Source organism: Dama dama, chromosome 33 (genome assembly GCF_033118175.1).
Source record: "Dama dama isolate Ldn47 chromosome 33, ASM3311817v1, whole genome shotgun sequence".
Classification (NCBI taxonomy): Eukaryota; Metazoa; Chordata; class Mammalia; order Artiodactyla; family Cervidae; genus Dama; species Dama dama.
In genome coordinates this window covers 52,177,682-52,249,770 of record NC_083713.1, presented here as the reverse complement: position 1 = coordinate 52,249,770, position 72,089 = coordinate 52,177,682, and positions in this window count along the sequence as shown.

The following is a 72,089-nucleotide window of genomic DNA, read 5'->3' as shown; positions in this document are numbered from 1 at the left end:
TTTCTCATGGACTTTCTTTTTGTGTTCTTCTGGGACTCCTATGATTCAAATATTGGGGCATTTACTATTGTCCCAGAGGTCTCTGAGGTTGTCCTCACTTTTCTTTAAATTCTTTTTTCCTTTCTGTTTCATTTATTTCCACCATTCTATCTTCCACCTCGCTTATCCTATCTTCTGCCTCAGTTATTCTACTGTTGGTTCCCTCCAGAGTGCTTTTGATCTCAGTTATTGCATTTTTTATTTTTGATTGACTCTTTTTTATTTCTTCTAGGTCCTTGTTAAACTATTCTTGCATCTTCTCAATCCTTGTCTCCAGACTATTTATCTGTACCTCCATTTTGTTTTCAAAATTTTGGATCATTTTTACTATCATTATTCTGAATTCTTTTTCAGTTAGACTCCTTATCTCCTCCTCTTCTGTTTGGATTAGTGGGCTTTTATCATGTTCCTTTACCTGCTGCTGAATATTTCTCTGCCTTTTCTTCTTGTTTAGGTTGCTGTGTTTGGGGTGGCCTTTCTGTATGCTGGAAGTCCGTTGTTCCTCTTTATTGTGGAGGTTCCTCCCTGTGGGTGGGATTGGACGAGTGGCTTGTCAAGGTTTCCTATTTAGGGAAGCTTGCATTGGTGTTCTGGTGGGTGGAGCTGGATCTCTTCTCTCTTGAGTGCAATGAAGTGTCCAGTAATGAGTTTTGAGGTGTCTATGGGTTTGGTGTGACTTTTGGCCACCTGTATTTTTGTGTTCAGGGTTATGTTCCTGTGTTGTTGGAGAATTAGCTTGGTATATCTTGCTCTGAAACTTGTTGGCTCTTGGGTGGAGCTTGGTTCTCTTGTAGGTACGGAAGCTTTTCGATGAGCTTTTGTCAAACAATGGTCTCTGGAGTCATGAGTTTTCTGGCGTCCTCAAGTTTTGGTATTAGGTCTCCTGCTTCTGGCTTTCAGTCTTATTCTTATAGTTGCCTCAAGACTTCTCCATCCATACAGCTCTGATGATAAAACATCTAGGTTAATGGTGAAAAGGTTCTCCACAGTGAGGGACACCCAGAGAGGTTCACAGAGTTACATGAAGAAGAGAAGAGGGAGGAGGGAGATAGAGATGAGCAGGAGGAGAAGAGGGGGACTCAAAAGGGGAGAGTGCAATCTAGCCAGTAATCAATTCCCTATTTTCTCTCCATAGTCTGGACCAGTCAGAGAGGTTCACGGAGTTCCATAGAGAAGAGAAGAAGGAGGAAGGAGATAGAGGTGACCAGGAGGAGAGGAGGGGAAGTCAAAAAGAGAGAGACCAATCTTGCCTATGATCAATTCTCTAAGTTTTCTCCACAGCTTGGAATACCCAAAGAGATTCACAGAGTCAAGTAGAGAAGAGAAGGGGGAGCGAGGAGTTAGAGGTAACCTGGGGGAGAAAAAGGAGAGTCAAAAAGGGAGAGAGCAATCAAGCCAGTAATCACCCTCCTAGGTAAAAATGGGTACTGAAGATTGGATTCTTAAAGGTACAGGATTGATAACAAATATCAAAAAGCAAAGATTAAAAATCTAGAGTAGTGGTTAGACTCTCAAAAATACAATAGTAAACAAAACAAGACACAATCGCGAAAGTTATATGTATAAAAAAATGAAATTTGCTTTAAAATAGGGTTTTGTTTTCAAGGTAATAGTAGGCTTTAAAAATGAAAATTAAAGGAGTAATAAAGAACTTAAAAATTAAAAAATTAAAAAAATGATCATAATAAAGCATATCTAGGAATTTCTCCGGAGTTGTTGAGGGCAGTGTGTGGTCAGTTCAGTTTCAGATAGTTCCTGTTCCACCATATACTTCTTCTCAAGGTCTATAGGCCCCTTCTAATATAGCCAGTGCTAACTACAGGGTTTTAATCTGTTGCACCTGTCTCTTTCAAAGCTGTTCCCTCTTCTTTGTTTATTTTGGCTTCCTCTGTTTGCAAGTCTCTTCAGTATCTAACTTCTGCCCTGATACAAGGGGGCGAAGGTGGTCACTTATTTAGGTTCACTTGTTCAACTGTGTTGCAGGGAGGGAGGAACAGTGCAAATATCACTGGCGTGTGTGGGGAGCGCTCACAGTGTCTGGGCCACACTGGCTTTGCCCCGCTCATGGCGTGTGTGCCTTCTCAGTCTATGCTGCTCAGGCTCCAGGTTGCTCTGCCGGGAACTGTCTAAGGAGAGCCCTGGGTTGTGTGCACTTCCCAGGTCTACAGTGCTCAGGTTCAGGTTCCCGGGTACTCCACAAAGGCACAGACTCAGTTGGGCCTGCGTTTTGTGCCCTTCCCAGGTCTAAGCAGCTCAGGTGACCAGGTGCTTGACAAGCGCACTCTTCCCAGGTGGGCAGTGCATCTCATCACCTCCCCGGTCCCAGTCGCTGAGTTTCCTCGGTGCGCAGCGGGAGCGCCATCTCAGATGTTCCCTGTGTCTCCTCTGGGGTGCTGATCTCTGGCTGCGACCCTCCTGATGGATGTCAACTGTCCAGGATCCCAGGAAGACTTGGTTAGCAACTGGGAGCCTGCTTGCAGTTTGGTAGGGGATGCCTCACTGGGGCCGAGTTTGCCCCTTTCCTTCCGGCTCTGGATATCGCCTGCCTGCCTCCCTGCCTCCAGCAGGGGATGGGCCTGTCCACAGCCAGCTAACTCTCCTCTGGTATTCGCTCAGTCCTTTGTTCTGTGAGCGGGCCCAGCAGTGCCTTAGGTTAGAGCTTTCCATGGGAAAGTTCTCTCTCTCTCTTTCCTCTTTTTTTTTCCCCCCCTCTCTTGCTATCCCAGGGTTTGGGTTGCTGTCTCACATTAGCTCCCTCGGACTGCCCTCAGGGCACTCAGGCCTGGTCCTTACCCTAAGCAATGCAGCCCGCGTCTCCCTGTTCAGCCCCTGCTTGTTGGTGGCGGACACGAGCATCTGGGCTACTTCTCCACTGGGAGTTGCAGTTATGCGCGTAATCTGTGGCTTTTATTTATTTATTTTTTCCTCCCGGTTATGTTGCCCTCTGAGATTCCAAAACTCCCCACAGACCCTGCCGGTGAGAGGGTTTCCTGGTGTTTGGAAACGTCTCCTCTTTTAAGACTCTCCCCCAGGATGGGTCTCCCTCCTTAACTCTTTTGTCTCTCTTTTTATCTTTTTTTCTTTTTATCACATTCTATTTTATTTTATTTTTTCCATTTATTTTTATTAGTTGGAGGCTAATGACTTCACAACATTGCAGTGGGTTTTGTCATACATTGACATGAATCAGCCGTGGATTTACATGTATTCCCCATCCCGATCCCCGCTCCCACCTCCCTCTTCACCCGATTCCTCTGGGTCTTCCCAGTGCACCAGGCCCGAGCACTTATCTCATGTATCCAGCCTGGGCTGGTGATCTGTTTCACCCTAGAAAATATACATATTTCGATGCTGTTCTCTCGAAACATCCCACCCTCGCCTTCTCCCACAGAGTCCAAAAGTCTGTTCTGTACATCTGTGTCTCTTTTTCTGTTTTGCATATAGGGTTATCATTACCATCTTTCTAAATTCCATATATATGCGTTAGTATACTGTATTGGTCTTTATCTTTCTGGCTTACTTCACTCTGTATAATGGGCTCCAGTTTCATCCATCTCATTAGAACTGATTCAAATGAATTCTTTTTAATGGCTGAGTAATATTTCATGGTGTATATGTACCACAGCTTCCTTATCCATTCATCTGCTGATGGGCATCTAGGTTGCTTCCATGTCCTGGCTATTATAAACAGTGCTGTGATAAACATTGGGGTGCACGTGTCTCTTTCAGATCTGGTTTCCTTGGTGTGTATGCCCAGAAGTGGGATTGCTGGGTCATATGGCAGTTCTATTTCCAGTTTTTTAAGAAATCTCCACACTGTTCTCCATAGCAGCTGTACTAGTTTGCATTCCCACCAACAGTGTAAGAGGGTTCCCTTTTCTCCACACCCTCTCCAGCATTTATTGCTTGTAGACTTTTGGATAGCAGCCATCCTGACTGGCGTGTAATGGTACCTCATTGTGGTTTTGATTTGCATTTCTCTGATAATGAGTGATGTTGAGCATCTTTTCATGTGTTTGTTAGCCATCTGTATGTCTTCTTTGGAGAAATGTCTGTTTAGTTCTTTGGCCCATTTTTTGATTGGGTCATTTATTTTTCTGGAATTGAGCAACAGGAGTCGCTTGTATATTTTTGAGATTAATCCTTTGTCTGTTGCTTCATTTGCTATTATTTTCTCCCAGTCTGAGGGCTGTCTTTTCACCTTGCTTATAGTTTCCTTTGTTGTGCAAAAGCTTTTAAGTTTCATTAGGTCCCATTTGTTTATTTTTGCTTTTATTTCCAATATTCTGGGAGGTGGGTCATAGTGGATCCTGCTGTGATTTATGATGGAGAGTGTTTTACCTATGTTCTCCTCTAGGAGTTTTATAGTTTCTGGTCTTACATTTAGATCTTTAATCCATTTTGAGTTTATTTTTGTGTATGGTGTTAGAAAGTGTTCTAGTTTCATTCTTTTACAAGTGGTTGACCAGTTTTCCCAGCACCACTTGTTAAAGAGTTTGTCTTTTTTCCATTGTATATCCTTGCCTCCTTTGTCGAAGATAAGGTGTCCATAGGTTCGTGGATTTATCTCTGGGCTTTCTATTCTGTTCCATTGATCTATATTTCTGTCTTTGTGCCAGTACCTTACTGTCTTGATGACTGTGGCTTTGTAGTAGAGTCTGAAGTCAGGCAGGTTGATTCCTCCAGTTCCATTCTTCTTTCTCAAGATTACTTTGGCTATTCGAGGTTTTTTGTATTTCCATAAAAATTGTGAAATTATTTGTTCTAGATCTGTGAAAAATACCATTGGTAGCTTGATAGGGATTGCATTGAATCTATAGATTGCTTTGGGTAGTATAGCCATTTTGACAATGTTGATTCTTCCAATCCATGAACACGGTATGTTTCTCCATCTGTTTGTGTCCTCTTTGATTTCTTTCATCAGTGTTTTATAGTTTTCTATGTATAGGTCTTTTGTTTCTTTAGGTAGATATACTCTTTTTATCTTTTATATTTTGACCTACCACCTTTTGAAGACAATGGGCTGCCTTTCTGGGTGCCTGGTGTCCTCTGCCAGTGTTCAGAAGTTATTTTGTGGTATTTGCTCAGCATTCAAATGATCTTTCGATGAATTTGTGGGGGAAAAGTGGTCTCCCCATCCTATTCCTCCACCATCTTCCTCTACTGTTCATTTTAATTGATGCTCATTATCACTTTTGCCTCTAACTTTCCATCTGAGGTCATTCTCCTTTAGCCTCTTTTCTCAAGGCTTCTGCCCCCTCGGTTGTCAGCCCCTTCATTGCAGCTTTGAACATTGATCTCTCCCCTTCTCTCCTGCTCCTTCCCTCCCTGCTAACATGGTAAAATGCTGCCAATTTGAAGTCTGGAGAGATCTTGGGGCTCAATATATTTCTCTTCTCTTCAGGATATATTTTACTTATCACCCCATGTCTAAAAACAGCTCTCTTGTATATTTTCAGTTGGAGGGAAAGTCCAGGGCCAATATCATGACTAGAAGTAGAAGAAAACCTGAGTCGTACATGGTGAATGAGATTTGGAAATATGGACATTCCAGGTATAAGAAATAGTCTGTATGTAGTTTTAAAAGAATTAAATACACTGGGTTGGCCATAAAGTTCGTACAGTTTTTCTATTCTATCTTACAGAAAAACCCAGAAGAACTTTATGACTAACCCGATATTTTTGATGCAATAGTTGAGTATGGTTAGGGGAGGAGAATTGTTTATTACCAAGAATCATGAGTGAGCACTATGTGACTAGAGGGGAAAGTAAGACCTACATCATAAAGTTGACTTGTTGCTGAGTAAACATATACCTCCTTTACAACATTTCCCTAGTATTTTTGCAGTGTACACTGCTTATTGAAAGTTTTTCTTCATATCCCCACTATAAAATAAGGTTGCTGAGAGTAAAATTATAACTTGTTCACTATTATATTTCCAATTCCTACTTTATAGTAGATACTCAGTAATATTTGTTGAATTTATGTATGTGTATGTTTCTGTATAGGGTGAATGTGTTTACCTGTACATATGGGATTGTTTTATACATTAAGTTGTTTTAAATTATTTCTGATTATCTCAACCTAAAAGGTATTATCTATGATTAAGTGAGTTATTTTGGGAGACATGTTTATTCTTCCAGGAAAATATTATGTTGTTAAAAAAATTATTTATTTCATTAAATGTTTCAGATTTTGGCCATCACATTAAAACTGCCCCAGGGCAAAAGTTCAAAGGAATTAAAATTAAGTAAAATAAATACAAGCATGAATGTCCAACACATGTTAAATCAATGAAACACTCATTTTAAAAAATAGCTAGTACAACTTTTGGTAGGTCAACAGCCTGGACAGTGTCACAAATAAGTTAATGAAAAAAGCCTAGTTCATGACCACAAGTGGTTATGGTATTACAAGAAAGAGGCTTCCTTTGAGAAGTAATTTTCTTGATTTTTTTGGTCTGCCATTGAAAAATTATTGCTAGTTTCTAAATAAAAAAAAAATTAAAAAACCCTGTTTTTGTCATGTGTTTTCTAATTTAAGATGAATGTGTGAGGGATTTTTCAAAAAAGCCACCTGGAGCAAAGCAATCGGGAGACCGAAAGCTCCAATGGAAAAAATAATAAATATTTTAATTTTCCCCATTTGCTTTTAGACATATTTGCTAGAACCTTTAAACATGAGAATAAATAACCAAACTTCTGAGTTATCCCATCTGACTTGAATTTGAATGTTATACACACAGTTAAATTCTACCACACTTCTCCAAAGTGATACTTCTAGGATCCCCATTCTGTTTTTAAGTAAAAGTATTTGCCATATTGAAATTTGGTCACCGCTCAGTCAGCTATGTGTGGAATAGCCACCTTGTGGATTAAACACAATGCTTTTTAAATTTCATAAAATTTTCTATTCCACAGAGATTTATGATATGTTCTAGAGATTGTAGGCCTTTTATAGAGATTTAATGAATAAATGCTTCTCCCATCTTTTTTTTCATTGTTGTTGTTGGAATAAACATTTATTTTTGTTTTATAATGAGAAAAGTTTATTTCAACAACAAAAAAACAGATGGGAGAAGTATCTAAACTTCTAAACTTTTATCTTTCAGAGTTGAAGTGAATTTTTCAAAATCACATGGGCAAAATAATTTCATATGATACGGTAAAATATGATATTTTCTTAACTACTGAAGGAATATTTTCACATTTTGCAAAGACAGAAGATGGATGTCCAGGCTAAAATAACTTAGAAAGACATGTACGAGTTAAAACTCATTGAATGCAAATAACATATAATAACCTGAGATAAGTAGATATTTTAAAGGGAATAGAGACGAGAGGCTATCTGTAAGCATAATGTGAATTTTATAATACAAAGATAAGAATTAACCCAAACTTCTCTAGAAACACTAGAGGCAGGTACTACATTCTGTATAAACGCCATCAGACCCAGGGAAGCGTTCTCTATTCCCTGTCTTCCCTTTCTATTTCTTTCTCTGTCAGGAAACCTGTAACGGTTTCCTCTGCATTCAATATATGTTAAAGTACATTACACTACCATCTCAAGTTTTTATATCTCCTCTGTTTAAGCGACCCATGCAGACTGAAACTGGAATCTCTTAGTCCTAGTTCATAATTTCTGGCCAAAAGAATCAGATTGGTTGAGCTTGGGGCAGTTTTCCATCTTCTTTTTAATTCCTAATAGAATTACTAATTTTGAAGTGTTGTGTTGTCACTTGTTTCTTTTCAATATAATGCTCTATCAGACACAGTTCAAATAGCTAATTACTTTACTTACAATTATGATGCAATGGTTCACTATATTACTTCATGTCATTTCCAAGATAACACAAAGAGAATCCTATACCAGAGATAACTAAGAATCTTATGAAATTGATAACGAGTTTTTACAGTAGAGTGCTTAGAACATAGGACACCAAAGAAGAAAGGTCTGAGTCATCTCCAGAGTCAAAACCTTTTACCATCCCAAATGTGGGCTGAGGACAAAGATGACATAAAATTGGTAAGTGAAAGAAGCAACTCTAACATAGTGATGAAAACAATCATGCATATTTTCTTTTTTCTCCCTTTAAATTTTCCTCATTATTTTTATAAGATACATTAATGAAGTTAAAATTGCATCTTAGAGTATATGCCCAGTAGTTGGGATTGTGGGTCATATGGTAGTTTTATTCCTAGGTTTTTTAAGGAATCTCCATACTGTTCTCCATAGTGGATATATCAATTCACATTCCCACCAACAATACAGGACAGTTCCTTTTTCTCCACACCCTCTCTAGCCTTTATTGTTTGTAGGTTTTTTGATGATAGCTATTCTGACTGGTGACATGGGGAACCCAAACCTGGGACTCTGTGACAACCTAGAGGGGTGGGGTAGGAGGTGGGAGAGAGGTTCAAAAGGGAGGGGACATATGTACACCTATGGCTGATTCATGTTGATGTATGACAGAAACCAACACAATATTGCAAGACAATTATCCTCCAATTAAAAACATATAAATTTATTTTTAAAATTACATCTTAGTTTTTAGAACATAACCAGATAGGATTATAATGTAACCAAAGGGGGGGATTAATACGAATCTGTGAAGAATATGATAAATAAGGGAACTTCTTGCCATCCATTTTTGAAGCAAATGAGAACATTTTCATTTAGCAAAATGTAGTTGTAGCACATTAAGCAGAAGTAAACCACCATTTCTATTAATACTTTATGGCATAATGGTTAGTTTCACATAAAAGTGTGAAGTGGAGGCCTCTAAGGAAATACTTTCTTGTAATGAGTTTATTGCTTGAAGAATGTAGAAAAAAATCTCTTCCCATACTTTTGCTCTCATTTAGAAAAACTCCTTTAGATGGTACTGTTTCCTCTACTTAGCAGTCACTTGGCTTTCTTCAATAACCAAACAGAGGTGTTGAGAGTCAGTGGGGTGGGTACAGGGGGGTGATACATTTCATGATCATAACAAAACAAACTTCAGGCAAAGCAAATACATATGAATCATGGTTCCAAAGTTTGGAGAGTTTGTTTCTTGATGAAAAAATTGAGTCATTAGATCAGTCCTGGGATAGCTTACTCCCAGAGCTCTAGTGTTTGTGCGTGTTAAGTCACTTCAGTCTTGTTCGACTCTTTGCCAGCCTATGGACTTTAGCCTGCCAAGTTCCTCTTTCCATGGGATTCTCTAGACAAGAATACTGGAATGGGTTTTCATGCATTCTTCCATGGGATCTTCCCAACCGCAGGGATCAAATCAGCATCTCTCATGTCTCCTGCATTGGCAGGTAGGTTCTTTACCACTAGCACCACCTGGGAAGCTCTCTAGACCTCTTACAAGAGATAATAAAACCTCCATTATTAAACTCATTTTCGATTGAGTACTCTAATTTATATATTCTGACTTATCCAAGAAAAACTTTTCTGACTCAAATTGATCTCCACATTAAGGACACTTATTTTCTTCTAATTTACTATCACTTTATCAGTGAGACTTTCCCTGATGATGCAGTACAAACAGAAAATTACTCTAGCACTCTCTGCAGCACGTTTATTTATCATATGCAAAATATGGAGAAATATTTGTAAAATGAAATGTTTTTAACTGCCCAAGTTTCCCCTGCCACAATCATTAATACTTCTTACTTGCAACAAGAAAAAAGGGTAGCTTCATAATGTAGTGACCTAGTGAAGAGCCCGTTAACCTAATGATCAAATAGTAGAGGAAGTAGACATCACAGACTACCAAAGGTGTGAAGGGCATCTCATAACTCCTTTGGTAATCCTGACAGAATCATGATCTAAATTACAAACATCAAACAGACCCAAAATGAGTTACAAAATAACTGTTCTGTATCTCTCTAAAATATCAAGGTCAAGCTAGAGACTGAGAAGAAGGAGCCCAAGAGACATGACAACTTATTGCAGCAAGTGATTCCAGAATAGATCTTGGGCTGAAGAGGAAATAAACACATCAAACTATTAGAACTATCAGCAAAATCTGAATCTGGTTAGTGGATTAGGTAATAGTTCTCTATAAATGTCTCAGTGTTCAGTTTCCTAGTGTTGATCATAGCACTATTCTAATGAAAGAGAGTATCTCTGTTTTTGGAAACACACAGATATTAATCTAAAGAGGCATGATTTCAACTTACTGCTGAATGATTCGCAACCAACCTGCTTGAAATTACACTAAAATGAAAGTTAGGAAAAAAAAACACACCCACAAAGGAAAGCCTGAGCTCAAACACCATTTGACCAGTTTTCTTGATGTCAGTCTAACATTGATGCTATATCTCCCACAGCATCCTGTAGATAGCACTACCTAGGAATTTCTCATACTATATGATTATTGGTGATTTCTTCTTTTCCTAGATCCTTTTTGATCCTCAAAAAGATTCAAAGACAAAAACTGTGTCATATTTAATTTTGAATTTTAGATTACAGTACAGGGCATGTTATATAATCAGGGACATAATAAATGGTTACTGAGCATATGGCGATGCATAAGACTAAAAAATATGCACTGTATACAAAGAAGGGAAATTTGCTACTATTAATTAAATGACTTGTAAATCTGTGACCACTTTTTAAAATCATTCATCTGACTGCCATTTAAGGTGACACTTCAGTTAATTATAGAAAACCCAATAGTCTAAGCTGAAACATTTAATATTCAGATTTTTACGATCCCTAATTTGCACACCAATGATTCTTTGAATGATGTGAAAACAGAGTAAATGTGATGAAAACAAACCAAGACAAAAAGAATGGTATAAAAATCCTAGGAAAACATATCACTTAAATGTCATTGTGTCTGAATCAGTGCATTACTGGCATGAAAGGAGAAGAATCCCTTTAAATTTCTCTGTCCATGAAAGCTCTTATCTCATCCTATTTTTGTCAATTTTCTTGTCCGGCCATGGGAACATTTACACAATTCTCTTGTCCAGGTAACTAATTTGTGCCAGCTATGTCTTTTAGGAGTATAGCACTGCACTTAAATCCTAGTTTGTTTTTTTCTTTTCTCCTTTTAACGTTTTCTTTAGGTATTATGGGCTTCTCTGGTGGCTCAGCTAGTAAAGAATCCGCCTGCAATGCGGGTTCTATCGCGGGGCTGGGACGATGCCTTGGAGAAGGGAAAGGCTACTCATTCCAGTATTCTGGCCTGGAGAATTCCATGGACTGGATAGTCCATGGGGTGACAAAGAGTCAGACACAACTAAGCGACTTTCACTCACTCACACTTTAGGTCATATATTTCAGTTTTCTGATCACTGGAAATAATATGTTAGAAAGAACTTATTCTCTGTTCCCGATTTTTTCTCCACCTAAGAAAGACTTTGTCTACATCACCTTGCTCACTCACCCTGGATCGAGGTACTTGAGGAATAAGTAGGTGTTTTCGGGACAGCTCCAACCCTGTCTCCCCACAGGGAGAACACAGTCTTTCTATTCCACTGGTGGTGGCCTTTTCTCCATCCACCTGTCCAATCCAATCTGCTGAGCTCAAGTAAATAATTCAACCTAAGTTCAAAGATTCATTGCGCAGGTGCAAGTGGCTGTCAATCTAATTAAGCCCGTCCTACCTGGCCTCCATCAGTAAATAAGGTAATAAGTGGGTTTCACCTGCCATTCTTTTATTTTAGTTCCTTATTGTTTTTCAGAACTCTGATAGGGAGGAGGGCTGATGTTTCTTGGGTGCCCCTTGGAGTCCAGCACAGTATTAGATGACTGATTTTGTTTTTTCTTTTTTAGATTTTTTAACGTGGACCATTTTTAAAGTCTTTTTTTTTTTTTTTTTAATTTGTTACATGTCGGATCTCAGTTCCCCCAACAAGGAATCTAACACACATTTGTTGCATTGGAAGACAAAGTCCCAATCACTGGACCACCAGGGAAGTCCCATGATTTTGTATATTTTTTACTCAAATAAAGTTCAGTACCAAACCATTCTAAATAATATTTTACAACTACCCTAAATACATATTGTAGGTTCTTTGTTGAGAAAGAAAGGTAAACAGAAGAATGTCAATGTGAAGTCCCTTCCTAGTGCTATTGTGAAGCAAATCAATGCAGGTTCCACTTGAAACTAATTTAACATTGCCAGACATTATTCTTATTGGGATTTATATACTGAAAAATTTTCCTTATTATCTAGGTGCAAATGAAATAGAAATCTCAGATGAGAGGCTCTGCTCCCAGGTATTTTTCAGGATCCCTAGGGCTATCATATCCCCCAGAGTCTCCACAGTGCATTCCCAGAAAGCTTAATATAGGTCACATAAAGATGCTGGGGTATTGAGAAATGTTGGTTTGCACAATATTAATCAGATGTATCTTTTACAATCCATTGTGATGCAAAATGGCCTTCCCAGGTGGCACAGTGGTAAAGAATCCACTTGCCAATGCAGCAAATACAGGTTTGATCCCTGGGTCAGGAAGAGACCCTGGAATAGGAAATGACAACCCACTCCAATATTCTTGCTTTGAGAATTCCAAGGACAGAGGAGCCTGGTGGGATATGGTCCATGGGGTTGCAAAGAGCCAGACATGGCTTAGTGACTGAGTACGCACACGTGATGTAAAATATATTGTGAATCTCTGAGAGATGAATGTGTTACGCACATCTTGGGAGTCTTCATCCTAAGAACTTATCTCACTTCTAATTACCAAGACTGAAGAGAGAGACTGACTCAAGTGCTGCTTCCAGTAGAGAAACATGACCGATAAATATTGTTTGCTGTTGTTACTTAAGACTCAGGTGTGGGCCTTGGCTTTGCCTAGTCAGGAGCACTGTTTTATCAGTTTTCCCAGGGATGGTCAGACTCTGATTAATATTAAATCAGCTTACAGGAAACAGATTTATGAACCAAAATGCCAATTTATTCACTTAAACAGAACAATTCACTTCACTACACAAAAGAACACTTGCATCAGCTGGCAAGAACATGCACATTCCCAGTGGGGGCGGAGGTGGGGAGAGTCCTCTTGGGAGATCAAAATAAGAGCAGGATTTTTATGGTGAGTCAAGAGTCAAAATAAAGAGAACTGACTGATATTGGGGACTATCACATTCAATTAGTGGCAGACCTATGCATCCTTCTGCCTTTTAGGTTTATACCTGACAAGAAGTTAAGAACAACATCACCAACCCAGCTACCTTCCTTCTGAGTCTTTTCTGAGTAAGCACTGACAGATTTTAGTTTGTATTAACAAAAAAAAAAAAAAAAAAACCTACAGAACAAAATGATATTCCTGATTAGTTAACAAAATATTCTACTATAACATTTCTTTATGATGGTTATTTCACACAATTAATTACTTTCTAGCTTATCTTTCATTACTTACATTTCAGATTAATGTGTCTCCATTGGGTTTTGGGAAAGTTCCATAGGCTCCTTGCTCAATTTTAGGAGACCTATTTATCTCATCATCAAGACATGTAAAATAGTCTTTTAGTCTCTTAGGGAGGGTTACTTCTACAAATGGCTAATCTCATTTGTTTTGTGTTGAATGATGTCAGCTCCAACTCATGAGCTGACATTTAATGACCATATTTATATATTTTAGGGTAATTTCTATTTAAAGAGCATCACATCAATGTGTTGGCTACATAACTAAACTCTGTCATTTCTTGATGTGGAGATTTTACACACACACACACATTTTTTTTCTTTTTTAAAATTTTTTTTTTTTTTTTACATTTTTTTTCTTAAAACAAACAAACAAACAAACAAACAAAAGCACATCTGAGGGGACCACAGTTGCAAACACTGTCCTCATTCTGAAAGGATCATATTTAATGATTCAGTACAGAACATGCTTATAAGGTCTCTACTTTATGCCCAGGCTTTGCAGTTGGTTTGGAGACATAAAGAAAAAAGAGAAGTTAGAGTGCAATATTGAGCATACATTGCCAGTATTAAATATGGATCAGAACACCCTCTCAGGTTGAGCAAACAACTATTTATCTATTGCTCACTCATTTCAGAGGATACCAGAAATGAATTGGCTTTCTTTGAAAGATTCTCTCTCATTGCTGGTTGATTCTTCATATCTTAAAGTCCTATCATTTTATAATAACAACTTACTTTGTAGTGAACACAAAACTAGCTCAAAGAATTCGCCCTGCTGTGGCCTTATGAAACCTGATAAAAAGACTCCAGGTGAGAAACCTAATTCAGTAGGACACTGGCTGGGCGAGCATCGTGCTGAAATTCACCAGACTTAAGAGTCTACCCTGATCCTAGTTCTCTGCTATGTCGCCTTGGACAAGTCATCTATCCTGTGTAGATCTCATTTTCCTTATCTTATTAGGATGGTTATGAACTAGGATAGCTATGGCTGTTAGGCAGCTAACCTAATGATTGAATTGAGCTGAGGTTAAGAGTTTAAAAAGTTTTGGAAGACTGTGGTATTAAAGAGGCAGAGATAAACCTAGATGCCTTACAAGTTTGCAGCTAGTTGAGGGTTACAACTGTCGATTTGAAATCGAGCAACATTTTCTAAACTCTCAACAGTATACTGGGAAGCCACAGGGGAAGCCCATATGCTTTAATACTTTATTTAATATCGTAAGGTAAAACTGTGATAGAGCTGGAAAGGGATTGGAGAATTAAAAAAAAAAAAAAACACAAGGAATTTAGATCTCAGGATGTTTCAGAGATCAGGAAGTATTTTTTATTTATTTTATGAAAAGGTAAACAAAGGCCTGGACTAAATAAATGACTTGAGTAATTTAGATCGCAGGTTGCTAATAGACAGGCTCCATGGTGGCTCAGACTGTAAAGAATCTGCCCATAAAATGGGAGACATGAGTTTGATCCCTAGGTTGGGAAGATTCTCTGGAGAAGAGAATGGCTACCCAATCCAGTATTCTTGCCTGGGAAATCTGTTATACAGACAAGCCTGGTAGGCCACAGTCCATGGGGCCACAAAGAGTCAGACACAACTAAGTAACACTTTCACTTCAGTTTTGAAGGACCAATGCCCCAGACTCCTGTTGGGTCTCTTTTACCAACACTCTGCTCTGTTCTATAACACACAGATTTTGAGAATTGTAGGGAATCTTAAATAAGAGTCTAGTTAAACACTTTCATTCTTTTAGATGAGAAAACCTATATTCAAGTGATTGGAGTTACCAACCACACACTCAGCAATAGACTTCCAACTACAATCCATGTTTCCTATCAAGCAACCAGTATTCATTTTTCCACGTATTCAGTACATATTTTACTTTGCATAACAGGTGATGAAGAAGAGAGAGTCATGAAGCCTAAAATGTCTGCACAACTACAATTTTTAATATTGTGCAAGTAGTAATATAAATGACTAAGAAATCATCTTTGTAAGAGAGTGTGCTGTGCTATTACAAAATTTCGTCTCAATAAATATGTCTGTATTTCTATTTCATTATATGAACATATTATACCAGACACATACTCTGCTTATTTCTTTTGGTTGAATATTTGCAAAATTCCCCTAAGTGTACTGGTTTTTAGAAGCAACACTAATCCTGGTTTCATATGTAAATTATGGCTAAGCCAGACTTCTTCCACTGGTGACTTTTTTCTTGACAAATTCACCATCTGATCATTGCAAATGCTGCTAAAATTGCCTCATGAAATCTTGCATGGGAACATGGAAGTCAGAATAGCAGACAATAGCTTCTGTCAACATAAAAGTCTTCTGTTATCATGGAGAAAACTATCAATATTCACAATATTTGTCACAGTTATCATTTACCTTTCAGAGGCTACCCATATTTTTTTCACAAAGATAGAACCAGTGAGCATATAATAGAAAAGGACAGAGCTGTGCTACCAGGAAGAACTTTATAAAGGTAGCACGGAATCTGAAGGTCATCCACCTGTCACTATAAACCAACTAACCAACCAAAATCTTGTGGCATTCTGTACTTTTGCTTTACCCTAATTTCCCTAGGGCCTCTCTCAAAATGTAACATTTGCCTTTCCTTGTGTATTTTCAGCCTAGAAACAGGGGTTAAATTGTTAATGCTTTACTTTCACTTCCTTAAATTTTTTTTAATCAAACTTTGCTTTTTCTCTCCCTGGGGAACAACAAATGGACAGCTTTCCTCTCTTGCGCTCCTCCTTCCATTACCATCACAGCAGAATGCATCTGAGACTGTAATAATTCAGTGATGAAATACAAAATGTCGCAATGCCATCTCTCTTAAAGTGAACTGAGATTTTGTTATGCCATTTTAGGTGCACTAATAGCAACTCAAGTCCCATGGAGTATCCTAATGTGAATTTAATGAGCTGATAGCATATAAATGACAGTACTGTGAGGGTGAAGGTGACATAACCTTTTTCTTTCTATTTGATGTTTGTCTTTGAAAAACTACAGATCTGTTCAAAATGTGCTGCGTTATTACTAAGTGGTGCATCACTCGCCAAAGGAGCTACTATTGTTTTAGCATTTAAGAATATTTTTCGCTTTTACTGGAACAAGTAGCAAGAACAATTTTCTTTTATCATTAGGATAATAACATTCTGAATAGTCTTTCTCTGAACAAACACAAATTATGTAGCACTCTGATGTCTATTTTGCCATCGGCCGATGGTCTCCAGTGACAATTATTTGCTTCTGGGCCCCATATCCTTTGAATGTCACAGTCATTGATATAACATCACTAACCTGGATGTTAAAGACAGTGAAAATATCCATTCTTATATGAGGTATTATTTGAGAATGCAATTTAGATGCCTTATAAAGTTGATAATTATAGAAGTTTTGTCAATTACAATCACGTGGTTCCATAGTTTAGTTCATTCAGGAGGGTCCATTGTTTATGAAAAATTCAGGTAACCAAATTAAATTGGAGTACTGTAGCATGGTTTACCCCTGGCACATTTTGGAAATGGAATAATGGGAAAGAGTGGACAAATTTTGAAAGAAATAAAAGAAAAAATGTTTCAATATCTTTGATGGTGAACAATAATAATAAACATAGAAATACTTCAAAAAAGTTTGTGACACTTCCATTGTCTTTTTCATAGGATTTACATTCTAGAATTACAAGGTATATATCAGAACATTCTGGAGGTTTAGGTGATGGGATATGGGGTCAAGAACTGACTGAGTAAAGATGAGAGGCTTATATGGTCACCTGTCACTAGACTGAAAATCTTTTGCATTCCTCCCATTCAAAAGAAGGAATATATACCTCAAACACTTTTTAGGACTCATTGAACTTTTCATTGAATCTTCTTAATTTGCAAATGAAGAAACTGGGACCAGAGGGATTACATGATTTTCTGAAGTCTTAAAGCTGGTTTAAGTAACAGAGCTAAGCAAGATTAGAACACTCATCCTCTGATTCCAGGTCTGCGGTTACTTCACTTTCATGGCTACATCAAGTCATGATAAAGACATGAAATTGATGTGACTTTTAAAATTCATCAACAATTCATTTAGGTCTAAATAACTAGCATTGGATTTGAAGTTGCCATGCCTAACAAATAAGTTCAACAAAACTAAGTTAAACAAAATCTATCACAACTCAAGATGTCAATTTGTTTTCCAAACAAAAACTCTACCTTGAGTTACATTCTATGAGTATAAAAATTAAGCAGCTTAAGAGTTTCAAAAGTTTGGATTTTGGCAAAGTTCAAAAATCTTCTGGTTGCCAAGTGACAAAGCAAAACATATCACATATGCTTAACAACGAATATGTACATATTTTGTCTTTCCAAGGTTTCTAGGGCTGGTCAGGCATGATGCATTACCGCTAAAGGAGCTTCCAGCAGGGACAAATGTTTATCTGCTTCCAAAAGCATTTTCTTCATCCATAACAAAAACAGCCCAATATTTCTCATTGTTTAATGATTGAGTAAAGGATAATGCTACCCAATAGAGATTGCATTCTGTTTTATAATTTTATTGTCTCAGAGACAGCATTTACGTGAAAATCACCTGTTATCTTGTGGTTAAAAAGTATTAAATATATGAAGGTATTTTCCCCCATGGACTATAAAAGCATTATAATATTTGGCATACCTATTGTCACTAAAATATAAAGTTATTTTGGTAGGCTTTTGAAGTTATATTAAAGTCTGAGTATTATATTGCATTTTACATGTACTTAAATATATTTTTGAAGCTTATAAAATCCCACTGAGACAAAAGACCAGTCAAAACATCTCTTTTTTAAAAATTTATTTAAAGTGAAAGTGAAGTCGCTCAGTCGTGTCCAACTCTTTGCGACCCCATGGACTGTAGCCTACCAGGCTTCTCCGTCCATGGGGTTTTCCAGGCAAGAATACTGGTGTGGGGTGCCATTTCCTTCTCCAGGAGATCTTCCCATCCCAGGGATTGAACCCGGGTCTCCTGCATTGTAGGCAGACGCTTTTACCATCTTAGCCACCAGGGAAGTCCAATGTATTTAAAGTCTGGCCTAAAAAAAAGGTAGAATACTGTTCTACTCATAGACTAATTCCAAAGAGAATATTAATTGTATGGTGTATCTATGCCTGCCTCAAGAATGATGATAACCTCTGCCAATTTAAAAGTCAACTTAAAAGTCATCAGCCACTGAAAGCAATTCAGTTTTAGGGAGAGTGAAATAAGACTCCTACTTGATTTTTCAAAAGCATCTGTACATTGTAAGTTTTGTTTTTTCTTAATATTGGTGTACATTGTGGCTAAATTACAGTGAATCAAGAGAGTAATCGTTTTGAAAGATTTGAAGAATAACATTGGTCTTTTCTTAGAGTTTTTAAAAAATATTTTAATCAGTTTTCTGAGTACTTGAGATTTTATCATAGGACACAGCATATTTCTAAGTTCACTCTTAGTAAGAGAAATGATCTTAATTTTATAAGAAGAGAGTTTAACTATACCTTACTGATTTTTAAAAAAAGTATTAAATGTTAAAAATCTTAAACCGTAAGCATTCTATTAATTCTTTAATAGTATTGTTGGGTATCTTGCCACAGATTACTGTCCTAAAATATATGAGTTAAACTACTAAATATTTCATCAAATGATCATACAAAAGGTTCATTATTAGATATATTTCTTATAATTTGTACCAATGTTAATGTTCACAGCACTTTGCTAGATATTATTTAAATTCTTTGAACAATACATATATTGTTTTCAGACTAAAACAAATAATACAAATGTGTGCAAAATTCAAACAACAGACAAATATATTGTAGATATTGAATGTGTTCAATAATTCTACTTCATGAAAAGATTCCCTTTCAAGAAGGTTTATACATATCCCTTTAATTTTTATTTGTATATGTACATTAATAGTTTTCTGATTTTTATAGAAAATGAAATTATATTATCTATATTGCTCTTCAACATACTTTATGAATTAATATATTCAAGTTATCTAGCTTAATCTTTAAGATAAACTTATGATATTCACATTATTCACATATCATATGCATGCATCATATGAATATATAATGAAATATTTTAATTCTTCCCATTGATCGACACTTCGGGGGGGCTTCCCTGATAGTTCAGTTTGTAAAGAATCCCCCTGCAATGGTCGAGACCCTGGTTTGACTCCTAGGTTGGGAAGATACGCTGGAGAATGGATAGGCTACCCACTCCAGTATACTTGGGTTTCTCTTGTGGCTCAGCTGGTAAACAATCTGCCTGTAATGCAGGAGACCTGGGTTCAGTCCCTGGGTTAGGAAGATCCCCTGGAGAAGGGAAATGCTACCCACTCCGGTATTCTGGCCTGGAGAATTCCATGGACTGTATAGTCCATGGGGTTGCAAAGAGTCGGACACAACTGAGCGGTTTTCACTTTTAATTTATCACTTTGGTTCATCAAAAATTTGTATTGTTACACATAATACTACAATAGTTTTCACATGTGTGCTTGTATTGTGGGTTTATTTTTTAATTAATTATTTTTAAATTGAAGTATAAATGCTTTACAGAATTGTATTGGTTTCTGCCAAAAATCAACATGAATCAGCCATAGGTATAAGTAGGAAGGCTGAGTCAGAGGACATGTAGATTCAATTTTAGGATTTATTGTCATTATAAAGGTGATTACAACCATATTAGCTCTAGATATTTTCAAACTTTATGGTATTTTTCACTTAATAGTTGAAAAGAAGCTTTTTTAAAAAGTCAATTTATTTAAACAGAAATGGGTTGCCTTTTCAATGTATGCCTATTTGTAATCTTACAATGAATTGTCTACTGATATTTAATCAGTTTTAAAATCTTTACTTTTATTGAATTGTACAAACACTTTGCATGTAAGATTATATGACTGTATCAATTATATGTTGCAAATAATTTGACCTAGTATGACATGTACCTTGTCATTATTCTTATGAGTTAAAGACTTCAAAAATTTAATCAAATGATTAATCTTTTCCTTTATCATATTTAGATTTTATTTATTAACTTAGATCCATACTGACGATTTTTAAGCAAAGAGGCTTTCAGGAGAAATTCAAATGAGAACCATGATAGCTTAGGACCAAATTTCAAGCGGCTGATGACTGTATGGTATACATAAATTTTCTTTATATCTTGATAAAGTTGATATCTGCTAATGTTCTTCTCTAACCTAAGGATTAAAAAAAACAAAATGAACTTTTGATTTTGACAGCCTGGTGACTGTTCACTCAGAGAGCCCTGATAAGATTATTGATCACACAGAAGACTTCTGTGGGAAACAAAGGCAGCCATTTGTATTCTTAACCATATGTGTATTCTGGACAATGTTGGTTTGTTGGGGCTGTTGTTAAGTGGAAATTCTGGTTATAATCTCATCATTGGCCTGTGGATGATCCTCTGTTACTTGACGTAGCTCAGGAGACTATGGACTGAATTCCTAGAAATATCTGTAGTGGCCGTTTATAAGTGCTTGCTGTCACTGCACATCTGATAGGATCCCAGGGAATTTTCACAGTAACTCAAAACTCTGAAGAAGACAGAGAATGAAACAAGGTAATTCTTGACTCAAAAGAAGCCAGATTTTTATTTAAATTCAGAATTTGAGGTTGGAGCAGGATGCAAAATCCTAAAAAACAGTTTCTCCTTTTTTAGGTTGGAAACAATGTTAAGAAGTGCAATAGAGGTACTGTCACACTATAACACAGACAAACAGTTGTTATATCTCTTCCTTTCCTGTGTTCAAAAATGTACATGAAGTATTTACACTATTCAGTATCTTGTGCCAGGCATTGTTTAAAATGTTAAAACTGATGAGATGAATAAAGATGATGATGATGATGATTTCAAAGAACTTTGTGTATAAATACACACAGAGACAAAAACAAAACCAAAAGCAAGAGGTAATATAAAAAGAATACAGATAGATAAATTATTATAGGAATCTTTAGGAAGATTGTTTTAATCTGTCAACATCAGCCAAACTGATTTACAGAAAAGCTGACAATTTCACTGTTTTGAAAAAAGAAGAGACATTTAGACATGGAAATATATAAGAAACAATATCTCAAAGAGAAAAAGTGATTTGAGTTTTAAAAAATGGTGCCTGCTCAGAGCTAAACTACTTCTTTGCCTTCAGACCAAATAGCGTCAATAGTTAAAAGTTCTTCAACTCAGAGTACAGTAGGTCAGATGTTCTAATATCATTGATCTCCTGTCCTATAGAGACAATGTGTGTGTGTTTGTGTGTGTATACATACATATATAGGTATATACATGTACATATATATGGGTGTGTATGTGTGTGCATGCACACATGCGTGCATGCGTGCTGCCACTTCCGACTCTTTGTGACCCTATGGACTGTATACATATATATATACATATATATATATGTATAGCTTCAAATTTTAGTCACAGTGACAAGCACAGATTATTTAACTAAATTTTTTAAATGAGACCGAAAGATAAAACAGGTGACATTTATCTACAAAACCAGCACATAGTTTGAACTTTTTCCTGTGTTAATGGGTATTCTTATTATGTATATAAGAGGTTCAACAAAAAGCAGGCTAAAAGACTTGAATTTTTTCATATACTCTTTTATCATACATGCATTTTATTTTAGAGACTTTGTAATGTTTTTCTGATGCAAATGTTTGGAGAAGAGTTGGATTCAGACAGGAATCTGAATCCAGATAGGAAGGAGAGAAGCCAAGGTCTTTAATTTTCTGCTTGTAACCCTAAATGAAAGCATGGCTGAAAATCAGCATTAGTTTGACTCTGGATTGTAATAGGTCTGAAGTAGCAGAATCCTCTGGAGAAGGGCATGGCAACCCACTCCAGTATTCTTGCCTGGAGAATCCCATGATCAGAGAAGCCTGATGGGCTGCAGTCCACAGGGTTGCAAAGAGTCAGACACGACTGAAGTGACAGAATGCATAGCAGAATCTACAACAAGATAGCCTAAAACATAGTAAAAAAAAAAAAAAAAAAAAGAAAGAAAAAAAAAAAAACTTCAGCATACTACCAAAAATACTATGTAGGAAGAATTGTCATTTTTATCCAATAGCTGCAAGCATGGCCCTTCCAAGGTCTGTGACCTAGAGCATAAGCACAGTATATGCAGCTGACATCTTTGAACAACCAAGTTATGTGCAGCATCATGTTAACATTCACAAAGTGTACCAATTGTCTCTGGGACACCGAGCGGATCAGAAGATGTGAATCACTTATCAGCATAAGTCTCACATGTGTGGCATGGGTCAAAGTGGCAGCCATGGAAGAGTGTGTTTCTCCTTTGCCTCCAATCCAGGCCTGTCATCCCATAAAGTCCAATATTTCTGACCACCATTTAGGTGCTAGGAATAAGTAGATACTGACATCCTTTAAAATGATTTGTTGAAATGAAGCTTGGCTTTTTTCAGCAGGGTAAGTGGGGGGACAGCTTTGAGAAGCTAATTTCTCTGCTCTAGAGATATGTGTGTGAAAGCAGGAATGTGGCTCAGATGACTTTTCAAAATCTTTAAGCCTGATTCTTCTGACTTTCAAATATATAGAGAATCTGCCTGCCAACGCAGGAGACACAGGAGACAAAGATTTGATCCCTGTGTCAGGAAGATCCCCTGAAGTAGGAAATGGTAGCCCCACTCCAGTATTCTTGCCTGGGAAATCCCATGGACAGAAAAACCTGCCGGGCTATAGACCACGGGGTCATGAAGAGTCAGACATGACCGAGCACACACGCATGCATGCATGCATCCTACAAAAGCAATATGGAAAGAAACTGTGCCTTAGAACAAGAACATGCCAAACTTCATTGGCGTTAACATGAATTAAAACCCATTTTACCTTAAAAGGAGAAAGACTAAACGGAATGCAAATGGCTTGGACCAAAAATTCACATCTCGTGCAGTTTGCTCAAGGAGACAGATTGGGAAACCCTCAAGGAAACAAAAGTTGAGCCATAGAAGCAAATGGTCACTGCTGCAAAGCCCAATAAATTTAAGCTTTGTGTATACAAACGGATTGAGTAGGTTTGGAAACCACACCTCCTTCAGTTTATACTCATAGATCTGGTCCTGCTGTTACCAGTCAGATTTTAAGCTCTGATTTATGCAGTTTTTGGTGTTTGAGGTTTTGTTTGGTTTGGGATTCAGCCTTTTTTCCCTTTCTTTCTTTCCTTTTTTTTTTTTTTTTTTTTAATTGCAGCAACAACATTTTATCCAAAAACACACACCAGAATCTTTAATTATATGTACATATAATGTCATTTCATGGAACATACATATTTAATGTAATGTGAATGCTCTAAATCAATGTTGAACAGACCTTCTGCAACTGAAATAATATGGAAATTTGTGCAACCTGCAATTATAAAAAGCACAGTTACAGGAAAGCAATGTTTTCCAGTCTCTTCTGGGAACCCTACATAACTTGTTTATTCATTCTGCATTTGATTTATAACAAATGAAATGAATCGCCATCAAACTCCTCATAACACAATTATTTCCATAGGTCACAGATCTAAAATTATGCCAAAGAAGTCCAAGTTAGAAGGGACTAAACCTTTCAGTGTCATCCAAGCCCTTTAGTGGACAGATGAAAAAATTGATGTCAGAGAAATTGGTTAAATGATTTGTTCAAGATAGCACAAGTTGTTAACTCCAGTGCATGTTTACTTATCCTAGCACTTGGCTCCTAATCCAGATTTCTTTTCTTTGAAAAGTACATGGTGCCGAAGGACCTCAAAGTCCTAGATCTGATACTTTCTTTACCATTTGGATGAGAAATCTGAACATCTAGGAGTCTGGAGTATTAATAAACTGGCTTACTATGGGACAAAATTGTTTTTATCCATACTATGTTATCTTTTACCAGACCTCTTTGTAATAGTCTTCCATCCAAAAAACTTAACACAACAAACAAACACACGAAGAGTGGAAACATAGAGAAAATAAATCAGGTACAAAAGATCACATTGGAGTCTCTCTCCCTGTGACATTATGAAATTGGGGCACTGGTTGACCCAGAACTGTGGACTGAATTAATGATTATTACTATTTAAAATTTTATTTTTGTTTTAAATTTTATAATACTAAATCTCCTAGATAGTAGAGGTTTTCTGTGTAGATACTACTTGTGTAATTGCCACCTTCACCAATGATGACCTGGTCATGAATATATGTTCATTTAATTTCTTTAACATTAATTCATTTCTTGCTGGATAATATGAAATATTTTTAACATATTTAAATAGGGGCATAAGAAATAAAATTGATTTAGAAGAGAAAGAACGATATGCCTGAATACATTCCATTTTTGAAACAAATAAATAACTACTAACTATATTTATGGGTGTCATTTTCACTAAATCCTATTTTGTCCATTGTAGGATGTTGATAAAATCTTTAAGCTCTGAGAGAAACAGGCAAAGTCTCACACTAGCAGTTGTCAGCACTTGCCAGTTATTTGGATCATCTTGGATACTTTTGAATATACTAATGCCTGAACCTCACTGCCAGAGATTATGAATTAATTAGTCTGAGCTGAGGCCTGGACATTGTAATTGCAGGCAAAGTTGCGAACTGCTTCATGACCATTTCCATGGCTGTGATATCAGTGTTGTCATAGGCCCTGTCTGTTCCTGTCCAGTTGACCTGAAGTGATGGAAGCCTCTATGAGCTGGCTTTACTGGCTATAGTCTTAGCCTCGAGAGGATCTGATGAGAGGAGATTTGTTATAAAAGATGAGTGGGATCTGTAAAGAGAGGGCTGAGACACTTCCTCTTCCTGCATCCTCCCAGAAATAACTGAAGAACACCCTCTCCACAGATGTCTAACAAAATTAAAATGAAATAAAGTATCATGTAACCATCCTTGAAGTATAATGATTGCATAGAAACACTAAAGCTTCCAGGGTTAAAATGCATAATCCATTCACATCCCTTGCAACCCCTTAAGCTTTATTTATTTTCTTGATGGGCATGCAAGACCTTTGAGCTCTATTTGGTTCAATGTTCAGCCTCCCAGCACTCTCAGTAACTCCACTGAATATGATAAAACTCAGCCTTCCCCCAGGCTAATTGATATCTCTCTTTCACAGAGGCATCAGCTCCATTTCTTTGGTTTGGTATCAGAGTGATCCTCTTCCTTTCCACCTTTTAGGAATTCACTGACACGGGAATGAAGGGGAGGGGATTTAACATCTTGTACTACCAATCAGCACCTCACTTTCTCTCTTTGCTCTCTTAGGCAAAGAATCATTTTCCATTTGAAATTTACAACATCTATTCTATTTTCTCTGACTTCCTAAGGCACATTTCTGTATAGCTCAGGGTCACCATCATGGGATTCTCTTATTTATATCTTTCCCTTCGCAATTGCATGTTCATTCATTGTCTTGCCCTGTAGAGTTGAAGACATATTTCTGACGATTCAGAAAAACAACTTATTTTACTTATTGAGCAGTGTCCTTGATGTATTGTCTTTACAACTTTTTTCTCAATACACTGAGATGTTTGCTCTCTGAGAAGCAGCACATCCTGTTTCTATGATTGACAAAATTAATTGGTTGGAGGAATCACCTGGAAAGCTTACTGAATATAGACTTCTGGGTCCTTCCTCAACCCCATTCAGTCAGAATGCTCAGAGCCACAGAACAGGACCCCATACTGTATAAAGTCTGAGCAGGACTGGGTATTTAGTGCCAAGCAGTTCAACTCTCAGCTGACCAAATTCTTGAGCCTCAGTTTCTTCATGTCAAAAGAGACAGCAATTTGCAGTGCTTTGTGTAGATAAAATGAAATTATGTATATAAAGAACACAGTACCAAGTAGGAACTTAATTGTTAGCTTTTCCTCCACTCACAGCTTATGAGGAATTAGTCTATTTATAGAGATTTACTAGGGAAAATGGGGTTTCCCAGGTGGCTCGAGGGTAAAGAATCTGCCTGCCAATGCAAGAGACACAGATTCAATCCCTGGATTGGGAAGATCCACTGGAGGAGGAAATGGCAACCCACTCTACTATTTTTGCCTGGATAATCCCATGGACAGGGGAGAATAGCAGGCTACAGTCCATAGAATTGCAAAGAGTCAGACATACACATGCTAGGGGAAATGGGTTATTTGCAAAGAACATATGTTTCCTGTTACCCTCTCTTTCTTTCTCTTTCAGAATGTGTCCCCTTGGCCCAAAGTCATAGGATAAAAAAAAAACATCATTAACCTTCTGATATTAGGATTGCTGTTTGTATCCAGTTTGGAGCCATCCAGTCCATCATGCAAAATTTCCTCTTGGTCTTTCTCTGCCTTGCCCTTCCCTTTCTCCTCATAGAGAGGATCAAACTGTGCTCACCTCTTTTGTTGGAAATGTACATGAGGGAAAGAACTTTACCTTTGTTTTTGTTGTTAAAAACCTTACTCTGTTGCTTCTCTATCCTCAGCGGATGCACTAACTCCATGACTTCCTTTCTATTAGAATCAGTTGGGTTGACATTCAAATTGCATCTTGAAAGTATGAATAGTAACAGATAAGGGAGAAAGCAGTCTTCATTAGGCTCTTATGAACTCAAATTTGCAAGGAGAAAAATACACCAAAAACAAAATTCTGGATAGAAAGTAACTCATAGTGAGATATAGAAACCATCTATATCTGTTTCACCCCAGAACTTCTCTCAGATTCTCTGGAATATAACAAGAATGTTTGATAATTCAGTAGTTATACTTTCAGTAAGCTACTGATTAATTGCCAAGCCTGAATACAAGGAGTTCTACTTAAAAACACAGTTCTGTTCACCACTGACAAGTTCTACTGAGTAGAATTAACCTAGAGGATCACACATAATACTGGGCAATGACAAGTATCAGGTTAAAGTCTGATACTATTACTGGTTTCCCAGCATCCTGTCCTCTGACCAGCGTTCTTAACCTCCATTTCTGTTAAGGTTTACTTTGTTCCTACTAAAGTGAGCTGAAGGCATTTTGAAGTTTATCTGTCTCAAGTCATCTTACTCCACCTACTAATAATCCACAGTAAAAACACAGGTACAGGATATATTCCATTGTTAAATAGCTGAGACAGTATATGCAATGACTCCTACATTACACAGGTTTTATATTTACTGCTAACACAATATGATCACAGTTTCCTTTTGGTTACTGGTTCTTAACCTTCCCATCTCCTCCAGCATCTCTCCACTCTTCGTGAAGTCAGACACTCTGTCATTTTTCTAACTTTCTTATTTATTTATTTTTATTTCTTACAGCATTTGAAGAACAATTTTTATGTTTCCCATGCTTAGCACATGAGCCTTATGAAAGTATACACTCTAGCAGTTATCTTCATGTCTGTCTCTGGTATTTACAGCAGTACTTGGAATATGAGGAAATATGCTAAATGGATAAGTGAAAGAATGGATACTGCCTATTGAACTTAAAATTTTTTGAGAGCAGTAAACCACCAGCACATAAAAATAAACTACCTTGTACACAATAGGTGCTTAATATAATTTTATAAAAGAATGGATGAATAAATGAATTAATAAAATAGCTATTTGATTAGTTAAAAGGCCTTATTCTCTGTCTACAATTTAGTGTATTACAGAGATGTTCTACAAGTATTAATACTATAAGGAAAACAGAAAGTGTCATTGCTGGTAGTTCTATATTACAATTAATTAGCATTTTTACTCTCTACATTATAATTTTTTTAGAGCACGGGCCAATGGATAGTCACAAAGCAGTCTGAAAAAGGACCAGTACTGTTCCAAACAAGGAGGAATATCATCTGGGCTTCATGGACCCTGGAGTCTCTACTAAGCTGTCTGATATGTTTCAGCTTCATCAATCCTTTCAGTGCAAAGTTAATCGAATCCTGATCAATCTCATTTTGGAAAATTTCATGCTATTTTTAATAGTGGGATAAACCATATATAGGCTTTCCTGGGGGCTCAGGTGGTAAGGTATCTGCCTGCAGTGCAGGAGACCCAGGTTCAATTCCTGGATCTGGAAGATCCCCTGGTGATGGGAATGGCAACCCCCTCCAGTATCTTTGCCTGGAGAATCCCATGAACAAAGGAGTACAGTTCATGGGGTCACAAAGAGTCAGACATGACTGAGTGACTAAGCAGCAGCAAGTCAAAAATGTTTCCCTTTCTCCTTTGAATCCATGGAGTCTCAAAGAGTCAAACATGACTTAGCGACTAACACCAACAGCAAAGCCATATATTATTCCATAATAAAAAGACATTTGTGTATTCTACTACACGGTAAACATTTTAGAATTATACAAACTTTTAGAACACATGACATTTTCTATACTTTTTTATCACCTCAATCCTATTCTTTGACATAGGGAATGATCACACATATATTGCTAACAGGAGTTTATTGTTATTGAAAAATAATAGATATGTTCAAACTTTTCTCTTGAAATTTTGTACTGATGAAATCTTTAGGGATAGGCCATCCATTACTCTACAAAATAATTAATACTTAAAGACACCAAAGAAAATACAAAACTTTGGGGAATATATTTCACATTACAAAAGCCATTTGATATTTGATTCTGGAATCAACAGTTGTCCAGGTAAAAACAGAAATCTAATCTTAAATGCTGAATTCAGTGCAAAGCTCATAACCTACTGCTTTAAATTGCCTTTAAACTCACTATTATTATTGTGAGTGATTTTATGAGCCTATTATTTTGTAGTAGCTCATATGGTGTTTATACTACCAGAATGTACCATACTTGAACTTTGGCTCTTCCAGAAAATACATTCAATAGATGATCCATAAATTAAATATTCATAGTTATCACTGTACCATTTGGGCTTGATGGATTTCTCTTTCTTGTCCATTTAAAAGTGTAAGGCCATGTTTACAGACTCTGGAAGTTCTGAATGAAGAAAAGCATTGTATTAGCTGTAATCAAAATGATAATTTTTGTCAGGTGTTACTATTTATCACTTATCTCATCTTTATAAGCTAGTTCATTGCATGGGCTGAATTTCAACTCAAGTGTCATGCTTGCTATTTGCAAATACTGTGCAGAACTTCTCCCTTTGAATTCAGAAATAAAATAAGAACACTGACAAAAACTTCAAAAATCAAGATGTTGTGTGGGTATGTGTATGCATGTGGGAGTGCCACGTGTCTGTATTTTTAAAGTCTAAAGTTAACCACAACACTCCAGATGTGTAAATCAAGGAGCCATTGATTTGCATAATAAACCAGCATTTAGGTTTTAGAAAAGAAACATGCTGGTATTTTCACTTGTCCCTTTAATCCAACCTCTTAAGGTCTGTACTACAGCAGTTTGTTCAAACAACTATGTTTTATGATTTGTTATGTTTGTGAATTCTGTTAAAATATTTATTTTGTGCTCATGTACTTTGTTTTTTTCCTGTGAATTTGGGTTCCCCTGCTAAAACTTTTCTTTTTTTGTGGACAGACTTTGCTGATGGATTTGTAATGCACCTTTTAAATTCACTCTCTCATCTCTAATTTCCACCTTTAAATGTTTAATATATCAAAAGCCATAATTATATAAATTTTAAGTTTATATAAATTTAAAGTTTAAATATTTATAGTTCTTATCCTCTGTAAAACTTTTTATAAGATTAAAAAAATCCCTGAAAGGTTAAACTAGGTAACAGTAGTTACTAGTTAACTAGCACAACTAGTTAACAGTAAATCTAGAACTGAGGACCTGGAATGATGTTTGAGGTTAAACACAAAATGCAATACATATTATTGAACTACTTTATTTGATATACAATATCTTGTGTAATGAACCCAATAACATGATACTGATTTTTTGTAACTTTTTCATATGTATTTCTAAAGCACATGTCTAGTAAACCCTAAGGTCCAACCCTCAGACCACATATACATTATGTTTAACTGTGTTTAGCTATCTAAATATGAATATGGGAAAATAATAAGGCCCACAGTAGACACTATAAAGAAATCTAATAGAATTAGCCTTTGCTATTCTGTCTTCTGTAATAACTTGAGATAGCAATTACTTTTACCTCCCATCAAGTTGCTACAATTCAAGTATTATTGAATTACAATATATGTTTAAATAAAAATGGTAAATCTTCAAGCTTATTACAAGAACAATATATTATTGAATTGAGCTAGATGCTAATACATAACAGCTTTCGCTTCATATGCCATATGATTTATATTTATATCTCAGGAGTGAATTCCACAATCATTTTATATTAATCAAGGCTAAAAAAAAGTGTCCTAAATCTTCTGACGCTTTCCCTCTTTTTGAACATGGATAGATGGTATGGCAAAGACTGTAGGATTTACTTGAAGCATGAAAACAATACATAGTTGAAAAGAAGGGAGTATAAGAAAACAAAACAAAACCATTATAAGAACCAGGCAAGAGGAAAATAAGGGCCATAGTTCTTGGGAATAATTGGCACCTGACAAATGTAAATTATCCTAAAAAGTTTTGTGAAAACAATTGTGCAATATTGGAATTTAAAAAATCAAAACACTCATGAATAAGTACATCATCCATCATATAGTCTTTATTTTTGTCTGAAGAAATATAGTGACTGGGATTAGCTTTCCTAAATAAACTAATCCTGTTTCAGGGAAATGTCATTTTCCGTGTGAAAACACCTGTGTAACCCTTCTAACTCTTGTGCAGGAAAGTTTTCTCATTGTGTGCAGTGTTTACTTGTTCCTCAGCAGGGTCTGGGGATGCTAATGGACTCACAGCAGTGCCCCTACTTCAGTTATTACAGGTCTAATTCAGTCATTAACATTTCATTAATGGAGGGGCCTCCTAGCTGCCTTTGAGGCTGTGCAGATATTGATGAGCTCCTGCGAAAAGAAACGAGTCTTTAAGGTGGACTGCTTCAGATATGGAGTGTCTTAGTGACAGTTTTGTGGAGAGAAATGCTGATTATTTTCTGAGGGTTTTGCTAGAACTTTTGCTTATGACCAGAATGGATGGTGTAGCTTTATCCCTCATCCCCAGGGATTCCACAGTATTTTGTAAAGTTAGCATACATTTCATTCTAGGATGGGTGGTTAACTAATACTTTCCCTCTGATCCCAAAACAAAGTGCTGTGCCTGTAGAATATGCCAGGCCAATTTCCTATAGCAATTTAACATTTCTTGGTGTTGGTTGTGTTACTGGGAGTACAAATTTGAAGGAGCTTAATGCATTTTCTTTCCTTGACCCTCAGCTACTGCCATCATAGAAAAACATCCTGAGCTTAATGTCTCCAGTCAGTTTATCAGCTTTATCCACTCAGATTAAAAAAAAAAAAAAAGGCTTTGGTTCTAATCACCCCATCCAAGCTCAGTTGTCAGTGATTTCCATGTTACTAAACCTCATGGTCAGTTATGCTGGGGTTTGTTACTTGATGTCTCAGCAACATTGGATAGCAACCCTTCTTTCTTTTCTTGGATTCAGTTATATCACATTCTCTCAGTTTTCTTGTCATTCTACCAGATGCTCCTTTGCAGCCTTCCTTCCAGGTTCTTCCTCTTTTGGTTAACAACTCCTGGTCAGGGTGCTCATTTTCTTCAAGTCCTTAGTGACTGAGTCCAATCCAGTGGCTTTGAGTACCGTTTCTGTGATGAGTTTTCCAAATCGAATTCTTTTGCACCAACCTCCTTTCATGGTCCTGAGAAAGTTAAAAAGTGGTTTTCATTCCAGTTTTGTCACGAACATTCTGTATTACTTTAAGTTAAATAATTTCCTTTAACTTCTATTTTCTTCTCTGTAAAATGAAGTTGTTGAACTGTTTGATCTCTAAGGTCTCCTCAAACTCTAAAATTCTATGATAGGAGTCTAAGCTTTGTATAAAGCACGACAATCATATCTAAGGGTATGAACTGTATCCCCAGTACTCCTATTAAACAAATTGCTATCTTCCTGTGCAACTGAGAATTGAAATATATTGTATCATACAAATTTCTAATGCAAGTACTTTGTGAAAATTACTAATTTGATACTACAATTATGCTTGTAATGTAAAATTATTAAATACAGCCATATTGCTTAAAACTGTACATGGAACTTATATTGTTGCAATAAAGTGTGCTTAAATTCCATTACATAACCTTATTGTGTTCTTTAATAGCATTTACAATTTAAATAGGAAAAAGAGAAGCAAGCAGTCAGAAGAGAATGATTATAGACACTGTAAATTCCAATTTGATGCTTAAAAGGGGTAACAAGTGAGTTTCCTATAAGCACCCCTAAATTCCTTTACAGTTAGCATTGAAAAATTTTTGCTTATGGTAAGTATGGCAACAATCTGAAAGTAGAATTAGAGTTGAGTCTCTTCAAAAATCATTGAATAAGATAGCACATAAAACATCCTCTGTGACATATGATTTCTGCTTCATAATAAGACTTTAATATTTTTGTTTGTTTTGTTTGATATTTTTAGATATTTTAAATTTCAGCCTTTTAGAACCATGCTCTACAGTTTTAGAAACAAATGTGAAAACTTACATTTATGTGATGGAGCTAAATATGATGAAGGTACAGATTTTTTTAAAATACATAAATAGATAATCCAGGGTAAATGGATATATGTGTTTCCTACAGAAAACTATAGCAGTAAGTTAAGGATGCAGATGGTGCTTATTTGATACAGGAAAGAATATGTATAAATTATAGACCAAATGGCCAAAGCTTTATTTAAACACATAGATCTAGAGTGCTTTTGCTTATTTGAGTATAACAAATAAATAAATAAACCCACAGCTTTAAAAAGATGGGCTGAGTAAAAAGAACAAAAGATGATGAAATGTCACGATTTTCTTTGGGTGACTGTCTTAACATTGATATTCTCATAGTTTAAAGTTGTTCATTCACTTAAAACAACATAATTTCTTTCTTCAATGATACAAATGTGAAACAAAGAATGAGAATACCTCAGTTTCACTTACTTTTCTGTTTTATGCTTTAAAGAAAAACATACAAATTTTTAATTATCTATTCTGTTGTGTTGGTTCCAGTAATTATAATCAAGTTTACTGCAGTAAGGAGAAAAATTACAAATTATCTCATCAATAAAAATAGTAATAAACATATATATGACTCAAGCCACATCTATAATACAAAGCTCTAATGTTTGATATTCTTTCTGAGGACTTATAATGTTAATCAACTTTTATCTAGTCACTTGAACTATAAGACTTCAAATATTTACCTTTCTTTTCATCAGATCTTGTAATGAACCTTCAAAACAACCAAGAATGCCCTACCCAGCATGTGTCTTGACAGATGTGTAAATCTAGCATCTGGCAAAGAACCAATTTATTGGTAGTGTGATTAGGGTATAAATGTGAATCAGAAGGAATTTTCAGCCACCCATGTCCATTCAATTTGATTCAATTTGGTCACTTCCCCTCTTAATATGAATTACTTCCAACAATCTTCATTTTCAACAATTGTATGAAGCCTAACTACCAGCAATTGGTAATCATGTCTCCACAACACATATAGTTTTTTGTGTAGATGCACCCAAAATGTGTAGTTGCCACAGATTCTCTTATTATCAATGCAGCAGCAAAATTCTGGGGGAGTGAAAGTTGCAGACCTGTCACTTTGCAGGACATTCCTCAGTACTTGTGGAAAACGGGAGGACACTTATGAACAGCTTTCCTCTTTTACTAATAGTACTTTGCTATTGCTGATCTTCTAGTCTAGAAATGTGACTTTATAATAGGCTGCAGAAACCAGCCCATTCTAAAGGGCTCACATTTTATTTCAGTCTTCCTTTTCAGATGAATAGCATCAGTTCTCTGTCACTCATGATATGATTCAGCCACATTGTATTACTGACCAGTCCTTGAATATGGCATATTCTTTCTCCTTGCCAGATTATGGAATTGCAATTAACTCCACAACTCTGAAATACTCATATCTGGCAAGTTCTTACTCATACTTTAAGCGCCAACCTAGATGCTGCTGCTGCTGCTGTTTCTGCTAAGTCTCATCAGTCGTGTCCGACTCTGTGCGACCCCATAGATGGCAGCCCACCAGGCTCTGCTGTCCCTGCGATTCTCCAGGCAAGAACACTGGAGTGGGTTGCCATTTCCTTCTCCAATGCATGAAAGTGAAAAGTGAAAGTGAAGTCACTCAGTCGTGTCTGACTCAGCCACCCCATGGACTGTAGCCCACCAGGCTCCTCCATCCATGGGATTTTCCAGGCAAGAGTACTGGAGTGGGGTAACCTAGATGCTAGGTTTCTCTAACTCCCTCTTTCGCCTCTGTGATCCCCAAACTTTGGCCATACCCTCACTTTATGTTATTTATTTTCATCTATCATCCTTTTTCTCTGGAGAAGGAAATGGCAGCCCACTCCAGTACTCTTGCCTGGAAAATCCCATGGACAGAGGAGCGTGGTAGGCTACAGTCCATGGGGTTGCAAAGAGTTGGACACCACTGAGTGACTTCACTTCACTTCACTTCATCATCCTTTTTATTTATTTTCTTTATTATGTTTCTAATAAGAACACTTAAGATCTACCCACTTAGCAAATTATTAAGTATACAAAACAGTGTTAACGATAGGCTCTATGATGTACACCTACATTATTTAAAATGTTGCATTAGGATCATTTACTTGTATATGTACTTCCTCAGCTAAACAGAAAACACAATTCTAGATGGAATTTTTTTTTTTTTTCAGCCTCTAGGCCTCCAGTGCCCAAAATATTGCCTGACACATAATTAGAGCTGGATAAATGTCCATTGTTATGAAAATTTACCTATCAATTAAATTGAGCATTTAGTAAATATGCAGTGCTAAGGACTAAATATTGTGCCTCGAAATTCATAATTTGAACCCATAACTCTCATTGATGGTATTTGAAGATGTGGCCCTTGAGAGGTAACTCGGTTTAAACATTAAAGAATCTACCTGCAATGCAGGGCTTTATCCCTGGGTCAGGGATCCCCTGGAGAAGGGAATGGAAATCTACTCCAGTATTCTTGCCAGGAGAATCACATGGACAGAGGAGCCTGGTGAACTACAGTCCACAAGGGTTGCAAAGAATCAGACATATCTGAGAGACTCACACATACACACACACACACACACACAGGAGAGCAGGGGTTCTCATGATGGGATAGGATGGTCTTTTACAAAGTGACACCTGAAAGCTTGCCTTCCTCTCTCTATCATCTGAAGACACAATGAGAAGGTAGCAGTCTGAAAGCCAGGAAGAGAACCTCATCAGAGTCCGACCACTCTGGCACCCTGATATTGAATTTCCAAGCTCCAGGTCTGTGAAAAAATAATTTCCTTTTGTTTAAGCCACCCAGTCTATGATATTTTGTTAATGGCAGCCTGAGTTGACTATTGCATATAGTATCATTACATTTTCCTCTCTAAAAATTGTCTCTTCATATTTCAATAACAAAGTTGGCAGTCAAGAAACAGGCAAAACTTTGAATAGCAGTAGGCTATAAAGCTCTACATTTTTTTATTGTATAATTGAAACTGTTCACATCTACCTCTACTTCTCTAATTTATTTTTCACCACTTTCATAGATTTTCCTGCTATAAATCTTTATTTCAGCATAAAACATAGTAGAGAAAATAGTTATCCCCAAATCTTGCCAATATGGATTCAGCCATTAATGTTTTTGGCATCGATGCTATATTTTGAATGGAGGTGAGTTTTTCACAATTAAAGGAAAGGTTATTCCAAGTTTCTCTCCTGTTCCTCATAAGGAAGTCAGTGGGGTTTACTGGGTGGTCCAGTGTTACTTGAAATTGGAAAGAAAATTCTTACTATCTTCTATGGACAATGATCTTATGCCTGAAAGATGAGGGTTGATTTACCTTTACCATATTCACTTTACAGCACGGAAAATGTTATCAGTGGTCATAAAATTACCTAATTCTATCTGTGCATATTATTTAATTAAATGACCCCCTGAGACAGAAATTCTGCAGGTTAACTATATGCTGTGTGAGAAAATATTTCTTTTTATTTGGTCTATATTTATTGCCCTTTAAATCCAATGAGAGTCCCTTTGCTCTCATATTCCACACTGCAGTGAGTAGGAGGGAATGATCAACTGTCATTTGACTCTGAAGGTCTGACTCAGCTCTACACAAACAACTGGTCTCTTCCTAAAGTGCAGACTTATTGGTTTTGTATTTTCAAATGCAGGTCTCTTCCTTTCCCCTAGTTGTTTCCAATATTATCTTTACTCTCTCAGCTATTTTTGATATTTTCTTTAGTCTTCCCTAGAGATATCATAGGTTTAAGTATATATCTTCCCTAAAACATTGGGAAATAATCCAGGAAGGGGAAAATCCCTGGAGCCATGAAATAGACCCCACACAGGAAGTGGACATGATATTCTGTTAATCACCTCAGCTGCGTCTGAAATGAGTCAGAGTGAACAGGTGGAGTCAGTCAGGTGTCAGGATTTCCCATTAGATTCCTATATGGGTGTTTCTCTAGCTTCACTGGGTTCTGTCAACTGGGGGATTCTTGCCTACTGTATTTTAGGATACTTGCTTAAGCTGTGTTCTCAAAAGCAATTAAACAAAAACCAGAAACTGGGAGCAGAGGAAAATCATATTGATTAGATTTAAAATCCTTTCTCAATAATGATCAGATATTTATATTTTGATATATTGATAAGAATTCATATTCATAGGATGCTGGAGTAGAAAGGTAGACCAAACTCATTAGATACTTAGGCCAATTTTTTTAAATGAGATTTATCCATTTGTCAGATTGTTTGGGATCCTAGGAAACAATCCAATGGATTAGTCTCAAGGCCTTACATAAAACTATTAAAGTAATAGAAAAATGATCTCTCATGGAAGAAAATTCTGACAAATAAAAGAAGCAGTAGTTTTAGTCTATGCCTGAAAAAGGTAATACCAGAATGGCGGTAGTCTTATTTACTATGATTTAGTAGCTAGAATCCAATTCTCTGAAGCCAAATTCCTGATTGCAAGCCAGACCTATGTGTGATATTGGAGGAATCACTTAATCTTTATCTTTCTCAGTTTTCCAATTTTAAAATGTTAATTTTAATATACTATGAGCACAATAAAATATGTTACTATTAAAATGTTATTAAAGTAGTATCTGACACAGGTCAAGATCTATTCCTCACTGAAGTTCCAAAAGATGTTTTTAAAGATACAGAATATAAATCTTTGAAATATTGTGCAAGTTAGCTATTGCTGCTTAACAAGCATCCCAAAACTTTAGTAGCTCAATACAACTATTTGTTGTTTCTTACATGTCTATAGATAGGCTAGAAATTCTGTTCATCTCTGCTGATATCTGCAGGGCTCTGCTGGAGTTCTTATTGGTCTGTGTTCAGCTGTTTAGTAGTCTAAGGACTGCTTGATCTTGGAGAGGCCATCAACATTAATAACTAAACTCTACCCTACTGGGTCTCTCATCCTTCTTTACATCTCCTGATACGGCAGTCTTCCAAGGGAGTAAGAAGAAACGCATGAGTAGTTTTGGAGACCTTTGCTTATATGAAGCCTGCTGACATCATTTTGACGAAAGCAAATCATCCATTTATGCCCAGATTCAAGGAATGGGCAAGTAGACCTCAACTCTTTTCAGAGAAAAGACACAGGGTGTGGATGTGAGAATGGTTCAAATACTCAGACCAGCGGTGTTATCAATTTTCCACAGCTACATATGTCTGATACCTGGGGTTATGTTAAGGAGTACAATTCATTGCAATGATTTAATACTGTATTTTAATGTCTCTCAAATTTAATTGTACTTCTCAGCCATGAGCATTCATTTATCAACTCTCTTAAGTTTAGCACTTTAAGAAAATAAGAATGTAGAAAGCAAAGAAAAATGTGTGAGGGACTGGTAAGAGTTGTAAAACAAAGTAGTGTTTCACATTTTGTTCAGAAGTAAAAGGGTGAAATTACCTTAGGAGAAAGTAATTCCTTTCATATCACTTTTACACACCACTATAATAATATACATACCAGAATCACTAAACCCAATAAAAACATAACAGTCACTTAATCATTTACGAAGACGGGCTCTTTGCATTATCCCATCTCATTACATTTTTCAATATTGCTTTTAATAGTACCTTTGTGATTTAGAAAAATCTGACTTCTGGTGTCTCAGATGGTCAGAGAGCCACAATACTGTATTTGGTTTACCAATTACACCGATAAGTGGATAAATGGAAGTGTGGATGGATTTTTTGTGGGATTCTGAAATTGTTATTGAAGTCATTTATATTTGGGTTTACTCTGCTATAATATTTCTGATGTAAAATTCCAGGAGGTTGTGGTTTTGCTGGGTATTATTAAGATGTCTTTTATTTAGTTTCAGTCTTTTTCCAGAAACTTTATGCACTGTTTTCTGCTTTACTTTTATTATTTTACATTTCATATTTTTTCAGTTATTCTGATTCCACTGTCTAATTATACCTTTCCCATTGTGCTCAAACTCGCGTTGCAGCATTCCCTCTCTATGGAATGTGTCAGACTTCACCATATTGACTGTGAAGCGTTAAGATTTGCACAAAAACCAGGAGGAATCCCTTGGATTCCTTTAAGCTGCACCTACAAACATATTGAGCAGAGTTATTTAGCAGCAGGTTTCAGCCTTTAACTCTCATTGAGAAGCAATAACACCACATTTAAAAGATAAAGGATGTAATTTCCAAAGACTTGCATGACTCCCAGTTCTATTGGCTTAGGATTCTCCTGAAGCTCTCCTGTGACTTTGAAATCAACTTTCCATAGAACTGAAGTAAGAATATAGACAAATATGTATGTGCATGTACATATGTATTCACATGTATGACTTTGAGATAAGAGAGGAAATGTTAAGATAAAATTGAAGTCTATTAAAATCTTCTTTTTGAATTAACCCAGACTCCTTGGTTGAATGTAGAGCAATCTGGAAAAAGTCAGGGTTCAGTAACTAAATTAGATTTTTGCCCCTTTGGCGTCTTAGTATTTAAACTTAAGAAAGAAGAGTCTAGTTTCAAAACTAATGTTCCAAATGAAATCCTTTCTGTTCTCAGTAAGTGTGCATTTTTACAAAACCACTGTTTTTAGTGTAATGTGCTCGGGTTTTGTACTCTATAACTTATTATTATGCCCATTGAAAAATACAGAAGATATTCTCATTTCTAAGCTCAGCTAGAATGTGTTTGAGATTATATTCAAACCTGGCACACACTTAGCACGAACAGTTTCCTTTTTTCAACTGAATTCTCCTGGGAGAACTGGAAATGGCAATGGCTGCAGCAGCAGTTGGAGCTAATGTACTGATGGTTGCGGGAACTGTTACAACAGTGGGCCTCTCAGCTAGAACATTCAATTCAAAGACAATTCCTGAAGAAAAATGGGCACTGTAGGCAAGACAACTAAGGCAGGAGCTGGATTTTGTCCATTGTAAAACAAAGAAGGAAATATGCTAGTTAAATAGTGGTATATCTTTCCTTCAGAAAACTTGACACAACTGTGTTAATGTGTATGTGCATGTTTATACTTACAAAGAACACAAAAGAGCACTTATAAACACATGTCGAGAGTGAACACAAATTTATCTGTATAACTTTCTCTCTGAATCTTCTTGAGACTCTCCTCAACTTAAAAAAAAAAGGGGGGGTGGAGAGGGGGGATTTGAAGTGCTTTTCCCATACAGTGATTGTGTGGATTCAGTGGATTTAACAACTAAATTTGAGAGACTAACTCTCAAGTTTAACAATGTCTACCAGTGTCTGGTATAAAGTAAGTGCTTGGTAAATATTTTCTATTGTAATTTTTATTATTAACATCACTATAAATATGTACTAGAGAAGGAAATGGCAGCCCACTCCAGTATTCTTGCCTGAGAAATCCCAGAGACAGAAGAGCCTGGTGGGCTACAGTCCAGGGTCGCGAGAGTCAGACACAACTTAGTGACTAAACCCACACCACCACACACACACATATGTATATATGTGTGTGTGTGTGTGTGTCTGAATCATAAAATAAGATTTGATTCATAATTTTGTAAATAATCCAATTGTCCAGTTCCTGAAGTAGTAATATCAATTGAATATTTTTCAAAACAAAATTTTGTCTGACAAAACAAAGTATTTCAAAACATGAAATACTTTCGTGTCTTGAAAAACATGTAAATAAAGGAAAAATCTTTCCCTTTCAGCCATAACAATAATACCTAATTCATTGGATTATGAGTGTTTGTTTTGCTTTTTAATCAATCTTTATACTTCAAAGAAACAGAAAGCAATGTATTTTGACTCATTTTAAGTATGTTTCCATACTTGATATTGTTAGGCACCCTCATTCTCCTAAGTCCATTAATAAAATTAATTACAAAATTGGCTATTTCATGATTGATGAAGTTACTCTATTTTGAAAGTAGTGTTTCAGCTCTAATTCAATAAATGATACAAAAGTTTTGTAAGACAGTGAAAGAGAAAAAAGCTCAGTAATTGTTAGAAATGATGAGAGGATAACTGACTGGTCCACTACTACAGTGACAAAAACCACTGTTACTGAATCAAACTTGCGTTTGTTTGCCCGAAGCACAGCAAAGTCAATCCACTGACACCAGGTTGTGATAAAGGAAAGTACAGCTTTTATTTGCAGGGAGAACTGTCAGTTAATACACAAAAGACCCTATCCTGACATGAATCTTGATGCTTAGATAGGATCAAAGGGGCAGAGAGGAAAAAAAACTTTTGCAAAAGAAAAGTGCTTGAGGAAAGACAGAAAAGCAAAATAAACAAACGAAAAAGGTATCCTCAAGGAACACTTGCAGTTCTGATATTATAAGTGGAGAAGAAATACTGAAAAGAGAATTAGAAGATTTGGACTACCAGATCACGGAGGTCTTAATAGTCAAGGGACAAGGGAGCAACTAGTTTAGTTTTGGGAAGGAAATGAGATAGTTGAAATTAGACTTTAGGAAGGATCTTCTTAAAGAAGTAGACAAAAGAGAGGCAGGAAATGACAGTGAGGCAGTTGGTGAAATATCATTAAACTTGAGGGAAGCAACAGTGACAGTCTGGCTTAGAATAAATAGATCCTGACCGGATCCCTGAAACAGAGGGTCAGTATAAGAAGACTTTCTGAGGTAGAAATGACTAGACAGAATGTATAAGTAAATTTATGAGTGTATGCTTGTGTATTGGCTATAAGGAACAGACAATTGCCTATTTGAAAACCTGGGACAGCTGGAAGCTGGTAAGGGCAGTACTAGTTAAAGGAACAGGAAGCATGAAGGGACTTGGAGAAATGAGGTCATTTTTAGGTATGTGGGTCTTACAGTAAGTTTCAAGTATCAGTGTGCAATTGCCAGAAGATAGGTGGAAACATGGAGCTTAGAAAAGTCTGAATTAGAAGAAAAGCAGTATTAAGAAGCTATAGTCCTAGATGAAATTACCTAGTGGAAGAAAAGAGAAGCAGAAAATAGAGGTCTAGAGTTGAACACTATTGGACTCATCATGTGACTTGAAAGAAGACAAAGAGAGGTCAGTAAACAGAGGCCAAGAAGAGGCACAGCAACTACAAAGAAGATAAGAGGAAAAGTCTTTTCAACCCGGAGTCAGCAAAGCCAACCTGGCAGAGGTTATTCCATGAAAGGATGGAGAAGGGCTCCACAGGTTTTGCGAGGTTGCAAACCCCATTTTCCTTCCTCTAGAGCCGTGGTTCTCTGCCAGGAATGATTTTGCCCCTCCCTTTCCAGAACATTGGATAAATTTTAGAAACATTTTGGATTGTCATAACTGATGGGTGTTAGTGGCACCTAGTATGGAGAGGCAAGGGAGACTGGTGAGTACCGTGAAGCACAGACTACAGCCACAAGAACAAAATGCTCTGCTCCCAGACATTAGAAGTGCCAATATTGAGACACCTTGCTCTAGGTTCTGTTGAGCACACTTGACCATAAAAGTGAGTTTTCTAAACCTTTCCAAATTAGAAACGGAGTATCCTCAGAATGCCAAAAAATGTATGGTACTTCATAATTTGAAAAGTGGACCCAAGACACATCTTTTTCTTTCTAGACTAAGTAGTAGCAACAGATCCTATATGTTTCCAACACTAAATGTCAGGTCTGCTTAAGTATCATGAATTGGGTTATATCTACCTTGTCTAATCCAATATGAATTTTCCAATGCACAGCTAGAAACCTGGACTGCTGTAGGCTTGTATGTCACAGGTTAACATTCACTTTAAATGCATTAAAAAGTTACTTCTAAGTACATCTTTAAACCTGTTCACTAAGGTTCGTGAATGAAATATCTAGTACTTAGGAAAATGCAAGTTTTTTTTTTTCAATTTTTCCTCTCTAAGGCAGTTATATCTTTAGAGTAATTTTAAAAAATGTGGAAAAAAATAATCCATTGTGGGAGAACCTGACATTCTGATAAGGGTGATTTTTTTTCTCCAAAACACATATCTTAAAAATAATTTCTGACATGTGTGGTTTTTCTCTCAACGGTGACCAATTTTTTAAAGGACACAATATCACTCATTTCATCTTCACATGAAGCAAACTTCTTAAATTTACTACCTACACAGTCAAATATCTTTCAGAGAACGTTGATTTATTTATGTAAAAAGCAAGATAATACATCGTGGCACTGGGGAATTATTTCCCTTCTGCCCTGGGCCTTTGAATCATAGGCTACATCATGCTGCTCAGCTGTTGACTCTGGACACAGTCCAGAATAGCACAGTACTGTGGAAGATGCCAGAAAGATACACCGCCCCATAGCAAATGAAGTAAGAGTTATCTTCTCTGCAAACTCAAGAGGATAACAGAGTGATTTGTACTGCAGATGATACGCAGAACATTCATCTTTAATTTTCAGTGCCGGTCAGGGGCGTTTCTAGTTCACAAGATGGCATATTGCTCTCCTAGGAAGTGAAAGGAAGAAAGACTCTTAGGGAACACTTGGGCCCATCTTCGCTGACTGAATTCTCACACTGTCTAAGCACACACTCGTGATTTCTTCAATTAGTGTGGCTTAGTCAGGCTTGCTGAGAGGGTCAAGGATTATAGCAAAGGAAAACAAAAACCAATTGCTTCTACCAAGGCACGTGGCTCTCCTGTAATAAACGACTGTTCTGATTGCCCTTTAAGTGGCATGCCGATCGTGGAGACTACGCAGGTAATAAAATCGATGTATCAATGTGGTCTTCCCCTTCTGGGGTGAGAGCTGTGTTGCACCGCCATTTCCAGAACTTGTTCACGGTTCCCACAGCCAGGATAGTTGTTGCTTGCTTTCTGAGCGTCCCAGGGCTAGGGAAGTTGCCAGGTACTGCAGCTGTGCCGAAGTATGGAGTCTCATTTTACAGGAGACACTTTCCATGGAATTTTGTGGAAATTTCATAATGGAGAAATATTTGGCACTCCGGGAAGAAAGAATTTTGTTTTTAATTTTCTGAGCAGAGCACCCGCTTGACAACACAGTGTGCAGAGGAGTGCCACGGGGGAGTTCAAGGGTTCTAAGGCTCAGTCCTGTGAAAGGTCACTGTAGGCATTTTACTAAGACCTATCCTTCCCAGGTGGGGCTTTCCAGGTAGCACAGCGGTAAAGAATCTGCCTGCCAGTGCAGGAGACACTGGAGTCAGGAGTTCAATCCCTGGGTGGGGAAGACCCGCTGGAGGAGGAAATAGCAACCCACTCCAGTATTCATGCCTGGGAAACCCCATGGACAGAGGAGCCTGGCAGGCTGCAGTCCATAGGGTTGCAAAAATTTGGACAGGCTGAGCGAGTAAGCACATGCATCCGTCCCAGATGAAGTGATCTGAACAGGAATAGTGAATAAATTATTGAGTTCACTCTTCCTTAAGTCAAGTGAAAAGTGAAAAACTCAGTTACTGGATTACCAAATAAATCCAAGGAACAAACCAACCATGGGTGAGCCATACTGGTTTCATATCTGAAGGATGAATTCTAGCATTTATTTTGGACTTGGAAAATAAATAATTTAACATAAACTCAAACAAAAAATGAGGGAATTTTTGGAGGCATTTGTCAAGAATTAGTTGTATAAATACTCAGCTCAGAATACAACACTGTTGTGGGAAACTGCTACTTCGGTAGTGATTATCAAGTCTTATGAAGATTTTAAATGCTTACAGTTTCGTGATGTAAGAAAAGTTAACAGTTTTGAAGAGATTGCTCCTGAATTTTTGGAACCTGGTTTACTTTGTGGGACTCACCACCCCTTTTGATCTTTATTAGCTATGACATTAAACAGAAAAAATGCTTCTGTATCAGAAATATCTTCACATTTTCCCTGGATTTCATGCTCACAACATATAAAGCAATAAGTTTTTCCAGGCATTTGGTGCATAGCATATATTCAATAAATGGTAGTATTTATTATTTTTCCTTGTAAAACTTTGAGAACAACAGTATAAACAAGCTAGTACTGAATAAAAGTTTTACTATGTTCATTACTAAATTCAATCCTACTATGACTCCCATACACACGTACCTCTTCATTCCCCACTCTGAAGTAAATTTTAAAAATGACTTACTTTTGAAGGATAAAATTGATTACTCTTCAACTGACTGCTAACGTTTGCATTCATCTGAAAACACACATAGTTATAATCTTATTTTTCTCATCTGTGAGACAGCTGTCAGTGACAGATAGTTGTTGTGACACTGCAATTTCTAACAAGTATATAGATTTGGACTCCCCAGGTGGTGTTAGTGGTAAAGAATTCTCCTGCCAATGCAGGAGATGCAAGAGACTTGGGTTTGATCCCTAGGTTGGGAAGAGCCCATGGAGAAGGAAATGGCAACTCATGAACAGAGGAGCCTGGTGGGCTACAGTCCATAAGGTCACAAAGAGTTGGACACAACTGAGTGTCTGTACATGTGCATGCAAGTGCACAAGCACACACACACACACACACAATTTGGTTTTGTCCATGTTTCTGCAAGACCACCTAAAACTCTGGGAATATTCTCCATGATAAGAGCTACAAAGAAGTCTTTTTTTGTGCTAATCAGGTTGCTTTTGCATCTAAGGATGAGATTGGTTGGTAGGAAAACCATCCATGTGATTGGTAGATTGGACATTTTAGTCCCAGGAGTTCAGAGGAGTGGAGGTTAAATCAGTGATAAATAATTTAATCAATCATGCCTATGTAAGGAAGTCTCCATGAAAACCTAAAAGGATGGGGTTCTGAAAGTTTCCTGGTTGGAGAACCAGAATGCTTCCATGGCTACCAACCAGGCCCCAAAATCCATGAGGACAGAAGCTCCTATGTTCAGAACGTTGCCCTGTATATCTCTTCATCTGGCTATTGATGTGCACCCTTTAATATGCTTTGTAATACATTGATAATCCAGTGAATAAATGGGTTTTCTGAGTTCTGTGAGCCACTCTTCAAACTAATAAACACAAAGAGGAAGTCATGGGAACCTCTGATTTAGAGCCAGTCAGTCAAAAACACAAGTGAAAACCAGGGCTTTCAATTGAGATGTGAAGTGGAGGACAATCTTGTGGGACCGAGCTTTTAAACTGTGTAATCTGATGCTGTCTCAGGGTAGATAGTGTTAGAACTGAATTGAATTGTAAGACACCCAGTTGATGTAGGAGAATTGCTTGGTGGTATGGGAAAACCACATACATATACATATAGGAGATTGATATCAGAATATCGGACTTGTGTGTGTGTGTGCCCAGTCATTAAGTCACGTCTGACTCATGGGACTAAGTGGACTGTAGCACTCCATGCTCCTCTGTCCATGGAATACTGGAGTGAGTTGCCATTTTCTCCTCCAGGGGATCTTCCTAAGCTCAATAAAGAACACTTTAAATGGGGATGGGAAAGTTATCAAGGAAGACTTCAGGGAGGAGGTGATGCCTGTGATGAGAGTTAAAGATAAGCAGGAGTTTTAAAAGGCAGATTAGGCATTCTAAGCAGAGAGGTAGTTAAGCGGGAAAGAAATAGCCTATGAGGACTGGGTAGGGATGATTTGTTTCCAGAAGGGAGAGTTGTGGAGACAGAAGCCAAATCATAAGAAGCTTTATATACATTGTTAAGGAGCTTAAATTTTAGGGAATTTTATTTTTCAGGCTATCAGTTCAGTTCAGTTCAGTCGCTCAGTCGTCTGACTCTTTGCGACCCCATGAATCGCAGCATGCCAGGCCTCCCTGTCCATCACAAACTCCCAGAGTTTACTCAAACTCATGCCCATCGAGTCGGTGATGCCATCCAGCCATCTCTTCCTCTGTCATCCCCTTCTCCTCCTGCCCTCAATCCCTCCCAGCATCAGGGTCTTTTCCAATGAGTCAACTCTTTGCATGAGGTGGCCGAAGTATTGGAGTTTCAGCTTCAACAAAACTCCAACACTTTCAGGCTATAGAAGACATCAAAAACTTTTAAACAAGGGATTGATTTGTTTTTAATAGCAGGGATAAGCTTGCAGTTCAGCCCAGAAAGCTTGTGTAAGCCATAGTATGCCTGAAGCCTAGGAGTGGTGATGGTACATCAATCAAGGCTAGCCAACAGACATCATGATTTCAACAAATCTCATCATCCCCCAAAGGCCTTAATAAGTTCCTGTCATCAGAGCCATCCCAGCAGCTGTGTTGTGTAAACATTGTGTCTATGGCAAAATGTTTTGGAGTTAAACCTCAATCCCTCCTGCTCTCCAATAGGATGGAGGTATTTGAATGACCCTTCTTCAGTAGGATGGAGGTATTTAAACGACCCTTCTCCTCTTCCCCAGCTCATTTTTGATAGTAGAAGTGGGAGTAGTTCCAGCAGCTTAAGACAGGGCTACAGTCAATCAGGGGCTAGTATATTTGGATGGTTCCAAATAAGTGTGTTGGAAATGAGTCTTGAGAAGGAGGCTTTTCATCAGTGGCTTCCTTGTGCTTTCAAAAATTAAGAAAAAATGTTATGTGTCAACTCTCTTATGTACCAGTACTGCCTGAAGCACCTTCAAAGGTACTTCAAAGCTTCAAAAGCACCTTCTAAGATGACATATGCCTGTGTATGTACATGCATATTTCTACTTTTCCTAGTAATACTGGGGAATTGAAAAGAAAGTAAAGGCACATTGTTTTCCTTTTTTTGCCCCTTTTCTATTTTCTGTCTTTTAACTGGTTCCCTTAACCTTATAGTATTATATTCCAAGAGCTAATAATATGTGTATGTGTGAGATAGAGACAGAGACACAGAAACAGAGACAGAGAGAGACCGAGAGACAGAGAAGTTTCAGTTTTCTGGTGGATGGTAGGGTCCATGGAAAGAAATGGGCCTGAGCAGAGGGAGTTGCTAAAAAGATACCTGAAGACTGGGTGATGTGGATGTGTAGAGATGATGGGGGAGTAGTGGATGTGTTGGTGTGGTCCAATTCAAATTCCTTTTTAAGCCCTTTGTCATGACAATTAACCCCAAATTAAGAACTGTATGTTTTGTTTTTTAAAAAATTTCCAGTTCTAGCACAGAGGTTATCGCATAGTTGCACTCAGTAAATAAAAAATGAATGAATAGGCTTACTTTGCACTATGACTTGAATGTTTGTTTGCCCCAAAATTAATATGCTGAAATGCTAATCTCAAAAGATGATGGTATACTGATATGACACCTTTAATTAATGCTTAGATCTTGGGGATGGAGCCTCATGAATGGGATTAGTGTCCTTATAAAAAAGACCTCAGAGATCCCTCATCCCTTTCCTCATGTGAGAGTGCCAGCAATGAACCAGGAAGAGGGCTCTTACCAGAACACAACCATACATGCACTAAGTCACTTCAGTCATGTCCAACTCTTTGTGACCCCATGCATTGTAGCCCCACCAGGCTCCTCTGTCCACGGTATTCTCCAGGCAAGAATACTGAGAGGGTTGTCAAGCCCTCCTCCAGGGGAACTTTCTGATGCAGGGACTGAACATGTGTCTCTTATGTCTCCTGCATTTACAGGTGGGTTCTTTGCCACTAGGGCCACCTGGGAAGCCTGAACAAAACCATGCTGGTACCTTAATCATGAACTTCCCCAACCTTCAGAATTGTGAGAAATAAATTTCTGTGTTTATGGCTACCCAGTGGGTGGTATATTTTTATTTCAGCCCAAACAGGCTAGGACACCTTGTTTTGAAATGAGAAGCCAATGGGAAGACAAGAGGGCCAGATGAAGGGAATTCATAATCAATAGTCACTTTAAAAGGGATGAGAGAGCAGATGAGCTGGTGATTCCCCAGGGCCCCCCCAGATCCCTTCCTGCCTTTCTTCACCCCACTCTGTAACCTTGCAAACTAGCTTCTGTGGACTCTATTGCCAGGTTTGTTATTATTGTTATTGTTATATTGGGCTTCCAGTTGAGCTCAATCAACTGGGGATGAATGGTGGATGTATAGGCAGGATATGAGGGACTAGAAGAGAAATGTTGGTTATTTATTTTCCCACTGGATATGTGGGGTGGGTCATTTTCAATGGCTCCATCTCTCCTTGGACCCCAGTAATGCTGTCCCTTCTTTTCATTCCTTCATGCCAAAGAATAGCAAGTCTTCCCAATGTTCAAGTGTATTACAGTGCCTCAAACATCTCTGGCAGGTTCTCTTAATCCTGGTCTTTTTAATTAAACTGTTCTCACTTAAAGCACTTTGAATATACTGTATGTTTCATGATGGAGACCCAACTGATGGGACAGAAAAGTCTAAGTCATGAAGAAAATGAGAGGCCAACATGTGACAGATCTTCAGAAAAAAACTTCAAACTCAGGTGGAAAATACTTCAATATGCCTACAGTTTAAAAAAGAAAAAGAAAGAAAAATCAACATAATTGAACAGGATGAACTGCTCTCCTAAGGAATAGGAGCAAGCCTGTCCATTTACATGAGTAGAAATATTTTCCCAGCTGTCTGGCATTATGCTCCTATTTTTAATTTCATGAGCCTAAAGACAAGCAAAAGGAGTATACAGTCAGGGAAGTAGGGTGAGCGGGCAATTGGAATCAGTATTGCAACAACTCTTCACTGCAGCCACCCCCAGCTCTCATTCTGAAAGCTTTGTATGAAGTACAGGACCAGAGGAAATACAATCAATGCAAACAAATCCCAGAAGAAAATGAATGCTTCCTGATGATTAGCAAACTTGAAAAAAAAATGAACAGAGAAACTTTAATAGCTGAAAATTGGCTTAATGCAAAATATTAACAGACCGCAAAATACATATTCTGATAGAATTAAAGCACTCTTCAAAAACTTTCTGTACTTGGCTTCCAGTCAGTGCTCAGTTCTCCCTGAGTGAGATATTTGGTGAAATCATTAACATCAGAAGCAACTTTAAGAGTTGAAGTTCTCTTACCACGGAGACACAGCTACTGAGCTCAAAACTTGGAGATGAGGAAGATTTTCTCTTTGCTTTGGACATAAAGAGTAATGAAATTTGGTGAATGAAGTATATCCCTAATTCAATATTTCAAGAGATTGTTATTATTAATATCTGTAAAAAACAAAGTGAAGAGCTATCTCCTCCCATTATTCAAAACACGCACACAACACATGCACCTGCAACCTCATTTCTCATATATGCAAAATGAGGTCATATTTAATGTAAATTTTGGTTGTTGCAATTTAAAATAGTGTGATATAAAATATGAATGGATTTTCAAATTTGATGCAAACTTTGAAACCATGAAAGTTTCATTTTATGTTTATTCCTATGGGAAAAATAATTTTGAAGTGTGTGAGTTTCAAATTATGTAAAGCTTCAAGAAAACATTCTTCCCATAAAATATGGCTGCATCTGTCTTCCTTGGAAGGACTAACTTATATGATCTTTTATTAGAGATAGTGATAGGCAAGTTGTATAAAGTTTAAAATATTTATCAGCAGGTTCCAAAGTACAAAGAACCACAAGAATTGCAGGAGCTGTCTGCATTCAGTTTCATAGATTGCCAGGGTTGAAATTCACTCAGTTAGTTAAACTAAACTAAACTAAATCATGTTGAATGGTTGAAATAAATTAGATAGATATGTTTCAGCACACAAAAGCTAAAGATTTTGTTCTGGATTTGTAAGGATTTTTTTCCTGGATGAATGCTAACATTTGGCTCAGTTTTTTGGAGTATAAGGCTACTAACATAAAACTTAAAATTGAAAGCAGTTGGGTGGGACTGTCAGCTTTCTCAATTCAAGGACAACAGTTGTTTTCAGATCACAACATGAACCATGGCTCTAGCCAGGTATTTTCAAAGTATGTGCCACTAAGTCAAGGTCATTCTTTGAAGGTTTGAATAGCAGGTCAATAACCAATTTGAGCAAGTTCTGAATGTACAAATCAGTTTATTCCAAAATTATATTTGCCAATTTTTGTCTTTAGAAATTAAACCTCATTTTCCTGAAGAAGTACTGCTTTTATTTTATGAAACCCTCCCAGTGGTGCAGAAAGGATTGTTTAACCCATAACAGGCCCAATATTAATTGAACTATGACTCATTTCTAAGGTTTCATGTTGGCCTGCAAATAGTAATATGAGTCCATTAAGGAAACTACCTCATTATTCTCACTTGTAGTACATGTAACAGGATGTTAAATTGGAAGTTTCTGCTGAGGAACCAAGACCCCATAAGAGTCTATATTACAAAGGAGATGCTGGGCCATAGGCGGAATTTAAAAATACAAAACCTTGAGCTGCCTCAGGAAGTGTCTCATGTCTACTGAGGGATAAAAAGGATCAGGAAAGTAGATATTAGAGAGAGTGCGTGTAGAGCGTTACTTTAGAGAATAGCTAATGTGATGTGAGCTCCATTCTATTTCTTTGCTCTTTGTGCTTTGGTGAGCCAATTTCTGATTCTTTCTGCATGCCCAGTGAGAAGGCCATAGAGAAGAAAAGACATGTTTCTTCAGTTAAGTCTTGGGAAGATGAGTTCTGGATTTATGACCAGGAAAATAAAGCATCTTGTGGTATAGAGAAGAGTCTGTGAAGGAACTGTACCCCCATCCAAGGAACAGATGGGGATTCCCAAAGGGAATGTTGACTTAGTTCAGTTCAGTTCAGTTGCTCAGTTGTGTCTGACTCTTTGCGACCCCATCGACTCCAGTGTACCAGGCTTCCTGGTCCATCACCAACTCCCAGAGCCTACTCAAACTCATGTCCATCGTATTGGTGATATTGGTGATGCCATCCAACAATCTCATCCTCTGTCATCCCCTTCTTCTCCTGCCTTCAATCTTTCCCAGCATCAGGGTCTTTTCCAATGAGTCAGTTCTTCCCATCAGGTGGCCAACATATTGGAGTTTCAGCTTCAGCACCTCTCCTTCCAGTGAATATTCAGGACTGATTTCCTTTAGGATGGACTGGTGGGATCTCCTTGCGGTACAAGGGACTCTCAAGAGTCTTCTCGAACACCACAGATCAAAAGCATCAATTCTTCGGCACTCAGCTTTCTTTATAGTTCAACTCTCACATCCAAACATGACTACTGGAAAACCCATAGCTTTAACTAGATGGACCTTTGTTGACAAAGTAATGTCTCTGCCTTTTAATATGCTGTCTAGGTTGATCATAGCTTTTCTTCCAAGGAGCGTCTTTTAATTTCATGACTGCAGTCACCATCTGCAGTGATTTTGGAACCCCCAAAAAACAAAGCCTCTCACTGTTTCCATTGTTTCCCCAACTATTTGCCATGAAGTGATGGGACCAGATGCCATGATTTTAGTTTTCTGAATGTTGAGTTTTAAGCCAACTTTTTCACTTTCCTCTTTCACTTTCATCAAGAAGCTCTTTAGTTCTTCTTTGCTTTCTGTCATAAGGGTGGTGTCAGCTGCATATCTGAGGTTATTGATATTTCTCTCAGCAATTAGGATTTCAGCTTGTACTTCAGTCGGCCTGGCATTTCGCATGATGTACTTTGCATACAAATTAAATAAGCAGGGTGACAATATACAGCCTTGACGTACTCCTTTCCTGATTTGGAACCAGTCTGTTGTTCCATATCCAGTTCTAAGTGTTGCTTTTTGACCTGCATACAGATTTCTCAGGAGGCAGGTCAGGTGGCCTGGTATTTCCATCTCTTGAAGAATTTTCCACAGTTTGTGTGATCCACACAGTCAAAGGCTTTGGCTTAGTCAATAAAGCAAAAGTGGATATTTTTCTGGAACTCTTGCTTTTTCGATGATCCAGAGAATGTTGGCAATTTGATCTCTGGTTCCTCTGCCTTTTCTAAATCCAGCTTGAACATCTGGAATTTCACGGTTCACCTACTGTTGAAGCCTGGCTTGGAGAATTTTGAGCATTATTTTGACTCAAAGTTATTTTTAAAATAACTTTAAAATATTGACTTAAAGTTTAAAATGTTGACTTAAAGTTATTTTAAAAGCCATACCATCTAATGGGGCAAGATACCAGAGAAAAGAGATTCAGACAAAAAAATGCTGTGAATTATATTGCTGGCATGAAGATAATTGGCAGAGATCAAGAGCAGCCAGCTTAAGAGGAGGCATTGACCGAAATGAAGATGCCAAATTTCAAGGCCCCCAGTAGGAAAGCTCTGAGGAATCTAGAACGTACAGATTAGAGTACCAGCTTCTAACATCTTCAGGCTTCCACTGATGATAACAACTTTTATCTACCCCTGACTTCTTCCTTCTCCAACAGTGTATTCTGCAACTGAATTCCATGTTCTTTTAATCCCTAAGTTGCAAACACTCATGGTCCTATTTTATGTCTTCATTGCTAAGTCAAGAACACACTGCTGTATCTTTGACTGACCACATGTCTCTCAGATCCACTGTTCATCTGTTTACTTACAGGGCATAGGCACCAGTTCAACAGACATAAACATACACATGTAAGAACTCCATGAATGGAGAAAATAACAGACGTGCTACCTAGAAGGCCTGAGAAGAATGGGTATGGGAACAGGATTGAGCATTTTAGTGGACCAGAAACCATAAAATTGAATTTGCCTATTAGACTTTTAGCAGCCCATAATAAAATTGAGTACCTGCTATGACTCAGACATTCTGCTGATATATTATCACTAATTGAAACACTTACTTTACCCCATAGGTATTATGATACCCATTTTCAGATAAGAAAAGTAAAATTTCAAACTATGAAGTAACATAAGTCTCACAGTAAGTGACTGAATATATATTCAAACTCAAGTTTTTTCAATCACCCACTTCTCTGAATCTGAGAACTGAGGTGTTAGATGTGTATTAATCTGCATGTGTGTAGCTCTCCATGTTACTATACTTATACTAGCATATTTATATATTTATACTGACATATTTTGGGTTTATGAGGTGAGAGAAACATCAAGGCTAAACAATGAAAATTGAAAGTACATTGAATCAAGCCAAACTAGAGTTGGGAAATAAAGAAAGCAATGGTTAGTTAATAATAGAAGAGGAATATGCCATTATTCTCAGGAAGTACTCTTTCTGAAATGAAAACTGCAATGTGATCTCTTTAAAACAAATGGTAGTTTCTAGGGTGGGATCCCCCAAAGTTACATTTTTTTTTCTATTTTTAAAAATTTTTTCCTTTTAAGGTTTTGTTTCATTTTTTAAAATTTTAGTTTCAGTCTAATTGATTTATAATGTTCTGTTAGTTTCTACTGTTCAGCAAAGTGAATCAATTATATACATATATCCACTTTTTAAAAATTCTATTCCCATACAGATTATTACAGATCATTGAGTAGAATTCCCTGTGCTATACAGTAGGTTCCTATTAGTTATCTATTCTATATCTAGTAGTGTGTGTGAAAGTGAAATTTGCTCAGTCACATCCAACTCTTTGTGACCCCATGGACTATATTGCCCATGGAATTCCCCAGGCCCGAATACTGGAGTACGTAGCTTTTCCCTTCTCCAGAGGATCTTCCCAATCCAGGGATCCAACCCAGGTCTACCTCATTGCAGGTAGATTCTTTACTAGCTGAGCCACAAGGGAAGCCCAAGAAGACTGGAGTGGGTAGCTTATCCCTTCTCCCAACCCAGGAATCGAACTAGGGTCTCCTGCATTGCAGGTGGATTCTTCACCAACTGAGCTATCAGGGAATCTCCTGCTTCATTCTCCCACCTTTCCTCTTGGTAACTATGCTTGTTTTCAACATCTGTGACTCTATTTCTGTTTTATAAATAGGTCTATTTGTACCATTTTTTAAAAATTCTGCATATATGTAATATCATATATTTGTCTTCCTCTTTCTTATTTTTAAAATAAACTTTCAAATCTAGACTTACATTTACAGAAAAGTTTCAAAGATAGTGCTCTCCATAACCCCACACCCAGTTTCTCCTGTTATTCATTAGCATGGCATATTTATCACAGTTAATGAACCAATGCATGCGTGCATGCTAAGTCGCTTCAGTTGTGTCTGATTCTTTGTGACCCCATGCACTGCAGCCTGCCAGGCTCCTACATACATGAAATTTTCCAGGCAAGAATACTGGAGTGGGTTGCCATTCCCTTCTTCAGGAATGAACCAATATTGATACATTCTTATGGACTCAAGTCCATACTTTTTTCAAATTTCTTAGCTTTTGTGTGTTTTTTGGTCATTTTTTTTTTTTTTTTTTCAATCCAAGACCCCATCCAGGATACCATGTTACATTTATCCATCATGTTTCTTGGCTCACCTGGACTGTATCAGTTTCCTCAGTTCAATTCAGTTCAGTTCAGTTCAGTTCAGTCGCTCAGTTGTATCTGACTCTTTGCGACCCCATGAATCGCAGCACGCCAGGCCTCCTTGTCCATCACCAACTCCCGGAGTTTACTCAAACTCATGTCCGTTGAGTCGGTGATGCCATCCAGCCAGCTCATCCTCTGTCGTCCCCTTCTCCTCCTGCCCCCAATCCCTCCCAGCATCACGGTCTTTTCCAGTCAGCTCTTCACATGAGGTGGCCAAAGTATTGGAGTTTCAGCTTCAGCATCAATCTTTCCAATGAACACCCAGGACTGATCTCCTTTAGGATGGACTGGTTGGATCTCCTTGAGTTTCTTAGACTTGTCTTATTTTAAATGGGACATAGGTTAAATCTTTTGCAGAATGACTCTAAATTCATATTTGTCCTGTGTTTTTCTCATGAATGTGAGTTTGGGAACCAAAGTTATTTTTAAAGCAAATATATATTGATGATGGCAGGAGTAGAGAAATTATATTGACTTGAAGCTGGAAAACCTGAATGTCTCTTCCACCATTGCTTGTACCACCTTAGGAAAATTATTTAGTTTCTGACAGTCTCCTAAACAGAATTGTATCAGGTATGATTTTTAATCTGGAATCTCAACTATCAAAAATCATACAAACTCTTTTTGCTTTATAAGACACAAATTAATTTCTACTTTAGGCCCCTAAATAGCCAAAGTTTTGGGGATTATTTGTCCATGAAGATGTTTACTGGGGACACTCGGTCCCCTCATTTTTCATGGCCATCAGTCTACCAGAGTTCCCTCTTTCTTGCCCACCAAGACTCTTCACCCTGCATTTTCTTCTGTCACTTGAGTGTCACACTCAGAATGTAGGCAGACATCTGCTGCTTCCCTTTGTTATTTGGGATTTCATCTCTTCCAGGCTCTCCTAACCATTCTGTCTCTAAGAGCTTTGCTGCCTTCCTAAGGCTCTACGTGGCAGGGCATTTTCAGGTTCTTTCTGCTCTGGGATATGCCCAATCTCTCTGTGCTCTTGTCACCTCCCTGAGGATTCTGCCTAGAACACAGCACACAGGGCACTTTTCTCTAGGATTCACAAGTATCACCCATCTTTCATCACTCCCCAGTCCATTACCCTCTCCTCCAAAACTAGGGGTGTACATTTTCCTCTGGAGGGGAAATTTCTCCCTCTCTCTTTTTACAGCTTTTTCCTCAAAAACACCTTTGTATGGTGATATTTGCCTTTGAATCAAAAGGATACATTTTAAATTGGATTCGAATCTTTGAAACCAGGATGTTTCCAAATATTTCTATTATTATTGTTGCTACTATATCATTATTATTATTCTTACTACTGTATTGTTGTCATTGTCTACATGTAATACCACTTCTCTAGGGCAAAATTTCCAGATTGAATGCATAGACAGAAATAAAGGTGGGGTTAAGGATAACTAAGAGAAAAAAGAAAATAGGGGAAAAATCTAATATAATATTCATTTTAGTATCTAATTTACATCTATGCTATAAATATAAAATAATTTCTGTAAGTCACTGTGTATATCCAGTTTGATTTCCAAGGAAATTATAAACTATACACTGCATAACTTGCAAAAACCTTTCCTTTTGCAAAAACAATGGTTTCTTCAATTACCCAAACCTTTACAACAATGGCTATAACATTGCATAGAGGGATAATGATGTCAAAGTCCCATCCAGGCAAAAAAAAAAGAAAGCAAAATGGAAAGTTCTCTTGAATTACCTTCTTAGTAAGTTAGTGCCAAAACGCACAAGCTAGGCAATTTAATGGACTTACTTTAAAGAAGTACCAGTCCTCAAATGAGACTTTTTCTCACAAGCGAGTAGAAGGGTTTTTTGACCAAATGATTTTAGTATTAATATATACCAACTGACAACTTATGCTCATATAGCTCGATCTGTGAGACATGACTACACACATTTACAAAGCAAACACTATTGAAAAAAAAAAAAACTCTTCAAGCTGAGATGGTGCAAATGGCTTTCTAAACTATGAAACTATCAAAGAGGAAGATATTTTGAAGATATGAGAAACAGTGATATAGTTTGATGGCCAGGAGTGTGCAGATATTATAAAATATGGCCAGAATAAGGTGAATGTGAAACACTGGCGTTCTGTTGTCAGTCTCTCATGTCTGTGTCCACTGTCTCCACGTAGTAAATCTGCATAGTGTTTAACCCCAAGCAAGCAGGAAGCTCGGTCTGGACTAAACTTATCCTACCAGAGAGACAAATTTTTGAGCTCTTGCATAATTTCTATTCTTATTACCAAGAGGACCCTGTCTAGGAGTCCACTATGCCAGCAAATGAGACCTTCTGCTTAGGTGGTTAATTTTAGTATTCTTCCTCTCAGATTTTTCTGGTGAGCATTAATATGAAATGCAAAGATTTTCACATTTGTATTCACTTCCACATGTCCATCCACTTGCCACTTACTCAGATCTTGTCTTCAATCTTCCAATATTTTTCCTTCTAGGATCCTGACCAACTAGACAAAACATTCATCACTGCTAATGATTCTATGTGCATTTTTATCTCGAGCTACTTCTGCTTCTACACAAATAGTTAATTAGGTAAATCATCAAGAGTTCTGTCTACTGCGAAAATTTCTTCTTACTACTTTCAAAGCTGCTCCTACTTAGGGATGTAATACCATAACAATTCATTTTCAGCTTTTATTAACACACCAAGTGAACTTATCCTCGGACTATTTTGTCTTCTGGAAATCAGTTAAAAAGGTTGCACTTCATATGATCGTAGGTATGAGCTGGGTAAAAAGCACTGGAGCCACATGGGGCAGATGTGGGGTCTGGGCCACCTGTTCATGCACCATTGTTTGTGCCTCTGGCCTCTTTTATGCCTGATCCTAGCTGTAACACTTATCTCTTATGATGGATTGCTATTAAGCCCTTCAAACCTTATCGCTTTTTGGCCTGACAGAATCCAATTCACGATGTATGGCTCTGACTGTGTGATCACACGATGTCTCAAGATCAGTCACTCAGTGGCTTCTGAGACTCAGTATAGACCAGGAGCTATTTTTGAATGGTGCGTAGTTCTCTCTTACAGATAGCATGTTCCTTCTCAAAACTTCTGGACCTCTTTAAATGTTGATTTTCTTACTGGGACTTGGTGAAACTATGGCAAAGTAATTTTCTCATCATAGGTACTTCCAGGACACAAGTTCTGCCAGATTATAGGGCCCCAAGCGGTAACTTGCTCTCTAACGTGGACTTGCTGAAGCGTTCTTTCCTGTTCTGGACTGAATTCAAATGTGACTGTCCTCCGTGTCACCAAATAAGAGAGTACTTCTGGTGGGATTGGGCTGTGGCCAGAATCCAAAAAGTCCTACCAAGCATTTTGTTTCCTTCTGGTAGAAGTTGCAAGATTGTCACTTGGTTTTTATTTTGGAGAGTAGGTCCAGACACACCCCAATCAATCGAAGTCATTAAGTTTTAATCTTTGTTAGGTTCCTCTCCCACCTTCTTGAGTACACGAGTTGTATGAAGGATTTCAATGTATTTACTGCTTCTTGTTATCCAGTCTGATTAAGCTGGTACCATTGATAAAGTCGGCTACATATAAAGGTGGCTTGGCCCCAGAGCAAAACCAAAAATACGTACTATATTGCCTGTTCCTGGTAAATGTGAACTGCTTTTGATCCTCCTTTCACAGTGCTGGAAACAAATTCATATCAATGGTCACAGATCAATGGTTACACTGTGCTCTAGAGGCATCAATTGTCCCCAGCAAAAATATTCTGTTCAGTGCAGCAGTTTCAGCTGAGGTTGCTACTTGGCTATGTTTGCAGTAGTCAACTTACTTCTCTTACTTTAAAATCACTTTGTAAAGAGACAGACTTGAATTAAATGGCAGTGCAGTGGGGATTACCACTCCTGTATCTTTTAAGTCATGAAAGATAGTATTAATTTAGAAATACTTATGTTTAATTTACATTTACTTTGCATTTGTTTGTCATCCGCAGCACTATTGACATTTTGGACCCATGATTCTTTGTTGCGGGGCTGCCCTGTGGGATGTTTAGCAGCATCCTTGGTCCCTCCCCACTAGAAGCCAGTGACACTCCCCTTCCCCCAAGTTGTGACAATCAAAAAGTGTCCCCAGACGTTGCCAATGTCTCTGATAGAGAACCACTGATTTAAAATCATGTTCAGGTGTGGTTTTGGCTAAAATGCTTGTACATATACATTATTTCGAAAGTGTGTGCATGACATTGGAAACTGTCATTTATTTAATTGTAAATACTGAAGGAATAAGAAGTTAGGAGAGATCATAGGGAGTGGCCAGATGATTTTTTTTTCCAGTGGGGGAAATTAACCACAATACTTAGTTTTTGTTATTATAGGCAACATGACTCATAGTTTACTTGTTTTTTTTTGTTTTGTGCATGAAAGAAAAAAATAAATCCTAAGAGGATCAAAATTGCTAAGAGGAAAACCTTGATAACACAAAAAAAACTGGCTTTTTATTATTATTATTATTATTGGATTGTTGTTGTTCAGTTGCTAAGTTGTGTCTGACTCTTTGCGACCTCGTGGACAGCAGCATGCTAGGCTCCTCTGTCCTCCACTATCTCCCAGAACTTGTTCAATATAACCAGAAAACATGTTCTGAAATTAAATATATATGACAGGCACAACAGATGCAAGGATGATAAGCCATGGCTCCTGCCCTTAAGAATGTTACAGTTGAGAGCAATAATTCTCAATTTGCTATACATAAGAATCACTGCAAAAGTTTTGTAAACTACTGGTGCTCATATACACCCCTAGACCAATTAAATCAGAATCATGGTTTAGAAGAGAGTCTAGGCATCAGTATTTTTTGATTTATAGTTGACACTGCATAGATTTCAGATATACAGCATAGTGATTTGATTTACATACATCATGAATGATTATCATAAGTTTATTGAACATCCACCACCTAACACAGATACAAAATTAAAGAAATAGAAAAATAAGTTTTCCTTATAATAATAATTATTCATATTTACTCTCCTGATGACTTTCATATATAACATAGAGCAGTGTTAATTGTACTTTACATCGCTAGTATTTATTTATTTTGTAACTGGAATCTCATACCTTTTGACTGCCTTCATTAAATCCCCCTACCCCAAGTCCTCACATCTGGTAACCACAAATCTGTTTTCTTTTTCTTTAAGTTTTTTGTCTGTTTGTTTTTGAAGTATAATTGACCTACAGCACTCTGTTAGTTCCAGTTACACAATATAATGATTCCATATTTTTATACTTTTCAAGATGATCTCTACCATAAATCCAGTTATGCTGTGTCACCAAACAAGGACATAAAACAATTACTGATTATATTCCCCACAATGTACAGTTCACAACTGTCCATTTATTTTGAAACTTGGAGCTTGTACCTCTTAATCTGTCTCACCTATTTCTTTCTTCCCTCCACTCCCCTACCCTTCCTGGTTTTTCTCTGTATATCTATAACTCTGTTTCTATTTTGTTATGTATGTTCCTTTGTTCTCAGTTTTAGACCCACATGTAAGTGAAATAATACAATATTTATCTTTCTCTCTCTGACTGACTCCACCTAACATTATACCTGCTGGGTCTACCCATGTTGTTGCAAATAGCAAGATTTCATTCTTCTTCTTATGACTTATATTTCATATATATATATGAACATTTCATATTCATTCAATATTTATGAATAATATTTCACATATATATTTCATATATATATATATATGGCTTCCCAGGTGGCTCAGACAGTAAGGAATCTGCCTGCAATGCAGGAGTGACCCAGGTTTGATCCCTGGGTTGGGAAGATCCCCTGGACAAGGAAATGGCAGCCCACCCCAGTGTTCTTACCTGGAGAATTCCATGGACAGAGGAGCCTGGAGTGCTGCAGTCCATGGGTCACAGAGTCAGACACAACCGAACAACTAATACCACATCTATTTATGCATTCATCTATTGATGGGCTTGCTTCCATATCTTGGCTATTGTAACTAATGTGGCAATGAAATCTTTTCTAATTAGTGTTTTTGCTTTCTTAGGGTAAATAACCAAGTGTGGCATTGCTGGGGAATATAATAGTTTTATTTTTAATTTTTTGGTGAATGTCCATACTATTTTCCACAGAGGCTATACCAATTTTCATTCCTACCAATAGTGCACAACTGTTCCCTTTTCTCCACATTCTTGCCAACATTTGTTTTTTGTTGTCTTTAGGTTAAGCTTGGTGGTTCAGATGGTAAAGAATCTGCCTGTGAGGTAGGAGATGCAGGTTCAACCCCTGGGTTGGGAAGATACCCTAGAGAAGGGAAGACAACCCACTCCAGTATTATTGCCTGGGAAATCCCTTGGACAGAGGAACCTAGTGGGCTACAGTCCATGGATTTGCAAAGAGTTAGACATGACTGAGTGACTAACATTTTCACTTACATTTTGTAGGTATCAGTATTTTTTAAAGTTTTCTGACTGGTTACAGATTAGGCTGAAAGATAAATTTATGAAAAATAAGTAGACTTGAAGAGTGATAATTATTATACAGTGGAAGTACATATCCAATGATATTAAGGCATTGAGGAATAAACACATAAATGTAAATTCATAGAATTTTCATGAAGCTGAACAGTATTCCTACTATAAAAATGGCAGAAATTCAAAAATATATTTTATATTAAGATAAACAAAAATGAGGATAAGTAACTTTAAAAGGATGTTAAAGTATAGCCTTTGTGAACTGAGGAGAAATGAAAAAAATGCAAGAAATAGCTTTTCCTGCCAAGTTGCCCTGAAGTTTATAGAGTCATTTATACTATACAAGAAAAATTTTTTATATTTTTATTAAATTTTCTAGAAAGTTGTTAAATAACAAAGGAGAAGATGAAAGTTAAATAAAGTAATACAGATTATATAATTTCTATATACTATAAGTCATTCAAATTACTGGTCTGGGAATACATATTAATTAATCATTATAAAACCATGCAAATGTCAGATATTCCAATGAGTAATAATTAGATAATCATACCTGGATATAAAATGTAAATGTAAAATGAATAATCATACCTGCTCTCAATTTTTTCTGGCCAAATTAATTTAGTCTGTGCTCTATGGTATGAAAATCGACTTACCAAATAAGAATTTATTCAGATAATATAGCATATCCAGGAGGCCCACCTGGGAAATATTTGGTTTGGCTGATTTTCTTTTTCTCTCTTTTGGGGGTCAGTTTTGAATGAATTTTACATTCTGTTCTGGCAACTGTGTTAGGAAATTTTCTCCTCTCCTTTGAATAAACTATAATTCAAGTTCTTGAATTTTCATGATAAAGAATAAATTCTATGGCTATAACATGGTGCCCACAAAGAGTGAGAATATTGTTTGTGCTCAATACCTTTGCCCCAGACACTCAGTATAGCTTAGAGAATTTATATTTGAAAAAGGATGGCAGAAGCATTTACTAACTAATCATTTCTCTTTTAATTTCTCAGCTTTATGAAAAGTCAGTTTGGAACCAGAAATCCATAGCCTACATAGTATGGACATCATTAGCCTACTTGCCTAGAATAAAACATCCAAATCAAATGGTCACATGAAGTTTGTTCTTGCATCTTTTACAAAAAGCACTATTGGGGGAATTTTCCTTCATGTTGTTCAACATCACTCACATAAAGATCATTAATAAATTACTTTCTGAGTTCAGTTTTGAGAAAAACAAGGTTTCTATTGTCACAGACTAGTGCCTATTTACTATCAAGTACAATATTATAAATGTCAAATTACTCATCTCCTTTCATTACAAAACCATAACCATCTATAATACTCTAGGTTTGTGACATTTTGGGTTTCCTTTTGAATTTTTTAAAAATGCTTTTATTTCTAGAAAGCTTTGATCTAAATTTAATGTTTAGTTACAGTAGTTATATTAGCCTAAGCCTTTGGAATATTCAATTTCCCCAATATCTTGTCATTTTATATTTTGTTTCTCTAGATTTATCACTGTATTATGTATCTATTTTATTTTAAATTGTACCAAATAATTTGTCAAGATAGGCAAGGTAGAAATAATTTTAAAAGAACATGTTCAGAAAAGTTATATTAATTTAAAAATTAAATAACCACATGCATTATTTGGATTTAATCCGGTTCCAACTCATATTTTGTCTTTTAAAATATGATTTTTAAAAGTAATTTCACTTTCACTGAAGAATGCATTTTAAATGTTAAAGTATGTTATTGGTTTTATTCAAATTATATACATCCATGAAAAGTATGTCTGTTTAGAATTTAAAGTTGATATCTAGGATTTCAGAAACCGTCAGTTCTGCCTAAGGACAAAACACCTAAAAGTAAATGCCCAGACTCATGAGTATTAGGTTGATTTATGAACGTTGAAGATTATGACAAATGTCATAGATATAATTTGTAAAATAACTATTCTATTTTGTTGTCAATAATGTATTTTATTGGAATATTTGTAAACTAACTTTACAAATTACATTCACTTAATAGCATCTGCTTTAAGAAATCAATGAGATAATATGCATATGTACAATAATTCAATTTCATAATTGTGTTTTAGAAATGCTTGGCTCTTGAAGAGACACACATGCTTTTCTAAGTTAGGTTTCTATCTATACAGGTCGATGGGATTCTCTAAGCAAGAATACTGGAGTGGTTTGCCATGCCATTCTCCAGGAGATTTTCTTGATCCAGGGATCAAACCTGCATCTCTTAAGTCTCTTGCCATCTGGATATATTTCCAAAATTTAAGTACTATCTAGTTCAATTTCAACAATAATGTTATAAAATATGTAGTAAACATTTTTCCCACCTGTGAAAACAAAAGTTCTAGCAATACTAGGGTTGTAGCTTGGGCTTTTTTAAAATAAATCATTTTTTCTATCATATTCTTTCCTAACCCATTTTTGTTTTCATTATTTGTTTGTCTTATGAAATATATAGAGAGTGGCACTTATGTGATAGTAGAATGGATGCCAACTGTGTTTTAGTGATCATTTTAGTGGAATTTTTAAAAATAGCTATTTCTCCTAGATAAGCAATTGAATCTCATGACATAAATATATGAACACATCTAATGATGTAGGTTTACATCATGTCACACTTTGCATGCCGAAATAATGAAGAGTCACAACACAAGCAGCCTAATTTTTATGGATCTAGAGTACATTCCATCACTTAGTTCTTTCCAAAGAAATTTAGATTTATAAAAATGGCAACTTGGAAACAGTTTTTCTCTTGAATCATGATCAACATGTGAGAAAACCTACCAGTTTATGTATTCTGAGATGTAGTATAGAGATATATTAAAAATGACTTTTGATTTGTGCCCCAATTCAGCACATAAGGAAATCTTTCTCTAGAACCGTACTGTCCAATATGGTAGCCACTAGCACCATATGGTTACTTAAATTAAAATTAAATAAAATTGAAAATCTGAGTTCCTCAATTGTACAAGCTGCATTGCAAGTACTAAATAGCCTTTTGTGGCTAGTGTACTGGATCACAAAGAATACTTTGATCATCTTCCATCATTACAGACATTTCTGCATTGCCCATGAAAAACCTAGAATATCATCTCTCCGACTGCATTCCAGTTGGACAGTGCTACTCTATGTAATTAATAGAAAAATTATACACGTGGAACATGTTCCCACCCGTATTGATATGGATTTGTTCTAGCATCACAAAATATGTTGTCTTATATAATCTAAAGCTTTATCATTAGGGAAGGAAACATAAATAAGAAAACATAAAGGAAGATAAATTAAGAAATTTCCTGGAAAATAGGAAATCAATAAATTGCTCTCCAAAAAATTGTGACCTTCCTTTTAAAAATTATAATTGTTGATATTATGTATAACTTTTCATTTCTATAAAAAGCTTTTATAGTTTCTTTTTACTGCTTTGTTAATGATTTTATGTACAAATGTTCCCATAAAATTATATCTCCTAAATTAATCTACAATTTTTGATTTCTCTATATAATAATGTGAGACACACTAGGACACTAGTCTATTTTTCTGCCTTAATAAGACTAGTATTCTGAAAATAACACATCACTTTTGATAACAGAAACTCCTGCAATGATTCAGTGTCATTGCTATAAAATTTTGATATGTAGCACTGCTACTATTTACAAATGTAAGGCATAAGGGAAAATAGGTATTGAACATTTGGTCTAATTCTATTTATAATAACTTCATAAATCATTATTCAGTCAATACTTGAACTTTTCCAGTAAAGTAGAATCCCACAATTAGTTTATATGGGCTTCATTTAATCAACCTATTCATTTGCAGATTCTAGAAAATGCCAGGTGAATTCATCATACTTCTTGCCCTCAAGAAACTTATGGTTTAGTGGAAGGCTTCAGACAAGTGAGCAGGCAATTACAATAAAGTATGAGAAGTACAGCCAAATGGTGAACTACTGATGTTAATGAGAAGAAAAGTAATTAATAATTATTATAATTGCTGTGCTGTCTAAGTTGCTTTGGTCGTGTCCAACTCTTTGCGACCCTGTGGACTATAGCCCACCAGGCTCCTCTGTCCCTGGGATTCTCCAGACAAGAGTACTGGAGTGTGCTGTCATGCCCTTCTCCAGGGGATCTCCCCAACCCAGGGATCAAACCTGTGCTTCTTATGTCTCTTGCATTGGCAGGTGTGTTCTTTGACATTAAGGCCACTTATTGACCTTTTATTATGTAATTGGGGCTTTGACACACTGGGGCACTTTCCATAAGGAGTTTAACCCACTTTCACTGCCACCTAAATGAGACTAGTCTGAGTGGTCTAAATTCCCCAGGGAATATTGAATTGCTGAGAAATTTAAGAAAAGGCAAGCTAAATATCTCATTCCATGGATCCCTTGGGTGAACCTTCCCAGTTTGTGGAGGTAAATGCACTAACAAGCTAGGGCAACTTGTGTGATGATGAATTAAATCCTTCTAACACTGCAGCTGAAATGTGTCAGGCAGATACTTTATAATAAGGATGTCAATGGAAAGTAATTTTTTGAAAAGGGTATGTGTTAACAGTCATTGTGAATACCAGCAAATGAACATCTCACAGAGAATATTGTGTCAGACAGTATCTTCATATTTATAGGGGACCTCCTATATTTAAGGGGAACTTAAAGGTTGCTGGGCAGGTGAAGTAAAATTGACAAAAGGATTTGATCTAGCTGGCCCATTCATCATTCACACAGTGGAAACTAAATACAGGGGCTTCTATCTCAGCAGCTGAGAGTTTCCTGTACAGTTGCTCCAGAAACATACACCAGCTGGCAAAAGAGCAGTCAACATCTCCTGTTGGGTCCTGTATCATCAGTTCTGCAAAATGAGGTTATTCTATAGAAGATGCAACACACATAGCACTTTACTTAAAAGCAAATTGGTAGAGGCTCATTGGGAGACTATTTAAAAAGTGACATCTGTTGTTTCTGAGCTTGAAGAAGTTACTTTCCAAAAGATGCTACCTCTGTATTTCCAAAGTCTTTAAAGGAGAATTATAATTGTCATTTCACACTTAGAATTGCTGCAGATACTGGCAATACAGAGAGCCTTTGGTACCCATATGGAAGATTAGGATAAATGAAAGTCTGACACCCAGAAGGACAGGTGGCTTGAGAAAGACTTAAAGAAGGTAAAAGTGTGAACCTTGTGAGAACTAGTGGAACAACATAGGGGTAGAATAGGGCCCTAAGGCAGGAGATTCACATGTGACAAGTTAGAGACATGAGCAACACAGATGTTGAGTGGTAATACAACACAGATCATTTCAAGCTGGGGAGACCATTGTAAGTACCACAGCTTTGCTCTGAGTAAGAAGGACAGAAATTTAAGGGCTTTGAGCAGGGGATGTTATGATTAGACCTCCATGTTTACATAGTTTGTACTGACTAGCTCATGGAGGCTAGACTGTAGTGGGACCAGAATTAACTGAGAGATTTTATTAAGAAGTTGTAGCAGGAATTTTGGCAAGATGTTGTGACTTTGTCTGGGGTTGTAGAAATGAGAAGAGGTCAGAAACTGGATTTATTTTAATTTTGAGCTAATAGAATTTCCTGAGGAATTAGATATTAAGTGTGAGGAAGATACTTCCTTTGACCTGGCAGCAGTGTAAATGGAGTTGCAAATAACTGAAATAGGAAAAGTGAGGATGGAGTAGGCATTGGGAAGATCAGGACTGTAGCTTCAGACATGTCAATTTGGGGATGTCTACTGAGCATCCAAGCAGAGATGGATATATGCATCTGGACTTTGGAAAGATACCTGGATGAGAGGTGTAACGTGATGGTCATCAGCATAAAGATAACATGAAAAAGACTGGATGAGGTAACCAAAGTGGGTACAGACAGAGAAGCAAAGTGAAGTGGGATGAAGACTGAGTTGTGGGGAACTCCGACACTAAAGATTAGAAGAAGAGAGAATGACAAAGGAGACTAAGGAGTGACCAGTAACTGAGAGGAAATAAAAGTGGAGTATTCTAAACACAAGTGAGGGAGGGTATTGATAAAACATGTGTGCTTAATTGTGTCAAATGCTGACGACACTTGGAGTAAGATGGGGAATAAGAAAGCTTGGATATTAGTAGAGAACATAAGTAAGTGAATCAAAAGGAATGTTTCAACTGCACACTTAGGCAACTGAATGTCTAGTGTTTCAATTCGATGAGTTAAAACTTGAATCCCAGTGTTATTCAGGCTCTCTGGTGCCCCAAAGGGGTGTCCATTGGGGACCCATGTTGGGACAGGTAGAGAAAAGGGTGAGAAGAATAGCAATAACAGCAGAAGTGGTAGTAGGTGCCTTGGTTCCTTGATCAAGGAAAACTTCCAATGGGGCAGCATCAAGACTGGGAGCCTATGCCTGTAACACCTCACAGATATCAGAGATCTGGCCTGAGCACACACAAGTGCTAGCAGACTCAGTACCAAGGCACTAAACCTTGTCCATGCATTACTGGAAGATAAAAGTGTGCACTTGGACATTGCAATTGAAAATATCAGAGGGATATTAGAATTTTTCAGAGTTTGAAAATCCCTGGCTTTAAAACCTACTGCAACATTTCAAAGCACATATGCATAGAGCATAGAAATTAAATTTAAAACAGCTGCATGTACAGAAAAAAACACCATTTTCATATGAAATTTTGGGTCAATAAGTTATAAATAAAAAAGGCAATTTTGAAATTACTTGTTTCCTTGCAATCGAAGTTATAGCTATACCATATAGAAACAAATCATGAAGTCACTTTTGTGTCTTGTACAATCACCAATAGTTACAGGAAATGTCAGTAGAAGCTTTAAAATGCTCTTTGTAAATTTATAGTTACATGTATATATTAATTACATTATATTTATATATTAAAATTATAACAACATACAAACTGATTTACATGAAGAGTTAAACATCTCTAGAAAAATTGTTCCTCAAGAATTATCAGCTCAAGATAATACTAAAAATTTTATTTCAAAATAATTTATCAGAAATGTATTACAGTATTTTCACAGTCTATAAAATACTCTGAAAAGTTCTAGTAACAACTGCATCAGCAAAAAGATCCTTTTAATCAAAAATTACTTGCACTCTTACATTGCCAAGAATGACTAATGTCACCTTAAATTATGTTGCTGAAAATGAGTTGTTAATGTCTAAATTCTGATGGCCAAATTATGAATATTCAGAAAAGTGAGCCATAAAATTGTATCAATCAAGATATCACTTAATTAAGCATTATTATTATATTATGTTATATATAATTACAAATAATTATACCAAAATATTTTCTTTTGCAATTTTTATGTTTGTCATTATTCATGTATTACATACTGTTGTTATTATGTTGTATAAGTACTAAAATATTTTAGAAGAAAAACATTTGCTTTAGTACCTCTAACTACTTTTTTCCCCACATCTTAAGGTGGTGACCACATTGTTGCTTGACATAGGACCTCACAAACTAGATAGCCAGCTCTGTTAAGTTGATTTGCTATGATGCACTATTTCAGAGAATAGAAAGTTTCTGATAAAAAAAAAAAAAAAGGAAAAAAATAGTCAAGGTAGAAAGAGTACAGAGAAGTTTGGGAATAAGTGTAAGGAAAAGGGTAGCTGAAGTATGGAGACTGTTCACATCAGGCAGTGCCCAGAGACACTGAGAATTGTACTTAAGATCAATCAATTGGACCAGTGAAAAGGCGTCAGCTTGAGTAGACCCTGCAAATCCCTCGATGACAGAAGTGGTGAGTCACCTCTGCCTCTTCTGTGTTAGGTATATGCTGGTCAGTTGCAACCTGACTTTACGCTGTTTCTCAGCTAGCTGCCAGCCCCAGTTCCTCGGGAATCATTGACTTCATTCTGGTACGTTAATAAGAATTTACTCCTTCTGCAGTATTAACATTGAGTTGCCCATATGACAGGCATCTTGTGCCTTCATTCCTTGTGACCATTGCTTTAGGGCTTGCTCAAATATTTGAAACCAATCTTTAAATTCTCTGTTCTTGGTTTGCTATTAAATACAGCACGTCTGCCCTTGCCTCACACAGCCAAGTGTCTGAAAGGCTGATGGTCCATGCTGTAATTGTGTCTCCAAGGGTCCTGTTAGAATGTTTACAAGCACATTCTATTCTAAATTTTAAAATAAAACATTTCAAAGGGATTAAAAAAAAACAACAAGATCTTTTGTTTGGAATCACACACACACACACACACACACACACTCTCTCTCTCTCTCTCTCTCTCTCTCTTTCTTTTCTATGATAAGCATGAAATAATCCAGAAGAAACCTATATGCAAGCTCTGATATGGGGAGTCAGTAGAGAGAAAGGTCTGGGAAAACATGTTTCTGAAAAGTGGCAAGAAATTCAGCAATTAGCAATTAAACAAGATTTTCTTTCCATAAACAGCCTCAGCATTTAAATTATTTTCAGGTAGCAGTCATACCGAGCCAAGAATTTCAAAGAAAATTTAGAGAAGGTGAGCTGGAAGAAAGAAGAGATGCTGGAGACCTGCTTAATCAGATAAAACAAACAAATATTAAAGAAATACTTAGTAGAACTAATAAGAGTATCAAATTTAAATCTACAGTTCCCTCCCCTCTGTGTAAAGATGTCTTTAATATGGTAATGGATGTCAAAGGGTGGGGAGAGAGGAGCAATCACATTCAATATGAGATAAGAGGACTCCATCATTTCTGCATATGAAGCTTTAGACCTGCATTTTATTTCAAGTTTGGTGAACAGCAATCAGTTCCCATTTGTGATTAGTCTCTGTCTTTTCACTGAAGAGAGGGTTGAGACAGAGTTTTAAAGGTTATTCTACACCAGACAAAAGGAGTACATGAAAAATAAAAGGCTTTTCAAATGATCTAAAGTGCACTTGAATCTGCCACTTTGATATCATTAGCAAATTGTGATTGATTAAGTATCACAGTTAAATCTCTTACAAGCCTTTTGGAATAAAAGGGGGTATAGCAAGTGTGGATATTCCCAGTATGTGGCATTATTTTCTAAATGTAGAGTGACATTTTTTTCAGGTTGCATAATCCTATCTTTTACTCCTGAAATTATAAAGTTAGAATCCTGAGGGTATTTGTTCCTGAATCAGCGTTCAAGCAGATGACTGTCTTGCTATTTCAAACTGGGGATTCTTAACAGCCTTGGGTTAGTGCTAAAGTTCCACTTCCTTGATAAAACAGAATCTGAGCCAAATATAATTTATTTGATTGTTCTTATAGTCACTTTTTTAGTTATAAGTGTTTACCTATCATAAGTTTAGTCCATGTCAACTAAACAGTTTGAGGAAACTTGTTTCCAGGGCAAGAAGATGCTGTTTACTTTAATGTTGGTTTAAACAAAAAGGCAACAGAAAATTCACTAAATCACCAAAATTCTCTTAAATATAATTATATACCTGTGAAATCAAGGTGGCTTGATATACAAGGTAGTCTTTAATCCACATCTTTTTTCTGATGGTTTTGGGGGTGAGAGAGTATTTTGTTGTTTTACTTACTAAGTTCTATCTGACTCTTTAGTCACTCCATGGACTCTAACCCTCCAGGCTTCTCTGTCCGTGGGATTATCCAGGCAAGAATACTGGAGTGGGTTGCCATTTCCTTCTCCAGGGGAATCTTTCTGACCCAGGGATCGAACCCACATCTCCTTCACTGGTAGGCAGATTCTTTACCACTGAGCCACCAAGAAAGCCCAAAGGAAGTATTGAGTCAGTTCAGTTCACTCACTCAGTCATGTTCGGCTCTTTGCAACCCCATGGCCTGCAGCACACCGGGCTTCGTCCGTCACCAACTCCCAGGGCTTACTCAAACTGATGTGCATCGAGTTGGTAGAACTATCAAGGAAAACAAAATAAAGGACGTTGTGTTACAGACTGCCACAAGAATATGGAATTCACAGATCACTTTGTAAATATGTGAAAGTGGAAGCAGTAGGTTGCACATTTAAACAATATGGAAGGAAGATTAAGAAACTGGGGTCCAGCTGTAGTTCTGCTGATTGCTGGCTATTTCACATGAGTCTTTCATTCCACTTCTCAGAAACTGAATTTGCTGCTTTGTGCTACCTTCCTGGATTTGAATAGAGGACCCAGAATGAGATTTTTCAGTATTCTATTTACTGTGACCCATTCAAAGCTGTTAGTAGGATGGTAAATAATAGTTCCTTCTCTATGAAGGTATTTGGTAAGATCTGACTTTTGAAATTGGATGTGACCCCATGATTGGCTCTAGCCCCTGTGAAATATGAGTGGCAGTGACATCGATCATTTCTAGGGAAAATCATGAACCAGTATTTGATTTGTCCCTGACATGATAATCATGGAAAGTCATGTCAAGATAGGGCATTTGTAGTCTGAGTACCTGTGTAAATAGTAATGTTCTAAACTCACTGCTGATCCACAATGGATATTTTGCATAAAA